This window comes from Rhinolophus hipposideros (assembly GCF_964194185.1).
Source record: "Rhinolophus hipposideros genome assembly, chromosome: 14".
Classification (NCBI taxonomy): domain Eukaryota; kingdom Metazoa; phylum Chordata; class Mammalia; order Chiroptera; family Rhinolophidae; genus Rhinolophus; species Rhinolophus hipposideros.
Genome location: NC_138060.1, coordinates 55,009,917 through 55,082,005, shown reverse-complemented (window position 1 = coordinate 55,082,005; position 72,089 = coordinate 55,009,917). Strand labels below are relative to the sequence as shown.

The 72,089-nt window shown below is 43.9% G+C and overlaps 1 protein-coding gene across 1 annotated transcript; it reads left to right on the top strand.

Annotated features, from left to right (window-relative positions):
* Positions 1 to 21,075: 21,075 nt before the first annotated feature.
* On the top strand, positions 21,076 to 35,630 carry CX3CR1 (C-X3-C motif chemokine receptor 1). Its single transcript, XM_081072218.1, has 2 exons — positions 21,076 to 21,191; positions 32,639 to 35,630. Exon 2 carries the CDS (start codon positions 32,648 to 32,650, stop codon positions 33,710 to 33,712), a length of 1,065 nt encoding a protein of 354 aa, XP_080928344.1. The 5' UTR covers positions 21,076 to 21,191; positions 32,639 to 32,647; the 3' UTR covers positions 33,713 to 35,630.
* The last annotated feature ends 36,459 nt before the right edge of the window (positions 35,631 to 72,089 follow it).

The following is a 72,089-nucleotide window of genomic DNA, read 5'->3' as shown; positions in this document are numbered from 1 at the left end:
ACAACCGGTTGTATCGTTAACACTTTTTTCATTTATTTGAATTTTACAGGTTGGAAATCTTTGCATATAGATAGCATTCTGTTCTATTTCTTCTGATATATCCTTTGCCCATTTTTCTAGTTAGTTGCCCTTTTTTTTTTGACATACAAAAACTCTTTATATATCGTGGTCATCATTGCATTGTATATGCTATTCGTATGCCTCTAAGATGAGAGCTGATTTTCTTTTTTGTTCATAGTTTTTTAAATAAATTTTTATTTTTCAATTACAGTTAACACACAATATTATATTATTTTCATATGTACAACATAGTGATTAGACTTTTATATAACTTATGAAATGATCACCGTGATAAATCTGGTATTCATCTGATACCATGCTAGTACATAGTTACTACAATGTTATTGACTACTCCTATACTATGCTTTACATGCCCATGACCATTCTGGAACTACCAATTTGTGCTTTTTAATCCCACCCCTTTTGTCACCAATCTCCCTACCATCTGACAACCATCAAAATGTTCTCTGTATCTGTGAATTTGTTTCTGCTTTGTTTGTACATTTATTTTGTTTTTTAGATTCCACATATATGTGAAATCATATGACATTTGTCTTTCTCTGTCTGACTAATTTCCCTTAGCATAATACTTTCTAAGTCCATCCATGTTGTTGCAGATGGCAAGATTTCATTCTTTTTTATGGCCGAGTAATATTCTGTTGTGTTTGTGTGTGTGTATTACTTTTTCTTTATCCATTCATCTATGATGAACATTTAGGTTGCTTCTGTATCTTGGCTACTATAAATAATGCTGCAATGACCATAGGGGTGCATATATCTTTTTGAACAGTATTTTGGGTTTCTTCAGATAAATGCCCAGAAGTGGTATTACTGTGTCCTTGTCTCTTGCTATAGCCTTTGTTTTAATATTTATTTTGTCTGGTATAGTAAGTATTGTTACCCCAGTGGTGGTTTTTCTTTCCATTTTCATGAAATATTTTTTTTCCATCCCTTTACTTTCAGTCTGTGTGTGTCTTTTGATCAGAAGTGAGTCTCTTGTGGACAGTATATGTAAATATCTTGTTTTCTTATCCATTCAGCCACCTCATGTCTTTTGATTGGAGCATTTAATCCATTTACAGTTAAAGTAACTGTTGATAGATATGTAGTTATTGACATTTTACTACTCACATTTTTTTACCTTTTTTTTTCTCTTTTTTTTCTTAAAGAAGTCCCTTAACATTCTTTGAATACTGGTTTGGTGATGATGAACTCCTTTAGCTCTTACTTGTCTGGGAAGTTCTTTATTTGTCCTTTGATTCCAAATGATAACTTTGCTGGGTAGAGGAACCTTGGTTGGAGCTCCTTACTTTTTATTACTTTGAATATTTCCTGCCAATCCCTTCTGGCCTGCAAAGTTTCTGTTGAGAAATCAGAGACAGTCTTATGCGAGCTCCCTTGTAAGTAACTAATTGCTTTTCTCTTGCTGCTTTTAAGATTCTGTCTTTGTCTTTAACCTTTGAAATTTTAATTATAATGTGTCTTGGGTAGAGTGTTAGGAATTGAAAATCTATTTGAAGAAATAATGATAGTCACTGTTTGCATGTCAGTGGGAGAAATTGACCCTCAGGCTGATTGGTTGTGAAGACTGGCTGTGACTACAGTGGAGGAACTGTTATGCCTGTTGAACAGGATTCGCTTTACCAGAGCTCTCGTGCCTGCCCAGTGTGCCCTTTGGGTGTGTCACTTGTGGAGGTGGTTAGGTGGTGCTCTGTGGGGTTTGAATTTGGTCACTGGGTGTGTTGGTTCTGGGGCCTCTTGGGAGGGGCTCTGTCATAGGCCAAGGTTAGCCACTTCTGGTGCCCTACCCATGGCCACTTGGCATGAGCTAAAAAGTGATCTGCAGATGGTTGCCACTTGTGCTGGGCTAGGAGGTTCCTGGGAGAGGCTAAACTGTGAATAGAGACCAGCTGTTGCTAGTCCTGGGCTTTGGGCTGCTCAGCAAGAGGTATGGCATATGCCAAGGCCAGATGTCACTTCTTTGGGGTTTGTGAACCTTTGAGAGATTTTAGGAAAGTCTGCAGCATAAGCCAAGACAGGGTGTTTGTACGTAAAAGCCATTGGAAGAGGTTTGGTTGGGCCTGCAAGTTGGGTGGGAGGGTCTTAGGTAATCATTAGGGTTGGGTGAATGAACAGTGTTAGCCATGTTGATCAAGATTCTGATATGGTGCTCCTCTGTGTCTGCACACTGGGAACATGGAGGACTCAACAAAGAAACAATGGCTTCTGCCAGCACTTCTGTCTGGGAGAAAGCTGCCCCTCCAGTCCTTGCCCCGAAGTCAGGCAATTCAGTTCCTCCCCATATGTCTCTGGTACCTTTAAAGCTGCTGCCCAGCCCTGAAGGTCAGAGTGAGTGAGTCCATCATCGAGTAAGTTTAAGAGGAGCACTTGGGACACTAGCAATCCTCTGTCTCATCCAGCCACAATGTCCACTGGTTTTTCACAGCCAGAAGTGGTGGGGACTTCTCTTCCCAGCACTGAAACCCTGGGCTGGGGATCCTGGTGTGAGACTGAGACCCCTCTCTTCTCAGACAGGACCTCCACAGCTGAGAAGACAAGGAACTGAGCTCAGATCTGAACTCCAGTCTATCTGATACCAACCCCAGGAAATATTATTTTTAGTGTTACATTATCTTCAGTATGTGCTAATTGCATATACAGGTTATTTGCATAGGATCAACATTGTTCTTATAAATAAGATTGATCGTAGCTAATTTATTGACCAATCTAAGTAAATACTACATACATTGTCACATACATACATTGTCCCATTGAATTCTCACCAAAACTCTAAGAAACAGGAGCATTATAATTATCTCTATTTTGTGAATGAGGAAGCAGAAGTTTAAATCAGTTAAATAACTTGTTCAAGGTCACAGAGCTAATAAACGGCAAGATCAGCGCAAACCCAGCTGCCCTAGCACCAACACTCTATGAAAGTGTTAGGTTTCAGGGAATATTGGGGGGCCTGATGTAGATCAAAACTGTTAATGAACAAAAACTGGTTTAAGGTCGAATTCCTGGGAGGGATTGAAATTGCAATTAAGTCTTGGTTTGTTGTGTTGGGAGCAAGCAACTTCACCTTGGGCCTTTCGTTTCTTTCTTTCTCTCTTTCTCTCTCTCTCTCTCTCTCTCTCTCTCTCTCTCTCTCTCTCTCTCTCTCTCCCTCCCTCCCTCCCTCCCTCCCTCCCTCCCTCCCTCCCTCCCTCCCTCCCTTCCTTCCTTTCTTTCTTTTTTTTTAACAAACCCTCACCCTAACCAACCATTTTATAAGTAAGTCACATTTCAACATTCTTACCAAAACTACATGCCCACTCTCTGGTGTGAAATGAGCATTCTCTCCAGCCCTTGATAACTGTCAGGAGCTGCACAATTCAAGGAAGGAGAGAAGAACGACAAAGCCCTTCACGTGAGAGGAGATCTAGAAATCTCTGAGATCATAAATGCTAACACCTCTCCAGGTATGAGTCAAAGAGTTCATTGAGAACTTCAAAATAGTTTTATTTCCAGATAAACATCAGAGCAGAAATAAAAATAACTATCTGACCTATGAGACACATAAAGGTTAATTCATATGCTTTTCCTGGGGTGTAGAGTGGTATGTAGGGGATTTTATAATTATAAATAATTTTTACTTGTCTCCCAGTAATATGCAAAAATTAAACTGTGCTAAAAGCTTATAATAAAATATAGCTGTCTCCAGAAAAAATCACCAAAAACTGATTTAGCTGTTTATCCCCTCTGATACCTACCATCAAATTTTCTAAATAATATGCTTACACTGCTACTTCTCAACTCATAGCTTTTAGTTTTGATTGATTTCCTGTTGATATGGTGGAGGATTTAGTTCTGTTACCCTTCCCTCTCCTTCAACCTCTCAAAATAATTATAACATACGAGTAAAAAGAATTGCTATGTTTCCTTTCTTAAACTATTTTTTGTTTTTCCTTTATTAAGTATCTTCATTTTACGTGCCTATAATTGATTTTTTCAAAGGTTCCTATAGGCCTACCCAGTGACTCTCAGTAATTTTTTCCAAATGCCCAGTGTTCCATTGGTTCCTTCCCCTGTCCTCTCCTACTCCAGACCAGTCCTGGTCAGCCCTCATTCCTCCTGCCCCACTCTGCTCTTTATGCAACAATTAATATTTTTGGATTTTCCTTCTCTACCCTCCTGGCTGGAGCTCCTGGTTGTTGGACTCCATATCTTGATTTCTTGGTTTCCTCTCTGTTTTGCTGACGCACACCCTGCAATAACTTCCTATGAAAGGACATCTGGGAGGCAGTTTCGTTTAATTCTTGGCATGTCTAAAGAATCATTATTCTACTCGTACAGTTGGGTGCTCATTTGCTGGGTAAAGAATTCTAGGTTAAATGTCATTTTCTCTTAGAATTGTAAAGGCATTGCTCTACTGCTCTTCAGCATTTATTTCTGCTGTTTAGTCTGATGGCATTAGAATTTATCATCTTTTTAAAGTGACCCTTCCCTCCCTTTCTCTCCCCACAGCTCTCTCCCACTCCTCCAGGGTATTTTGGTTATTCCTAGAGTTTTGAAATTTTGTGACAGTGTAACTTGGTGTGATTCTTCTTTTATTCATACTCTTTCAAGGCAATATCTTTGGGAATTTTCTTCCCTCTTTTTTCTCTCTTTCCTTTCCAGTACTATTGATGTTTTAGATTATCTAATGAAAGCAAAATCTATTGTAACCTTTCTGAAAGTAATTTCACAGGGAGTATCTTAGAAACAAATATGTATTTTTATTCATTAATTCAACATTTAAGAATCTCAAGGAGATGTTGAAACATGTTTTTAAAAATGTATGTTCAAGTGTGTTTTCACAACATTATTTACAATAGAAAAAAAAGTGATGTCGGCCAAAACTCCAAAATAAGGAAGTAGTTAAATAAAGACTTCTGTACAATGAAATATTATGCACTAAAAATTTTTAAATATCTTTTTGGATATGTCCCCTTGAGCACAAAAAAAAGCAAAAATAAACAAATGGAACTATATCAAACTAAAAAGCTTCTGCACAGCAAAAGAAACCATCAAAAAATGAAAAGATAGCCTACTGAATGGGAGAAGATATTCACAAATTATATATCCAATAAGTGATTAATGTCCAAAATTTATAAGGAACTCATACAACTCAATAACAAAAAAAAAAACAAAAACAATCTGATCAAAAAATGGGCAGATGAAATGAAGAGACATTTCTCCAAAGAAGACATATAGATAGCTCAGCATCACTAATCATTCGGAAATGCAAATAAAAATCACAATGAGATATCACCTCACACCTGTCAGAATAGCTATTCTCAAAAAGTCAACCAATAACAAGTGTTGGCAAGGATGTGGAGAAAAGGGAACCCTCGTGCACAGTTGGTAGAATTGTAAATTAGTGCAGCCACTATGGAAAACAGTGTGGAGATTACTCAAAAAACTAAAAATAGAACTACCATACACCTAGGAGTTCCACCTCTGCGTATCTATCTGAAGAAATCAAAACCACTAATTCAAAAATATATATATTCATCCCATGTACATTGTAGCATTATTATAATAGCTAAGATAAGGAGGCAACCTAGGTGTCTATCGGTAGACAAATGGGTAAAAAGGTGTGCTACATACACACAATGGAATATTCCTCAGCAATAAAAAAAAAATAAAAATGAAAACTTGCCATTTGAGACAACATGATTGGGCCTAGAGGGTATTATGTTAGGTGAAATAAGTCAGAGAAAGATAAATACTGCATGATTTCACTTATATGTGGAATCTAAAACAAAAAAACAAAAAAAACCAGACTCGTAGGGAACAATCTGATGGTTGCCAGAGGGGCGGGGGTTGGGGGATGAGTAAAAAAGATGAAGGGGAACATAGACAATAATATTGTGGTAACTTGTTACTATGTGATGGATTGTAGTCTGGTGATCACATTGTAAGATATGTAAATGTCCAATCACTATTCTGTATACCTGAAACTGATACAATATTTCATGTCACTATACTTTAATAAAAGTACTTTAAATGGCATTCATGAAGAAATTTTCAATGGCATAAAAAGTGTTCATAATGTATAGTTAAGTGAAAAGTGTTCCTAGGACTTAGACGTTTATATACAGCGCATTGTCAAGGTTGGTGGTAAAAATAGCCACAGAAAATACACTAGAGGATATAAGGGTAAATAAAAAATAAAAACGAGAGGCTAATTCTTCTTGCTACAAACAAGGGAAGAGTCTTCTCTCCCCTCTCCCTTTTGTATTGGAATTGCTTTGTTCTTTTCAAATATACGTGCATATTTATAATAACCAGTCTCACAACTGAAGTTTTCATCAGAGACCTGGGAGCCATCTTTTTGTGCAGGTACCTACTATACTGAGTCTCCCCATCAGTTTCTATAAACCTTTCCTTTCCTTTGTGCTTTTAAGCCTAAAGGTGGTAGCAGTTCATTTTGCTGCTATACTGTGGGAATTAGGTCACTGCACTCATCCCTGTGTGCCTTTCCTAGCCCATACATTTGTAAATAGCCCTTTATAAACAACCATCTGTCTCTGGTTGAGCTCTTATACTGGACCCAACCTATGGCTTCCCTAGGACAGCTCAGCCTTCGGGCTGTGGATGAACAAGGGCCACCTACTAAAGCTACAAGCTCAGGGGAGGCCAGCATGGTGGGCATTACAAACCCAGAGACCAAAAGTAACCACATAGGATGGTCTGAATGTAAAAATTTCTAACTAGAAGTGGGTCTTGGTGGGTAGTCGCATCCTGGGCTTGTAGCTTCCTTGACAAAGGTCAATTTTTGCCTTAAGTGAGCTTATCTATTGTCTTTGCATCTAAGATAACAGACCTTTGAAATTTCAGAATAATCTTTTCCAGACCTCTGCGGGCACAACTAAGGGCACCAGAGCCTGAGACCACAGAACCCTCATTGTTATCTCCTTCCTCCCACACCATCTCTTTGTGCTGTAAATGTTACTTATTAACTATCCTGTACCCACCAATGTAAAAGAAGGATGTGTCTCTCTGTTTTGCTTTTTATCCAACCCCAGAGATTTCCTCACTTTGCTTTCCCCCACCTCCTTAATCTACCACCAATGGATTTCATGTAACCCTCCTCCTTTGATTCTCATGTATAAAATAAGCTGCAAAACTACCATTCTCTGGAGCATTTTCTCAATCTGTTGAGATTTTGTTTCCTGGAGATTGTCAGTTTTGCTCAAATAAATGCATTATAAATTCTCTACAGGTTTGGACATTTCTTACGTCCATATGGCCTTCTGAATACTGGCTGCTTCCCAGCCAGAGTGCCCCAGTGGTGTCTCATGCAATCTCCACCCTTGTAAAGTCCAGGCCACCACCTCCCTAACCTGTGTCCCTAACACTGCCATATCCAGCCTCCCCAGGGATGAGGGCGCGGCGTTGGGCAGTCTCCATCATGCCCACAGTACCTGGAGGCATGGCAGCTCTGCTTCCAGGTCTGATCTGCCCGGGCCCATGGAGACCCTGGCTTTCCCAGAGGCTAGCCAGAGAGTCCAGGTTACAGAGCCCAAAAGTGCAGAGAAATTGATGCCCCATGGGGGAAATAGTGACCAAAGAGACCCAGGAGAAGAGAAAGAGCTGAGCATTGAATTGCTTACCCTTTGATGACACAGCCAACTGCTCCAAGAGGCAGTGGTTCCGTGGGTCTATAGCAGAGGTCCACATGACCAGGTACCAGTCGTGCTTTCTCAGGAAGCTGTGGCCAGCTCAGTAACACACCACTCTATATTTGCTTTCTCTCTCTCCCAGCCTCACTTCTCCTTTTTCCTTCACTGTGCTCCCTTGAATCACACCCCCAAGATGGCAGTAGTGCGCTGACTTTGCTGTAGCCTTTGTTTTCTAAGGAAGGAGCTAAGGCCCTTTGGGGGTACGGGCTTTGTGTGGGCCTCAAACAACACTCCCACCCTTCCCAGCCCAAACCTTGTCTCTACCCTCCTTGCTGCATGAGTGTGACCCAGGAAGACCAGGCTCCCCACTTGAGGGCCCAGAGGGGGCCTGGGGCAATGGAGGCTCCAGCCTTCCCTCACCTCTCTGGATTCGCATCCTGGCCTCTGAGGATTTCCCTTACCTTTCTGCCTTATTGTAAAAGGTATGTTTAAACAATTATCCAGCATCTTAAACAATTATCCACCTCTAGGTATTCTTGTGGTCTAGTTTAACTGCAAAATTGCTTCATTTCTCCTTTTTTGTTGTTGTTGTTGTTGTTCCTCTCTCCCTCATTTTCCCCCTCCCCCACCCTCCCAGAATATGACAAAGGTGTGTCTCTGGAAAGTTTCCAGACTGAATCTCTGAGATTCAAAATTCTGTACCCCACACCCCCAGCCTGGCTCAGGGCTCCATGTAGTGTAACCATAAGAGAATTTTATAAATCTCCTAGAACTGGATAGTCAGGCACAGAGCAGACGGGCACAGTGGTTACATAGAGCTGGACAGGTCCTGAAGAGGATGTGGTTACTCCTCCCCATTGTGCAGAGCAGGAAATTGAAGCACGAGAGGTAAGGGCTGAGCCCTCTAGCAAGCCGGAACCTGCTTCTCGCACAGTTGTAGGGAGGGTTGAAAGGACAACCAAAAAGCAATTTTCAGAATAGCTGTCAATGACCCCTCTCTGCCAGCTTAGGGAGAGCTCTTTCCTATGGAAAGAAACACACACTGTGTCATTTACTCACAGTGAAACTCCAAATGAAGTCCCCAGTGGAACCCAGCTTCGGCCTTCATGTGCTACTGTCCCTATTGTTCAGAATCAACTACCCTGAGCGCATGGAGGGTCAGGAAAGAGCATGTGCAGGTGAAGATGGAGAGGAATGAGTAGTTTTGTGACTCCTCTGTGTGCCAGCTGTCTGCTGGGGAGAATTTGTGAAGGTCTTCTTGACTGTTTCTCTAGCCCAGGTGTCACGTGAGTGGTATTCCTGTGTGGCCGCATCACCCACAGTGCAGTGTCTCCAAATCCTCCCTCGGGGATCGGTGCCCCATGGGCAAAGCTGAATTCATGCTCAAGAGATGTCACACAGGTTTTCTATCAGGCCTCCAGTGAAAAATATATACAATACAGGGTGGAATCTTGGCCGCTTGACTGGCTGTCTTAGCCCTTACCCAGAACATGAATGGGCCCCCTGGATAGTTCCCAGGGCACTGGGGAGGTGGCCTGTGGACGTCAGGCCCCATGTGTTCCCTCCCCACCAGGCCCTCTGACCTTCTAACTTCTGTGAACCCTCCTCCATCCAATAGCTGCCTCCTTCAGTTGTTTTTCTTTTCTTTTTGCTTTTTTTAAAATTAGTTTCAGGTACACAAAACAATGTAATAGTTAGACATTTATCACTTATATCCCTCACACAGTGATTACCCCCTTATGCCCATCCACTACCCCTCTGACCTCGCACACAGCCATTACATTTCCACTGTCTCTTTTCCTAACGCTGTACTCCGCTTCTTGTAACTAATACATACATATATATAAACTTGTAGTTGACATTCATTATTGTTCAGCTTCCGCTTCAGGTGTACAGGGCAGTGATCTGCAGATCTCTTCTCTACCCCTGTGGTTTATCATTTTCACCATCTTTGGCACCATGGATGGGTCCATGTCACTCTCACTTATGTGTGTTTGTGTGCAAGGCAGAAGCCTAGCAAGGCAGGACTTGCTGTGAGTTCCCATTAAGTTATAGGATGTGCACAGACTCTGGTCTGCCCGCATAGGGCTGTCTCGTGTGAGCTGGACAGGAGGGGCGCTGCTGAGTTAATGACATGTTCTCAATTTTCCCTCAGAGCTGCTTTTCAGACTTCTCTCCCAGGAGTCCTTCTGAGTCAGGCATTTGCTCTTCTGAAGGTGAGGTTTGCCTTTCTCTACTCTTACTCACATTCCTGCTTGTCAAACTCGTCTTCTGCCAGCCTGGTCTGACTACAGAGCTGAGCACTCTCCTCGCTGGTTCATTCCCCCTGAGACAGGGAAAGGGGAGAATGGGCACCTCTGGATGCTGTGTAGGGCCCAGTTCTCTCCACCTGGAGAGGAGGCAGGGCGACACCCACTGGGCTTTACAGAGTTTACCCAGCCTCGCTGAGGGTCTGACTTTAAAGAACCATGCCGGATTCAGAACTGGGAAGGATGTCTGTACAGCACCAGGAGCTCACTGGATGAGGCCTAAAGGCCAGCTTCGACACTCTTTCCAATGGGCGAACTCTGACTGCAGCTCTGTTTTCTCATCTCTGGCACAAGCTGAGAACACGCTGCTCACGGCCCAATGGGTCGAGGGTTAAATGAGCCTCCGACTAGGGCATGTCTGGCCCAGGGTCAGATAGGTGCTCTTGGTGCCATCTCCGGAACCGTGCTTCCCACCTGTCTCAGGCTAGGCCTGGGCCAGAAGTTCACGTGACAACCACAAGGGGGAGCCCCAAGGCTTCCGTTGAAGAAATAGTTCCTCTGACCAAATACCCAAGCCATTCCCGTTTGCTCTGCCTGCTGCTCTCCCAGAGCCAGGAGGAAAGGCCTTTCCGGAGGAGCCATGGTTGCCCACCCTGTCTCTTCCTCTTCTTGTATGGACACGAGTCCTATTGAATCAGGACCCCACTCTTATGACCTCATTTAACCTGAGTCTGCCCAGAAGGCATCTGATCTGGTTTTGGTAACCTGGAGAGAAATGGCCTGACACTGAATGTAGGTAAATCCCTGACCTGGGTGCAGTCCCTGCCCACCCCCCAACCTACCAGCTGGGTAGCCTCGAGTTCCTCCTCTAATCTCCCTGAGCCTCAGTTTCCTCACCTGAAAGGGCACGTGTGGGAGTGCCTATAACCCATGGCCGGAGCTGCACCTGCACAGCTTGGCTGATCTGGCCATTGTTCCCATTGGGTGGGTTGGACCATGTGGGATGCCCTAACGTAAGGAAAGAGAGGGAAAACATGCTTGTTGGCTGCCTGACCATGACGTTCCTACCTAAACATCACAGATCTCAGGCCAGGTCATTCCATAACCACAAAATGACTAAACACCCCACCTCTGGCCAACATCAGTGAGTCCTGCCTCTTTCCCAGGGATGACTCTCGCCTATTTCAATCCTGTCCTCTCCTAGGTAAAACGTGCTAAGACACCCAGTTACCGAATGCCCCTGCTTCGGGACATGTGATCCAGAACTGAGCCCGCCTCCTATAGCCCTCTTGAGACTCATCTAGCACAAGCCCAAATCCTATGAGAAGAACCTCCCAACTCCCCCTGACGGAGACGCTCCCTGGATCCTCCGCTATGTGTCCTCTTTTGCTGCAGCAGGCTAAACAAACCTAGCTTTTTGACTAGTGGTCGTCAGCTCTTAAATTCTGCAAAAGAATTCTACTCTGATTAATTGACTTCAAACTTGGTGTACTAGTCTGCTTGGGCTGCCATAACACAATACCACAGACTGGGTTGCTTAACCAACAGAGTTTACTTCTCAAAGTTCTGGCGGCTAGATGTCCAAGATCAAGGTCTCAGCAGGTTTGGTTTCACCTGTGACCTCTCTCCTTGGCTTCCAGATGGCCATCGTCTTGCTGTGTCCTCACATACACACCCATCCCTGGTGTCGCTACCTCTTGTACGGATACCAGTCCTGTTGAATCAGGACCCTGCTCTTATGACCTCATTTAACCTCCTTAGAGGCTCTAGCCCCAAATACAGTTACATTAGGAGTTAGGGTTTTACCATATGAATTATGGGGGACACAAACGTTCAGTTCATAACACTCGGATTTTAATTTTTTCTAAGCATTGCAAAAAGGGCATTTGGGGAGGAAAGGGAGAAGATTGCCTGAGAGGGTGAAATAGAAAAGGTCACTGTCACTCAAAACTCCTTGCTGAGGGAGCAGCCTGGGATGGAACAGGACCAGAAAGAGTAAAGACAGTTCTAAGGGGACAAGGCAACTGCACATCGTCAAAGCCCTGGCCCCCAGGAGAAGGGGACCACATTGAGCAGCTCCCTGATGTGGGAAGCCCTTCACCCTCTTGACCTTTGGACAGCATGGGCCTTCTCTCGGCGTGCCCTGCCCAGGTGAATGCATCCACCAAGACCTCTAAGAAATGAGTGTTCCTTCCTCCCTGTGTCCCCAGAACACAGATTTACAGTACTCTCATTACACCATTTGGGACCTTCTTGCTTTGAGTATTAATTATTTCCTTAGGGCCCACACGTTCCAGGTACAGGGAGAAGCACTTTACAAGTGTCATTCCTAATCCTCACACCAGCTTTGCCCCATGGGTTTTATTGTCCTGGTTTTCACAATAAGGAAAGTCTGGCTCAGAGAAATAACTTGACTGAGGTTTCAGAGCTTGAGTGGCAGAGTCAGGATTTGAACCAGGACAATGTGACTCCAAATAATTGTCACAAAACTAGAACCCATAGGCTTTCCAGCTTCACCTGCACATACCACTTCCCTCCCAAGAAAGGCAGCTGCCACAGGTGTTTTTGTCAGCAAAGCTATATGCTTTGAGTGAAGCCAGTGAAAGAAGGGGTGTCCCTCAGCCAAAGGTTGTCCATTGGCTGGGCCGTTGTGTCTGCTGATCGGTTGCCCAGCCTGATGCCCATGGCCTTGCAGCATGCTGAGGGACAAGCAGAGACCCCAGGAAGGGAAAGACAGAGCTCGGTGGACAGAGGCAAGACAGGCCACTGCTGTATCCTTCTGATAACTGCCTGTTGCCTAACATTCCCTGCGCTGTCTCTTTTTGCAACCTTGAAGAGTGGAAGCCAAACAGAGACCATAGAGGGTTAGGGGAGAGACCCCGCCCCATTCATCTTTGTGCTGCAAGTAACCAGCCCTGAGCACAGGTATGGCCTGCAGTAGGTGTTTAATAAACACCTGGTGAGAGATTGAACACATGAGTCATGCTATGATGAATGGCGTGCGTGCATACAGTGCAATGCAAAATAGCACATGCAAATGACGTCTTGTTTTTTGGACTAAAGGGACCTGTTTGCTTAGTTTGCAGTGATCCTTTAACCTATCCACCTCAGCCTACTGAGGTTCAGAAATAATTCAACCCAAATGAGACTCCTGGAGAAAAATGACAGGCACATTTTTCCCAAGTATTTCTTTTTTTTCCTAGCTTAATTGAGATGTAACTGACCTATAACATTGTGTAAGTATAAGGTATACAATGTGATGGTTTGATACACATCTGTATTACAAAATGTTTACCACAATGAGGTTAGTTACCATATCCTTCCCATAATTACCGTTTTGTTGTTTTGTGGTGGGAACATCAAAGCTCTACTCTCACAGCAACTTTTAAGTGTATAAGACAGTACTGTTAATTACAGTCACCATGCTGTACATTAGACTCCCCAGAAAGTGTTCATCTTATAAATGAATGTTTGTACCCTTTGACCAACGTCTCCCCCTTTCTCCCACTCCACCCCCACCCCAGGCTCCTGACAACCCCCATTCTACACCCTATTTCTCTGAGCTTGATGTTTTTAGATTCCACATATGTGAGATCATACAGTGTTTGTCTTTCTCTGACAGACGCATTTTCACATATGAACCACAGGTGGATTTAATTTACTTAGTAAAAAACCCCACACTATTCAACACACACACAAGCTTTAGAATGTGACAAACTGTTGCCTAATTCACATCCTACATGCCCCATAGGAAGAGCTATCACAATCCAGGAATTATTGCCATGGTGCTGATGTACTCGTTTGCCTTCCACACATGTTGGCTTCTTTGTGGAACCCAGAAATACACTTCAGCTACAGGATATGTACTGGCTTCAAGAAACAGACCTTTTTAGCGTCTTTTGCAAGCAGTTAAATTGACTTGACATTGTTGATTTACAAAATCTTCATCACTGATCTAAAACACTTTTGAAAAGAGAAGTTTGAGTAAATTTCCCATTTAAAGCCTTTCGAAATATGGAAAGCTATGCCTCCTTGCTCCCAGTTCAGATTCGAGGAGATTCCCGATTTCTTTGAAGTGAAAACACTAATGGTTCTGAAGTAACCTGAGGTCTGTTTACCAAGTGGAATGTGGGAAATTTTGAAGGAAGGCTGGCATTAGCATGTGGCTCTTTCGAAGCTGAAATGTTACTGCAGGTTCCATCACCAACGTGTGTGTCGAATGAGTGAAATAACAGCACTGCCCCCTGGGCACCAAGCACTCCCTTCTTGCCAATTTGTCACATGAGGACTTATCATTTTATCAACTATGTCTGCAGGACAGTAAACGGTCAGATAACTGTCTTCTACAACCACATGGGGACCCAGATCATGACCTCACACATGGATAGAAATGTCACTGTGATTTTCTCAGCCTTGATTCTTTGGGCAGCTGGTTCATGCAGAAATAAATGTTGATGTTCTGTTTTAGAGATGAGTAGCTTAGAGGTTGGCTCTGTATAAAATATAGATTGTTCTATTATAACAAGTTTTTTTCTTTCTTTTTTCTTTTGCTGTAAGAGAGTAGACATCTATAAAAATACCTAAGAAGAGGGCTTCTTGCTGGAACAACACGGCTGTCCTCCGATCTGGTTTTGCCAGTATTCGCCTGTAGACAAGGCCACAATTTCATCCCGTCCAAGTTGTCGATGACAAAAGCAGCCAAACAACTGCAAATCTCAGATATTCTGAATGCTAAGAATTTAGGTGGTCAACTGTTTCGTTCACAGTCTTTGCTACTGTTGTGCCTTTTAATGTACTTTTGAAACAAGTGTCAGTCACATCAGGGAAATTATTGGTCTAAAGGATTAAAAAGTATACCTGCGGTGTCTAACTTCTTGGCTCAAGTCCATCCAACTGAGAAAGTTTATTGGGAGCTAGTTTGGCTGCACTGGACCCCCGGTCCCACCCTCAGTTTTGTGGACCAATTATAGTCTTATGATGGACAGCGCCTGCTTCAGCCCCAAAGCACCATATGAGCCCATAATATTACCTGGTGTTAGTTTCTTGGGGTCAAGTGGATGAGGTACACTTGTGCCGACTAGTACAGGCTGCTACTGGAGTCCTTCCTTCACCTTTGTACTTTATTATGAACGGCTTGGTTTGTATTATTGCTGGAATGACAGTGTTTGCGATAAAGAAGATCTCCTTGGAAATATGAGTTTAGGAGATCTGTCACTTCTACAATCACAGATGCCGCATATAAAATTATCCTGTAGGTGCTCTTATGCCTTGGGCAGCGGGCTTAACTGATGGCTTATTTTCAAGAGCTGATCAATGATAGTGACTCAGGATTTCTGGAAATTATTGCCCCTTGGTACTGAGCATTATATCACCCATACAGCGACAATAGGAAAAGCTGCTTTAAGGACATTGTTTGCCAGAGACAACCATTACTTAATTTTTTTCTTAAAGCTAATAAATGTTCCAGAACATTAGAAAGCCACAGGAATACATTCTAGGAATTCCTTATGTAGTTCAAAGGGCTAAAATGGAAATTTTTTTATAATTCAAATTTGTAGTTAATTTACACATTCTTCCATTATTCTCTATTAATCATTTCTACGTTATTGGGAAAACATACCATATTTGGGGGAGGAGAGCAGATTTTTTTTTTAATATGATAAAGAAAATAGGTCATTGGGAACTACTCCCATTGGAACTCTTTGCCTGGTCCTGTTAGCTTTGTTCAAAGAGGAATGCTTTTGATCACTGTTGAACAGAATTTAAGTAACAAGCCTAGGAAATTGCAACAGATGATGCTAAAAATGTAAATAGGACAGAGGGAAATAGTAAAGGGAGTTTATTTTGTCTCGATTTACTCCTTTCCAACTTTCTGACTTTCGATAAAAGGGGAAAAGAGAAACTTCTCTGCTTCTGAAAGCTCTTTGCATACTGCTCTTGACTTACAGCCTTTGAATGCTCACTTGTTCCTCAATCTGTCCAAACTTTTACCAATTCTGTGCGTCCTCCTTTATCACAATCCCTCCTCTCTCTGCCATCTCCTCATCTTCTCACTGAGCTCTCTGCCGGCATTCCAATTCAGGGCCGACCTGGCCCTTTTCCAGCTGTGTGGCCTAGGACCCATTGCTTTCTTCTCCTCATGTTACCATCTGAAATGGAAATAATAATACCTGATTTGAAGGTGAAGGTCAAAAAGACATATGGGCAATGTACCTGGCATGGAGACGCATTTGATATATGTAGTTCCTTTCCTTTTATTCCGATAGCTTTCCCTCACCTCCACCCAACCGTTGGTTTATTGTTTTGACCCTGTCACTTTTGTCACGTTACTCCCTAACCCTAGGCTTTAAACATGAGGCTCAGCAGAGTATTCTGATTAACAGCTTAGACAGGGGTTTCTCCACCTCTATTTCTCATTATCATCCACCAATAAGATTTTAGACATTATATTCTTTTTTAACTTTATTTTTGATTTTATTTTTCAATTACAATTAACATACAATATTATATTAGTTCAGGTGTACGACGTAGTGATTAGATATTTATACAATGCAAGAAGTGATAACCCCAATAAATCTAGTACCCATCTGACACCATACATAGTTATTACAATATTATTGACTATATTCCCTATGCTGCACTTTCCAGCCCCTTCACTATTTTGTAACTACCAATTTGTACTTCTTAATCCTTTCCCCTTTTTTACCCAGCCTCCAAACCCCTTTCCCATCTAGCAACTTTCAAAATGTTCTCTGTCTCTATGAGTTTGTTTCCGTTTTGTTTGTTCATTTATTTTGTTTTTTAGATTGCACATATAGGTGAAATCATATATTGTCTTTTTCTGTCAGACTTATTTCCCTTAGCGTAATATCCGCTAGGTCCATCCATGTTGTTGCAGATGGCAGAATTTTATTCTTTTTTTATGGCTGAGTAATGTTCAGCCAGAAGTGTTCTGGCTTCTGGTGTTCTGGTGTTCAGTAATGTTCAGCCAGAAGTATACCACTTCTTTATTCATTCTTCTATTGATGGACACTTAGGTTGCTTCCATATCTTGGCTATTGTAAATAATGCTGCAGTGACCATAGGGGCGCACGTGTTGTTTTCAAATTAGTATTTTGGATTTCCTTGGATAAATACTCAGAAGTGGAAGTGCTGGATCCTTCTTCGTCTTGTTACAGCCTTTTTCCAAAAGTCTATTTTGTCTAGTAAAAATATTGTCACCCCAGCTTTTTAATTTTTTTTCATTTTCATGCAATATCTTTTTCCATCATTTTGCTTTCAGTCTGTATGTGTCTTTTGATTTGAAGTGAGACTCTTGTAGGCAGCATATGTAAGGGTCTTCTTCTCTTATCCATTCAGCCACCCTGTGTCTTTTGATTGGAGTATTGAACCCATTTACATTTAAAATAATTGCTGATAGATACGTAATTATTGACACTTTGTTATTCATATTTATCTTTTTCTTCTTCTTCTTCTTCTTCTTAAGAAAGTCCATTTAACACTTCTTGGGATATTGGTTTGGTGATGATGAACTCTTTAGCTTTTTCTTATCTGGGATAGACATTATGCTCTTAATCACCTCTCATGCAATTTTAACAACATAGACATACTTTCTATCTGTTAATACACTGTGTGCCTATCTGGGCTTTCAACATAAAGCACAAGAACCAATTTTCACCCTCTTGGAGGAAATGTTACCCCACTGAGAATGCATGGCACAGAACATGAGACTTAAATGCTAAATTCAAATCCTGGCTGTGCCACGTATGAGCTGTGTGAACTTGAGCAAGTTACAAGACCTCTCCTTGCCTCAGTTTCTTCACCTATAAATGAGGATAAGAGTACCTGCTTCTGGGGTCCCTGGGTTACACGCATAGAGGACTTAGAACATTGCCTGGCACACAGCCATGCTGCATAAAGATTTGCTGTGGTCATCCCCAAAGCTTCCCACAGCCTGTAGCATAAAGTGGAAATATCTTCGCCTGGCATTCAAGACCTAATCGTATCCTTACTTCCCTTTGCCATGTTCCTCCCACAAAACTTTACTCAAACTAAGTCTCCGGTCCTCACCTGCCTTGTATGCCTGTGCCCATCACTGCCAGCTGGTCCCACCATCCTCATGGCCTCTCCACCACGGCTCTTGCTTCTAAACCAGTCCAGCACACCCTCATCCCGCCACCCAACAGAAATCAGGCTATTGTCAGCAGTTACCGTCTCAATAAGAAGAGAAACGGAGGGTGATAAAGAACTTGTTGACAAGTATAGGGGAAGAAAAATAATTTTCCCCCTTTGCTGGCTTCTGCCAGTTTTCCCAGGATCCCATCTGCAAGCTCTGAGCGAGTGAGTTGTCTCAAAGTTTCCACCCAAATCACCAGGAAATGTAGGGGAGGAAAAATAATTTTCCCTCTACCCTTTTGAGGTCTTGGCTAAGACTTCATAATAAAAGAAAGATGCACAAGAGAAAACAAACAGAAAGTTAATAACATGTATACCTCATGTATAGATGGGAGATGCCCAGGGAAAAATGAGTAACTCCTCCACGTGGCTGAGAATTCTGGCTTAAATACTAGTTTACTAGGGAAAAGGCAGGAGGGGATGGAGAACATTTAGGGGAGAGTAAGTGATTTTCAAGGAAGGTGAATGGGCCATTAGGAAAACAGATGGAGATATGATAGTTTGTGACAAAGTTGTGTGGGTGTGCTGTCAACTTCTATCTCTCCTGTGACAAGAGTCAGTTGTCCTAGTTGATGAAACTCACGGAGAGGGGAGTTATGACAATTGTGTTCCTTTTGGAGGATCTGTCATTAGGTAGATAGGAGGAGTTTAGAGAAAGCCTCTCCCTGCATCTGCTGTTTTTTCAAGTGTCTACAGCTCAAAATAATCAATACGTTGAAGTGGAATAATTTTGGAGCGGCACGTTCTGTTACCTTTCGTAAGAAACAGCTCAGACAAAAGGTGAGAACAAAGGGGCCGGGGAGATAAGGAGAGAAGACTGGTGTAAGGAATGGGGCAGCACCCAGAGTGAGAGGGCTGGGGAGGGTGGACAGGGCTCCAGGGAGGAGAAGGGCCCCAGGGCAGAGACAGAGACGTCTTTACCGAGGCCTGTGGAGGTGTGGTGGGAGTGGGAAGGCGGCTGAGGCCCCCCTGTCTGGCCAAGTGTGCCATGAGTGCAAAGCTCCAACCGCTCTTTTCTTGGCCATTTCTCAGGGTGGCGTTTGCAGTCGGCGGGTGGAGGTAATGTGTCCCTCAGGGCCAGAAACTCAGCCTGCCCACTGTCTGCTATAAAGGGCCACCTTCCCCAACCTCTGAGTTCCTCTCCCATCACACAGCTCCTTCATGTACAGGTGTCCATCTGGGTCACCACGTCACCCTGTGGGATTTTGGAGAAAAGGGAACTGACACAAATATGCTGCTGGCTGGGCCCTGAGTCACAAATTCCTGTCTTCCACCAGCTTCGGTGATGAGTAAAGGCTCCTTGTTAGCTTCAAAGGACGGTAAAATTGAATGCCAAGTCCCCCAGTTTGATGAGGTGTGAGGGAAGAGCAGCCACTTATACACCGGCTAGGAGATCACTCCAGAAAAGCTGGAGGTGGTTAGGGCAGAGTGGGAAGGACAAAGGAGTAGGACCACGCAAAGGCCATGCTTACAGGCCAAGGACTTGAACAACAGTGAGCAGAACTATTGGAGGGTTTATATCAGTGGTTTGGGTTCTAGAAAGAAGTCTCTGGCTTTTGAGTGGAGACTGGTTGATGGTATAACTGACAAGAGGTAGGAGGGACATGGATGGGCATCGGAGGTCATGCAGGCCCTGCTGGAGTTGGAGCCGTGGTCACACAGGTGGTCACTGACATGGAGATGAGATTGTCCAGGAATAGTGTGGGACAAGAAGAAAGTTCTGGCCAAATCCCAGAAAGGCGCACTCGGGGAAATGGGACAGAAGTCAAAGGCAACGCAGAAGGTCTAACAGTGAGGCCAGGGGCAGACAAAGCAAGGAAACCAGTGGTGGACTTCCTCAAACGCCAGGAGATCTGCAGCACTGCAGTCCCAGCGCACGGCTCTGTCCTGGCCGGGCCGTGATGGGGACCGAGGAGCAGGCAAGGTGAGGAGCACACAGTACACCCCTGCCCTCAGGAGACCACAGGGACAAGAGCTAAGGCCGTACTGGGGCACCCGCCTCGAGGTGGGCTGGGAGGAGGAGTCCCTGACCATTTAATAAATGTGGACTGAGGGTCCACTAGGGCCAGACCCCGGCACAGGGATGGACCTGAAGTAGTAATTGCCTTGAATATGAGTCAGACAGCTAAGGACACGACAAGAAGGCAGTGAGGACACTGGTGGTTGAGATGTGTGTTGCCTAGAACAAGTCGTCTGGGGCAGGGAGCAGGAGCGTGGCCTGGAGGAGTCGTGGCTCCCTGTCCGCCGGAGCAGGAGCGGCAGTGAGGGAGAACACAGAAACGAGGCTGGCCAGTTTGTGATAGGTGACGCTTGTACCTATGAGAGACGGAACTTACAGTAACTTGACAGACGGGTATAGGGAGCCCCAAAATGCCTTGAAGGAGGGCAGTGAGGAAACAAATAGTCCTGAAGCTTCTACCAGGTGCCAGGCACTCACTTGACTTTCTGTGTCAATGCTTCTCAAATTCAACGTGCTTACCAACCTCCTACGAAGCTCATTAACATGGAGAGTCAGATTTAGTGGTCTAGGGAGGGGTCTGAGGAGCTGCATTTCTAAGAAGCTCCCAGCTGGGACCACATTTTGAGGATAAAATATGTAGATCATTTAATGGGCACCCCAATGTTGTCCAGTGAGTATAATGGGCTCCTTTCCATGGCAGGAAAACTGATGTTCTGTAGGCTTTCTTGGCTTGCCTGAAGGCATGCCGTTCAAGAGCACTGCACTGTTCCCTGCCCTCAACTTATGTGGGGGTAAGAAACACAGCCCCCAAATCATCACCACCTCCAGCGCCCCCTTGGTCTGTCCCCAGGCTTGGGTCTTCCAGGTTTGCGAATTCAGATCCTCCTGGGGTCAGCTGACCTCCAGGCTGTAGCTTGAGTCTGCCAGCCGCACTTTCTAAAGATACCCTACCTCACAGGAAATCAGACACTATTGGCTAACTCTGCAAATAAAGATGACTTCAGAGGGAGGAAAAGGGAAATACTCTCTGACAGAGTCTGCGTGGGACAGGGTGGCTGATTGGCACCTCCAAACGTTCCCTTCCCCAGCCCAGCCCAGGTAGGTGCAGAGGACGCAATCAGAACCTGTGGGTGTGCAGGGCGGGGCACTGTGGTCAGAGGTCAAAGTCGGGTAATGATGCTACCGGCAAGGGAAGCCGTGTACCTGCGGCTGTTCCAGTCTAAGTGACAAAGTGGTTTGAGGAGTCGGGGGTGATCAGATCATTTACAGTACGCTCAATGCGATGGAATCTGATTGCATTTTAGGGGCATGGAGAAATGCTCGTGATTTGACATTAATTTTTTTAAAAGGCGTCATTTGAAAATGCATCTGAATGATATTGAGGAAATATTGTTAATTTAAGTTGAAAAATAGTATTAAAGTTATTATTATTTTTTTAAAGTTCTTATTCTTTTTGAGACTGAACTGTTCATGAGTGAAATGCTATGACATCTGGATTTACTTTTAAATGATGCGGTAGGACGTGAAGGGGAGAATAGATGAAATATTGACCATGAGATACTAATTGTTGAAGCTGAGTGATGGGTGCATGGGGGGGTTCTCTCTTTTACATTACATATACTTGAAAATTTTATAATAAAAAGCTTTTAAAATAGCATCTGAATTTTAAATATAATCTACTTAATATGAATAGAAAATATGCATAAAGATTGGATGGAAAAAAGCTAAAAGCTAGCTGTGGTTGATTCTGGACAGTTGGATTGTGGACAGTTTGGTTTTGTTTTCTTTTTATTTCCATGCTTTTTTGTGCACCTACGTTTTTGTAAAGAGCATCTATTGCATTTATTATATAATGAAACTGATTTTAATTACTAAATTGCTGGCACAAGTGTGATGTTTAATATTGACATATGCTGTTATAATCATTGTGAGGACACTTAGTGTCGTTGGAAAACACGGTCTTCAGAAGGAAATTATAAGTGGATACCCTTATGGGTGACAGACAATGTCATGCGGGGTGGCAGGCGGGGTGTCAGCTCCCGCTCCCCACATAAGAACGCAGGATATGGTGAGGCCAAAAAGGAACACCCACAGAGCCATAGGTAGGGGAGTCATACTACTATATTCTCGCTGGCGGCTGGGTTGGAGACACAGGAAGCAGGAGCCACACTGTCCGCAACCTGCTGTCCACTTCTCTGCAATCTGCAATCCGCTCTCCGCCGTGCTAACTGCAATCCGCACTTGCCAGCCACCATCTTCTTGGTAGCTCCCATTTGCTGCTAGAGTAGCCACAGCAGTTATATTAGTGCCCAATGGCTCACTGGTTACAGCTGACGGCCAACTAGCCACAGCTGATGGCCATCCAATCACAGTTGACGGCCATTTACTACCTGAGTCAGCACATTTCTATGTGAGGCCGAGAGCCTGGAAACTGCTCTCTGGGGCTCTGTCCCCACAGACGAGAAGAAATGTAGAGTCCCTCGCTGAGGACTGGTGGGCCCCTGTCATTTCTCATTGCGTAACTCCTATCTGGCCATTCCAGCCTAAGCGAATGCTGCAGTGTTTGCTTTGTAAGTCCATAGCTGAGCCCAGAGAAATGCCTGGGACATTTAGGATTTTCCTTCCTCCCCAAAAAGGTTTTTTCCTTTTTCAAATACCTGAGATAGAAAACTTAAGGTAAGCTAGATAAGTGAGTAAACAAACAAACAAACTTGAACCCAAAGGAAAGAAGAAGATTGGACTGTGTGAAAAGCAGGCAAGAAAACTTCCGTGGTTAGCCAGGGCACCAGGGTCTGTTCAGGGGACTCTGGGCTTTGTGAGAAGAGGCAGGTGACACCTGGACTGCTGGGCCTTGGGGAGCACTGTGAGTGTGTGTGTGTGTGTGTGTGTGTGTGTGTGTGTGTGTGTGTGTCCTGGGTGCATTCGTATCCGGATGCAGGGCAGGAAATAGCCTCAGCCGCATCTCAATTGAATTCCTCTTAGCTCTCAGGCTGACTTGGCTCTTCGCCATGCCCTTGAGAACAGAGCACTGACTGTGTGTCAGCCACATACCAGCCATACCCCCCACCATGCTCAACAACTGTCACTCTCCCCGCTTCACAGATGGGGCGGAGGAAACAGCTTGGCTTTGGAATGAAGCCCTGGATCTGTGCTTGACCTTGCTAAACCCAAGTCCTGCTTTTAAAAGGGAGATCAGCTGTGAGTTGATAATCTGTTGAAGCCAAAGGCAGGTGATGGGTCCAGGTTGAGTTTCTGTGAGGATTAAGGTGTGGTATATGAAGTTCCGACCACACTGCCTGGCCCCATATCTGGTGCTCAAGAAAAAAATACATGTTGTCATTATGGGAAACTGAGGCTCAGGAAGTTTGTGCACATTAAAATCATTGACTACTTTCAAATGAGGCTGTGACAGGCGGGAAAGAAAGGGACATGCCAGTGCTAACCCAGTGCAGGACCATCTTCCAAACCCTTCCCCACCTCCCATCCCCCAGGAGGCACCCATTCCCACCCTGGCTGGGCTGTGGAAGGGCAGCAGTGTCAGATACCCTGGCCTCCAAGACTCCCCGGGGTCTGGTACATTTGATTGCTCCCTCCCCAGACCAACCTCTGACCTGGAAGAGTCCTCAGCTACCCCTGTAATCATCAGGCTCAAACGTTCCCTCCGGAAAATGTTCAGAACCAGCACCTGCAGTGAATGAGCTCGACAGGGAGGAGAACGCCTGCTGTCCCATCACGGGTCACAGTTTTGAAGCAGTGGAGCCAGGCGGCACAGGCCAGGTCTTTGCTGACCATTCCGAGGACTTGTTCTGATTCCCAGAAGCACAGTCCAGGGAACCCATGGGCTTGCGCTCTCTTGCGTCACTAAGGCTGCCCAGGAGAGCCAAGGGAAGATTGAGGCTTCCGCTGGACCTCATCCTGCCTGATTGTCCGCCTTGGGGGCTCAGAATACACTGGCCACTGCAAGGGCTGGAATTCTTGTAGCGCTCCAGCCACAGTGGGCACTTCAACCACCTCATCTTGGGGTCTGGCCAAAGGGCAGCTATTTGGGATTGTGGGTTTTGGTGAGGAAGAAAACCTGTATCACATCTCTTTAAATATCTTCCCAGACCCTCTTTGTCCTTTTCCTTAAACCTATATTCATTGTGACACATACACTCAAAGAGCAGTGTGCCAGTTAGCAACTTATTATAAATTTATCTCCAGGCAGCAAAAGAGAACGAGGCCAGTTCCCAGCAGCCACCTCTGGTCCCTCCGGACCACCACCACTGCCCTCCCAGAAGTCACCATGATCCTGACTTTTATGGGCCTTCCTTCTTTGCTTGTTCTTATAATTTTACTGCCTAGATAGGCATCCCTACACAATATGGATTATCACTAGGATCTGGGACATCCAGCCACTTCTGTCCCGTCCTATATGTGAATTCACGCAAGGATCTGCTTTTTAGTCCGCGTTTTTAACATGCATCCACGTTGTAGGAGATGTAGACGCACAGACTGACAAATGCTGACGCAGCATTGTTCACGGTGGCCCCAAACTGAGAGCCGGCTGGGGTGTGTCCACAGTAGAATGAACATCACCATGGAGCTCTCACGTGGTGGCATGTTGTACAGCAACAGGGATGGACAGACCACAGCCTCAGCAATAACATGGATGACATCCTTCCAGAAACGCCGGGATGAATTCACAGATAAATGCAAAATTGCTCCCTGTCTGCAAGGCGGTTGTCTAGTGCGTCTCCACCAGATGCAATTTCCATTTCCATGAACAAGACTTACCTCATGGCCGTCAGTCTCCCACAACTTACAGAGCTGTCAATCAGCTCAGACAATAAAGGTCCCAAAGGGTGTGCTAGATAGGACACCAGTAATTTTTTTCTCTTTTTTGCCTATTTCAAAGTCATGTAGAATTTCTCCTTAGAGTTCCTTGAGGGCATACTGCTTACCCCTCTTCTACCTTCTCGGTCTTGGCTCTCTCTGCATCCTTACAGGAAGCCCTCCTCTACTCAGATTAAACTGGACTTTTCCTGAATGCTCCGGAGACAAGCCGGCCCCTCCTAACGCCACCATCCTCATGGCCTCCTGATTCTAGTCTATTGCTTCACGCCCTCTCTGCCTGGCCTGGGCCCCAGGAGAGCTGCCCACGTGCAGACCCTCAGTGCCTCTGGCTTCAGCTCCAATCCCCAATTCCTATCTTTATCTTTGCCTTCCTGAAGATCCTCCCAGCCTTTAAGACTCAGCTTGAATGGTCCAATTCTTGGGTTTCCCATAACTTTTCTTATATTGTTACTAAACAATAATAAAAAGTTACAGAGACTGTATCTTAAACCTGTTTACCTCCCCAGAATTTAGCACAGTGCCTCGTGTTGGGAAAATACGATTAAAAACAAAATCTTCTCCAACCTAGGAAAATCTCTCCACAAAGAGAGTAGAAACAGAAAACACTTTTATTATGAAATAAACATTAAACCAGAAGATGATGTATATCACTTGGCAATCCACTAAGAGATAAATAAATAAATACTCACCGTATTATACAGCCAAGCTGATATGACCCCTTATACACCTTCGCAAGATGAACAATAAGCAGTCCTCAAGTTAGAGAACTTGACAGTCACACAGAGTTCACCCTAACTTTCCGATGGTAATTGAAGTCCCCATTAGTGTTAGCTGATGGGATTTGTCCAGAGAAGAAATAACTTCTTCTATCTTTCTGATCGTAGGTAGTTTCGCAACTTGGACCAATGCACCCACCCACAGTAGGCGCCACAGAAGCTGGGAGAATAGGGTGCTGTCTCTTGATGTTTACACATCAAATTGATGAAACACTGTGTTTCTCCCTGAGAAAGACATGCCGGGGTCATAAAGCTGAGGGCAGAAGCTGTCACATTTTCCAAAGGATCTGTAACCACATTTCAGTGAGAGGAGAGAGTGCTGACAATGACAAGTTTCCTAAGGCAAGCACGCTAAGGAAAAGGAGGCAGACGGGATCGCCTCCCATATTTTTAAGCCTCTTATTTTTACTTTTAATTTTTCCTTACGCTGGCAGATGGTAAAAATACGTAATTGATATTGGCTTAATAAATAATGAATTCATGAACAATTCCATCTCTTCGATTGTTTTTTAAAAAAGCCGTGTGAAGCGTTTCCTTTCCACAGTTCATAGTTTACTTTGGCAGAGATAAATAAACACCACAAAGTGCTTTGAAAAGGGAAAGACAAAGCGGGTTCTGTAAGGGGTGGCTCCTTCAGCAGAAGCTGCATGGTCAGGTACGGTTTTCTCCTGTGGCTGGTGTGGGCTTGGGTTGTGCGTGTGGCCTCATGTAAACGCTGGTGTGTGGGTCATGTATGTTGTTTTAGGTGAACTCTGCTACAGAAATATGGATCCACTCATCTACTTGCCCAGGGGGTGGGGTGCAAGTGGTAAAATGTGCCTCAAGAGCTCCTTAGCGTGCAATTCAAGGCCCTTCCATCTGCCCCTCTTCTATCTTCTCAGCTTTAGCTCTCCCTGCATCCTAACAGAGTCTCATCTGCATGCTCGCTGGCAGTCTTCACGCCCAGAAGCTTCACGTTCCCTGGGCAGGCTGCTGGGCAACCCCTTCTGTTGACACCAGGCCACACTTTCACTGACACAGGACTCATGTTGATCTTTAAAAATGCTTCTTTCTGTTCAGTTCTGTTTGAAAAATTGAACATGCCAGATCTGGCCAATCCCTTAGAGATGGTCTACTCCAAGGATTTCATTGGACAGATCAAGAAACTGAGGCAGAACTGGGCATGAGCTTCCCACGGTCCCAGCCATCGTGGGGTGTAAGGGCCCTTGTGAAGTACACGGCTCTGAAAAGCATCACCATATATTTGCGGGCAGGACACAAGCCAACCCTTCAGCCTTCAGCTATTTCTTCTCCAGAGAAAAGGGTCCTAATTTCCTCACCAGCATTGATGAGAGCTACATTCTGGGCATCGGGCAGTGAGAACCACCTAGTTGCAGCTGGAGAGGTAAATGAGAGCCCCACACTCAATTTCCTACCCAGTGTTTCATGGAGATCAGCCTAGCAGGTTCTGAGTGCAGCAGGGAGAAACGTAGAAGAGTGTGCAGGCTTGCAGCAAGAAGCATCTTCTGTTCAAGGTGTGTTAGGACTCTAGTCCTCGAGACACGTCCTGCAGTAACCTGCACATCTCGCGCTGCAGGGAGGAGGGCTTTGTGCAGAAATGCATCTGAGCTGAAATCCTGGCTCTGTTGCTCCCTTGAACAAGTTTCCCAAGTCTCTCTGAACCCCTGTTGGTTAATTTGTAGAGTGGGGAGTGGAAAGGGTTGAGGCAATCAGTTCTCATGTGGGGGCGTATAGAGAAATAAAGGGGATCTTGTGTATGGAGCATGACATTTAGTAGGCATGTCCTCCTTCTAAACCGGGGCCTTCTGAGGATAATCTCAGGTTCTGGGCCATCAACAGCAACGTGGCATCCCCACGGGGAAAGCTGGTATCAGGGCTCAAGCAATTCTCCACTTTCCTTTGGCCCAAAGGAAAAAAATTAAACCTCACAATTTTTTTGGCATTAGACTGAACCTCAAACCCAATCTTCACGCAAGGGCCTAAAAAGCCATAAACAGAGAACAAGGAAGGTTTGAAAAAAAATAAATAATAGCTGCACTGGATCGGAAAAGCAGTAAAGCAGGACTTGAAGCCAAAAGACAGAGGAGTACGTCCGCAATATCAGATGGAAGAAAATAGATATGGGCCACCTAATGAGAGAGGAAGTATAAAAAAGGGAAGCTGATTGGAAACAATGGGCAACGATGACCAAAAAGAAAAACAAAGTTAAAAAAGTAAATGAGTGGGCCTGAGAAAAGGAAGTGGGCCAGAGGAAGTAGAAAAGGATCCTCCGGGGAGGCGAGCGGGTGTTTTTTTTAAAGCAGATCCAAAAAATTCATTTCTATTTGGGTATGCAACGCGTGCACACACAAAACTCTGCTTCTAGGTTCAGCTCACACCTTCCCGACTCAACACCATTTAGTAAAAGTTTCTGGTGTCCTCAGGGGCCCAGAAAGCCAGTGTCCAGCCTGAGTGAAAGCCAATTTGATCCCTGGAAGCCTTTGGATCTCCCCTGAAGGCCACCCTCCAGGACTGCCCCTATTCCCATCTGCTGCCAAGAGGCCCTACCTTCAGATTCATCCCCAATCCCTGGACATCTCAGAGGATCCAGAAATAAAAGGACCATGCAGCTCAGGCCCATCCATCCTAAAAGGTTCCCTTAATTAAAGTTGTCAAGTTCAGCAGAATAACTATGTGAAGGAGAAGTCCTCATCTTTACATTTCTGATATAAACAATGCCCTCATGAGCTCTGGGGCTGTCATCTCACAACACTAGTTTTGAACTGGCTCAAGCACTCAGACTGCAAGTCCCCTGCCCAGCCATGAAAGACCCTGGGCCACCGCCAAGTCACACAGTCCAGGCAGCAGCTAGGCCTTGACATTTGCACAGAAGAGAGAGCTGAAATTGCTGGTGCTGGTGTCTGTCTCATGATCAGCTACCGTACATTCAAAAGCCATGCATCTGAGTGTGTGGTGATGAGCAGCTGTGCTTTCTAAGATTTTTTCTCACTGTGAAGAACTGGTGGGCCTGTGCTTGTCTCCTGGGGCTCTGCAATGCAAGGCTGATCTTTTTCTTCGTTCACTTTCCTAGGCCTTTCACTCATTCACTCCATTCATTCATTCATTCATTCATTCATTCATTCAATACACTAAGCTGTCAGAGTCCAAGAGCCCCTGGCCCATGATCAGAAAGCACACCTGTGAGCACCTCTAGGAATGGGGCAATTGAAGGCCTGCTGTCGCCATTACTCCCATGGAACTCTTTGGGATGAAGGCCTAGGGTACAATATTTATTCTCCTACAAATATTCCCATGCATTTGCTCTATGCCAAATTTCTCCCTCTGTTGAACAGTGGCCTACGGAACTGAAGAGCACACTGTTCTCTTAGGAACTCCCTGTTTTGGGTGAAGGGGATGGGAAAGAGATGTAATACAAAGCTGGGAAAAAATGCTGAGACTGGACACATCTGGGCCCAAACTGCAGCCCTGCCACATGCCAGCTGTGTGGCCTTAAGCAAGTTACCCTCTCTGAGTGCATTGACTTGCCCCCAAAGTAGAGATAATAACCCTGTTATGTGTTGGCTACCACTTATGAAGCATGTACAACATGCTGCTGGTTACTGTATTAGGCTACGAGGAGCTCACTGAAAGCTCTGCCCCTCCTATTCCTTCCTCCGTAGCATGGTGCAGAGTTATGCATAACAGAGGACCCCAATATGCTGAATAAGCACCTACTTTGTGCACAGCACTGTGCACGAGCTCAGGCAGAGCAGTGGAAGATCAGGACAGTTCTAGGGGTCCTTGCTGAGGACTCTGAGCCACCAGGGAGCCAGGACGAGATTGGTGGATATTGCTGAACCTTCAGCTGAGTGGATTGTCTGGATGGCAGGTAGCAGTCCCAAGTTGCACTGATATGGCTCTGACCAGACACTTTGTTCTCGATAAGCAATGAGACCAACGGTCAGGTGACATCATCCCTCCCATAGCATACCTAGAATCACATTCCACCTGCAGAGGATGAATTGACACACTTCTGAATTCTGTCTTTATCAAAGTCTTTGTCTATGGGAACTTTCCCCACTGAGATGATGAGCCCGTGCATGGCTGAGACTCTGCCTGATTGATCTCTCCCCGTGTCCCCGGATGAACCCAGTGCCTGTGGGGACTTCTGACACTTCTGCTGAGTGAAGCCCCCAAATCAGGAGCACCTCTGGCTTATTTGTCGTCTTGGTGCCAGTTGGAGAAAGTATCCCTGTGCATATGGCAGCCCCGAGCCAGGGCACCCAGCAAGGTGAGGGGCTGGAGCTGGACCTCCTTGCCACTCAGCCCTGCAGTCAGCTGTTTATTTCTAACCATCTCCACCTTCTTCACCCGCTGGTCCCAGCCTTTCCCTTCCTCTCATCATGAATATCTCTGGAGCCATTCAGCAGGGCAGTGAATTAAACATGGGACTTTCTCTTCAGAATTGCAGAGGGGACTAACTGCAACAAGCCTGCCAGCTTAGTAAAAGTTCAGTGAAGGTTGGCTTACTCCCTCCTCCTCTCCCAAAAACGTTCTGAAAAAAAAGTTATTTTTTTATTTCAGAGAGGAAAAATAAATAAAACAACCTTTACAGACCAAATTTCCACAATGTCTAGGGTGGGAGTGAACCATGAGAGTCCACAGGCAGCCTGGATGATTCCAAAGGTCTAAAATGCCTCCACTTCTTCACCTAATGCATTTAGTGGGCGCCTGCTGAATGCAATGCACGGTGCCAGGTGCTCGCCTCAAAACAGCTCTGTGGGCAGGCATGAGAATGAAACCCAATCTTGCAGGTGAGGAATGTCAGGCTGAAAGTTTCCAAGTTCACCCACGGTCACTCAGCCAGAGAGGGTAGACATGGGATGCAATTTCAGGAGTGCCTGAGTCTGCAGCCCTCACCCTTCCTGACCACCTCCTTGTTCTCCTTCCTCAGTGACTCAGGGACATCTGTCTGAAGATTTTCAGGAGGTCCCTGTGTGTAAGGGACAGTACCAGGAATGGAAATCAAACCCACCTCATGCAGATTTGGCAAAGCAAACCAATCCAAAAGCACGAAGTTCCTGGGCTGCAGGACTGAGCACAGGCACTTAAAAAGATGCAAAATGATTTTTAGTGGCTTTGGCCTCCTCTCGAGATCAGCTTTACCAGTTCCTTTCACTGCGGGAAGGAGAGAGAGGATCCTTAACTTATGACTACCAAGGGCGGGACTGTTTGCCTTCCGATTTGCGTGTCTGGGAAGCTACGCATCTGTAACAAGCCACCTGCACCAAGTAGCAATTCCTCTGTTTCCCCATATCTCAAGTTGTGCCACTTGAAACCAGCATTTGTGTGGTTCATAAGTGGTTGCATGTCAGCCATTTTATATGGTTCAACTTAAATGGTATTGATTCAGGTATCAGCCAGAGATTCCTCTCTGAGAAAAGGGAAATGCAGCCTAAAGCAAATAAAGCATAGACTTTCCCTGGGGTTGAGAACTCCAACCAAGCCTGAGATAGCCCAGATCAGAACCTTGGCTCACTTACTTCTGGAAGCGTCTGGGTCAGATGCAGAGATGGGCCAGGACACAGAGCCGAGGCTGGGAAGGGAGCAGCAAAGCCCTGGCTGGGTGGGCCCTCACTTTGGTAGAGACGCTGTCTTGATAAAACCAACCTGAAAAGGAAGCAGTAGGGTGTGGACACTCCCTTGGTTAAAGAAGCATGAGCTTTGCTTTTAGTTGTGGTGGGGAGGGAGGCAGTAACAACCAAGAGGTGTGCTCGGCATACAGTTGGTGTTTCTAAAGTGCCACTTCTGTGGTATCACAAGAAAGACGAGAAGGTCCCAGAGGACCAGGGAGAAAGGGCAGCGCTTGCAGCCTCTAGAATGAAGGAGGAGCGAGTCCCAGCTGGAAGGAGAAGGGGGAATGGGACAAGTGTTACTTCCCAACCTGTGCAGAGATGTCTTCTCTTTCCATGTTTGTTCAGAAGAAAACAGGAAATCAGAGTGGAGAAAGCCAGGCCAAAGCAAAGAGTGTGGCTGGTAATTATCTGGTTCATTAGCCACCCAGGCCCAGCACCGAGAGCTGGCTGAGTATAGCCCTTCATCATGGATCAATCAGCCCTTTCACGGTGACAAAGGCCCAGATGATGGCCACACTTCCTTTTCACTAGGAGTTGTAGGATGCCCGACCATCTGGATCTGCTTAGAAGTGAGGGGTTTCTGACTTAGGAGATTGTCAGTGCTAAACCCAGAAAAGTCCTGGGCAAACCAAGACAAGGAAGTCGCCGTAGAGCGTGTGACTATGTCATATCCCTTAAGGAAGAGAAGGACTTGCTGAGAGGTTGAGGTTTCCCAAATGGCTCCCCAAAGCAAAGATGAGGGCCTCTGGGTGTGAGTCTGCTCGGGGCTCTGGAGAGGGTCTGCAGCCTCTTTATCTCTCCAGTCTCAGCTTCATGCAAGCAATTCAAGCCCAGAGAGTGGAGGAGGTGGGAAGAAGGGAAGAGGGTGGAGAATTGCTTTAGAGAAGTTTGGACTGGAAGTGTGAATTATGGCGGCAGCCCCCACCATCCCACCCCTTCACCTCCCTGCCCATGGTCCTCTCTCCCCTATCCACACCCTGATAAAGCTAGCTACCTTCTGGACAAACTTGAAAAATCAGAGAAAAAAAGAGGTTTGTCTCACGCTTCAAAAGGCCTAGATTCCAATGCCATCTAACCACTGACTGTATAGCTTTGGGCCAGAGACCTGGCTTCCTCTTTTGCCGAAGGAGTCAGTTACAGCCTCCATCAGACTGTCATAGGGATTCAACACGACGGCATGTGTGTGATTGGGAAATGTCCTGGGTAGGCACCAGCTAATACTTGTTTCTTCCAGCCTGCTGGTGTGCAGGGCCAGACAGAATTCCAACTTTGTTACACAGAGAACTCATGCTGTTCCTTGTTTTCCTTTCCGATACAGGCCCTCACCATGCCCACTCTTGAATCAACTATAGGAGATTTTCAGTACGATGAGAGTGCGGAAGTTTGTAACCTCGGGGCCATTGTGGCCTTCGGGACTACCTTCCTGCCCATAGCGTACTCTGTTGTCTTTGTCTTTGGTCTGTTGGGAAATTTGCTGGTGGTATTTGCCCTCAACCACAGCCAGAAGCCCAAGACTATCACCGACATTTACCTCCTGAACCTGGCCTTGTCCGATCTGCTCCTTGTAGCCACCTTGCCCTTCTGGGTTCACTATCTGATAAGTGATGAAGGCTTTAACAACGCCGTGTGCAAACTCACTACTGCCTTCTTCTTCATTGGCTTTTTTGGAGGTATATTCTTCATCACCATCATCAGCATCGATAGGTACCGGGCCATCGTCCTGGCCGCCAGCTCCATGAACAATCGGACCGTGCAGCATGGCGTCACCATCAGCTTAGGCGTCTGGGCAGCAGCCATCTTGGTGGCAGCACCCCAGTTCATGTTCACCAAACATAAGGAAAATGAATGCTTGGGGGACTACCCCGAGGTCCTGCAAGATATCTGGCCCGTGCTCCGCAACGCGGAAGCAAATATTCTTGGCTTCTTGCTGCCCATGCTCATTATGAGTTACTGTTACTTCAGAATCACGCGGACACTGATTTCCTGCAAGAACCACAAGAAAGCTAAAGCCATTAAACTTATCTTTTTGGTGGTCATTGTGTTTTTCCTCTTCTGGACACCTTACAACATTATGGTTTTCTTGGAGACACTCAATCTCTATGACTTCTTTCCCAATTGTGACACGAAAAGGGATCTGAAATTGGCCCTCAATATGACTGAGACAATTGCATTTATCCACTGTTGCCTCAATCCCTTTATCTATGCATTTGCTGGAGAGAAGTTCAGAAGATATCTTTACCACCTGTATAGGAAATGCCTGGCTGTCCTGTGCGGTCGTTCTGTCCAAGTCAGTTTCTCCTCATCTGAATCACAAAGGAGCAGGCGTGAAAGTGTTCTGAGTAGCAGTTTTACTCACTATACCAGTGATGGCGAGACATCCATGCCTCTCTGAAGAGATTCCCCAAAGCCTTGTCCCTACAGAGAGCCTGGAGTTCTTGAGTCTGACATTGATATAATGAAGACAGATTTTGTTTGTTTGTTTGTTTCTTCCATGCAAGAAATGATGGACCCAATGTCTCGAAAACAACCGTAAGGTGTTTTGAGAATTGTGCTCAAAATTTGAATGATAAAGTATAGTCAAGTCTCTAATGCAAAAGTCAGGACTTTTTTGTTTACAAATGACAGAAGTTCAACTCAGACTAGTTTAGCGGAAAGGGAGGTGGCGGGTATTGTTTATATTGTGGCAAGGGAGTGGCTGAGCCCTCAGAGTGTGGAAACTAGGGCTTGAATGTCGCTGGAATTTCCTCTCTCTCTGACTCCCAAATCTCTAAGTGGTGACAGAGCTCCCAGACTCACATAACACGGCTTTGTCATCAGAAAAGGACTGAGATCCGTTTCTCTTTGGTCTCAAGGTCAAAACTCCAGGGAAGGTCCCTGATTGGCTGAGTTTGCATAAGATGCGCAGCCCTAGACCAGGTGGTAGTATCCATGGGAAAGACACAGATAAGATGGCAGCTTCCATTTCCAGTCTCATGGCTACAGGTTCAGCGAGACATTATTTCCAAGAAGTTGGAGGTGTGGGTGCTGTGTTGATCAGACAGAACAAGAGCTACCACCATCTTTACCATATATCTGGCCCAGCCTCCTCTCCAGTTACACTAGCCACCATGCATTACCAGCCTCCTCTTTCTTAAACCCCTTCTATCATGTCCCCAAACCTACAAAAATTCCACTGCCAACAACACTGAGTCCAAACTCAAATGCCTGGCCTATGAGACCCTCCATCATGCTGCCCCCTCCCCCCGATAGATTCCCCATGGGCCCTTCCCAAAGGACTCCCCCCAGCCTGTCATCCAGGTCTCTCCCATCTGGCCCATGTATCTCCACATGCTCCTGGGCCTAAAGGGAGAAATAGAAAGAACCCTGGCCCAAACTGAGAAGGGATGGTTTCCAATCCCAGCTCTGTCACTTGCCCACTGGGTAGCTTAGGGCCAACCAAGCTTCAGTTTTCTCATTCGTAGAATGGAGATAATGGTACTTTTCACATGGGTAGCATCCTTTCCAGTAGGAGGAACCAGCCACCAACTGTTATAGGTCCCAACACGCTTATCTGGGTCCCAGACTTCAGCTTGCTACGCACCTGGCATTGTGTTTAAGCAGTGGTGTCCACAGAGCTTGGAGGAGCCTGCGGGCTCCTGTGTAGCCCAGACACAGAGAAGGCTAGTTCCTCCAGTGGCACTCAGTGGACACTCCTGGATATACAGATTGATAGCCTTCCCTGACCTAGCCCTCCAGACTGCCTTGAACATTCCCTCCCAATCATCTTGTGGCCAAAGCCTGCCCATCTGGAGAGAACCCATCATTCATGCCACTGCCAACCTCGAGAGCCAGCGTCATGGGAGCAGCTTTCTTTTTCAGTGAACATTTGGGATGCTCTAAAACTTTAAAGCTTGGGAAACAATTGTAATAAGTCTAAAGAGAATGTCATGTGCAATCTAACCACGCAATACTATCATTTGTCCACCCAGACCTTGTTTATACCCTCACGTGTATAGAGTTAGAGTTATCATGTACAGACAGTTTTGTAACCTGCTTTTCTCCTCTTAACATGAGGCCAGAAATAGTTCTCTGTTTCTGTATAATTTTGTGATGATCTCTTTAGAAGATAGCCAGGCTGTGTCCTCATTAAAGGCATCTGACTCATTGCTGTATTTCTGATACCTCCGTCCCTGGCGGTCAGTATGTGTGTTTAATCAAGTAGAGAATGAACCACATCCCATTAAGATGCTATATCATATTTTGTTCAACATTACTCTGTTGATAAACATGTGACTGATTTCCAATATATATCAAATACATCAAGTACTTTCACCTGTGTGATTTCCTTTCTCCTCTTCAATTATTTCCTTTGGATAAATTCCACGCCATGGGCATAACTGGGTCAAAGGGTATGGGAGCTTTATGGCTTTTGCCACATACATATGAAAGCAGTATATTTCAAAACTTTGATCAGGCTTATATTACATGCAACAGGTGAGCTCAGCTCCAGAGCTGTTCCAAAGATGAGTGAGCCCAGGCCTCTGCCTTCAGTGCCTAAGCGGTGCTTAACTTTTGAGCGCAGGACAGAGAAGTGAAGAAATAAGCACACTTTGCATTAATTAGTAACACAAGGGCCGTAACATCTGACCTGAGCCTGTAAGCTTGGGCTCTCCAGGCAAAGGATGGGATGGCATTCTAGGGTAAGTCAATGGCACATATAAAGGAAATATGTGAGAGTATGGGGATCTTAAGATCGTAAGAGAAAAGTATATGACTATTGAAAGGCATTAGGAGCAGAGTGGGTAGTGGGAACCTTCTGGATTGTTGGCTCAAACAACCCATGGAGGGGGCCGTTCTCCTCAGGCTGTTTACAAGGTTGTTCCATTATTACTTGATCCTCATTCCAGCTGTGGAATAATGAAACATTTAATTAAATTTTAGATTACTTCTGGATTCCCAAGAAGAGAAGAAAAAACTCTTTTGGCGTGAGAAACAAAAGTAGAGAGACAAGCACTTTCATTTCTAGATGAAAGTTAGATGTGTATCATAAGACATATTCATTCATTTTGCTGAATAAGACAATAGGGAGAAAGCAAGGACGTTTCTAAAACAAAACAAAACCCTAAATAGCAGTGATGTTGGTGTCTAAATAAAGGAAGTCACATTTGAAAAGGACGGCTGGTCCTGGAGCATAATTGGATCAGATCTTCTGCATCTGAGCTCTGGGCTTCCCAAAAGCAGAGGGAAACGTGGGCTCCAAAGACAGATCTACAACAGGGGTCCCAACATAGTCTGTGGTTTTGACCAAGTTACTTAACATCTCTAAGGCTCAGTTTCATCATCGGGAAAACAAGAATAAGGATTTAGAAACAAGAATGAGGATTTAGTAAGATTACCGCCACAAAGCTAGGTACAGGCCTGGGAAAGCAAGCTCAGATAAAGGGTCGCAACCATTTTGATTCTTTTTCTTCTTATTCTTATTAAATTGAGCCTTTCCCAGGGAAGGAACTCACATACTCTTGCCCTTGCCTTCTTGCTTTTCTTAGTCCCAGAATCACAGAATTGTGGGTGGTCAGAAATAATTGGGTCCAAACCCACATTTTACAAGTAAAGGAAAAGGAGGTTCAAAGAGGACCAGAGCAAATATATGGTGATGGAAGGAGAACTGACTCTGGGTGGTGAACACACAATGGGGTTTATAGACGATGTAATACAGAATTGTACACCTGAAATCTATGTAAATTTACTAACAATTGTCACCCCAATAAATTTAATTTAAAAAAAAAAAAAAGAGGACCAGAGGCCAGCCCCAAATCACCATGAGTTAATGAAACAGGTAGGTCCTTTGATTCAATTTTTCTGATTCCTTCCTCATCTTGGTGAAAATGCAGACCAACCTTATGGTGACTATCTACAGTTAACAATACTGTATTGTGCGTTGGAAAATTTCTAAGAGAATAGATTTTAAAAGTTCTCACCCCAAAAGACGATGGTAACTATGTGAGGTGATGGATGTGTATAGAAAATCTCTATGTTGTACACCTTAAACTTATACATTGTCATATGTCACTTAGATCTCTAACAAAAAGATACAGACCAATCCTTCCTCGAAGAGTGCAATGGGAAATGCCCAGAAAGAAGGTCTGTAGGCAGATGACTTTGGCAGGGAGGGGAGGTCTGCCCTCCAGAATGCAGAGTTTAACAGAATCAATGTACTCAGGGTGACAGATGCAGCCTGGGGGGTGAAGCCTTTGGCAATAACTTCTGTGACTTCAGTCTCTAATGAAAAATGGTCCACAGACAGAGACTCATGAACAAAGGGTGCAGGAGTCCCAGAGGCAAATGTTATCAGGGGCCTCCTGCAGGATCTGGGTGGGTGGATGGAGCCTTAGGAAGGAGGGGTCATTGTTGGGGGATGGCCACATCCTGGGGCTGCCCCAGCCCTTAGGAGAAATGCCAAGTCTCTTCCAGATAGTCCTACTACTTTAGGCTTATTCTATGCTCATTAAGTGATCATCTAAGGGAGAAGTTGGCTTCCCAGGGACCTTGCCATGAAGAAAAATGGAGGATATATGCTTTGGGTTACTGGGAAGAGCCCATCACCCCCCATAATCCACTGCATCTGGAGTGTGTATAGGATCTGGTGGGCTAGCCATCATCTCTCTGACATGCTGTCCTTGAGCACCCAGAGACAGAATTCACTTCTGGCCCCACAAAGCCGAAAACTACACCTGGGACCATGGCAACCCGCCTCTGAGAGGTTCATCTTGGGTACCACCTGGCCCCTAGATGGTATCCCATTAGTCCCCTCACAACTGGTCTGTCTGTCCCAACTCAGAAGCTAATTTTCTTCTCCACCTGTACCCTACTGCCCCAGACCATGGAGACCACTTCAATTTCAACATCACTTGTAGTACTGTTTGCTTAACTTGCTGCGTTAGCAACCACATGTTGGGCCACCCCAAAGGAGTATTATCTGAGAGCAAGTAAGAGAAATCGTTCTCAGCAAATTTAGAAATATTTGGTTTCTCTTCGAGACACCCTCCATCCATAGGAGGGCCCAGTTGTTTTCTCAAAGATACGCAGTGCCACGTCCCCATTCTGTTGTAGAAGGATGTTGTTAGGCAACAGCCAGAGTTCCTCCACACACATGCCCTAGACAGCTCTAGAAACCACACAACTGTCTCGGCAGGAAAATTACTTTTACCCATAGTTCCTCATTTGTTTAGGTAGAAACAAACATAAATTTGAATTTGCATTTGTTGGAATATTAGGTAAGATTGTTCAGTTTTCAATGTGTTTGTTTTATATTCTTCATATCGTTTTCTGATTATGAAAGATGCAGTCATAGAAAATACAAAAAGTAAAGTGATGCATAAAAATTTTAAATTACACAATATTCCACCTCCCAGAGGTAACCATTTGTTCATATTGAGACTTCCTACCGTGTCTTTCTCTGCAGACAGATTTTTTTTTAAAAAAAGATTTGAGATCATTACAGACATACCGTTTTTACCTCTTGTTTTGTTCACTTTACATTATAGCAAAAACATTTTCCTATGTATTAAACTCCAACGTGATTTTTAATGGTTGCACAGGAGTCCATGTTGACTTTCTCTAGCTAGCCGAGCCCCTACAGATGGACATGAGTGCAGCTCCCAGTTCTTCACTGTTATGCACAAAACTGTACTGAACATAAATCTTGGCACATATCTTTGTATAAGAGAAATTACTAGATTAGTGGATTTAAGCATCTGTGTGTCTCTTGCTAGCTACTGCAAAATCACTTTTCAGATAGATGACACTGTGTTGCTGACACTCCAAGAGCCCCAGTTCCTGACTTTAGTGTGCACACACACAAACACACACGCACACACACCTTCCTAGTCTTTTTGGTCAGGATATTGTGGGCTTTTGTTACCCTATGAAATACCAGCTACTGACTTCAAGGGGGCATGGGGAGAGACTTCCACACTTGAGAGGGGGTGGTAAGCCTGCATTTTAGCAGAGAGAAAGGAAAGAAAAGAGGATTTTAAAAAGTGGCAAATAACACCACAAAAAAAGGAAACAAAGACTGCTCAGGACTTGGGTAAAGGGGACACAGGAGAGGCCCTCTGAGCCATGCAAAATCTGGGGGAAGGGATCACGGGAAGTCATTGTCTAATGGGTACAGAGTTTCAGTTTTACAAGATAAAAAGATTTCTGGAAATGGATGGTGATGATGATTGTACAATAATATGAATGTACTTAATACCACTGAACTGTACACTTAACGGTTAAGATAGTAAATTTTATGTTATGTGTATTTTGCCACAATAAAAAAAAAGGAAAAGAAGGAGATGGTGATACTGGCTCTGGAGAAGGAGGGGTATCTTGGAGGGAAAAGAAGTGGAGATGATGGGGGAACCCATCGAGTCCTCGGGCAATCAGGATGTTTAAAAAATTCACTTCTATACAAAATATAAACAATCTGTGAAAGGCAAAAAAGAGAGAATGTATTCAAGATTTAGCACAGTTGATTGCAAGAAGGTTGGCTTTCAATGCATGCGCCATCATTGGCAACACACTGGGATACCGCCATCATGGTATAATGTAGAGCTCATTATCTGCAAAATGAAAGAAAGAAAGGAAGGAAGAAAGAAAGAAGGAAGGAAGGAAGGAAGGAAGGAAGGAAGGAAGGAAGGAAGGAAGGAAGGAAAGAAAGAAAGAAAGAAAGAAAGAAAGAAAGAAAGAAAGAAAGAAAGAAAGAAAGAAAGAAAGAAAGAAAGAAAGAAAGAAAGAAAGAAAGAAAGAAAACCACCAAGCATAAGCAACTTTATTTACATCGCTAGTAAATTCTCGCTGGGTTGCATTTCACAAATTATTTACACCTTCGATGGAAGTGAACTCATTAGAAACCCAAGCCACAGTGACTTATGGACACGCTATAACTTGGGCTTTTGTTCCTAGAGGTGATGCTCCAATCAGCAAGGGAGCTCCATTAGGACCAGTTCTAAGGACTCTTCTTCCACACGTACAGGTAGCCCTGTCTTGGGGCAAGAGGATGCCCGCTGTCAAGCCGGGAAGTCTAATACAATAGATCTAATACCACTTCCATCAGTAATGGAGAAGCACCCATTTCAAAGCACACTATTTCACTGAGAAATAGAAGGAACCAGAAAAGAATTTCCACGGGCTCCCCACCACACACACCTATCTGCAGCTGTGCCCACACACTCTTCCATGGCTCCTGGTCCGGTGGAAGAATTGTCCCTGCTCTTGCCTAAAGCCAACCCTCCACTTGTGCACTAGAAGTCACCCCCTCCTAACTCCCCAAGACTGCATTCCTGCATTTGTCTCTGCTTCTGCACAATTTCTCCTCTCTGCTGGATAATTCTCAGTTACCATCCACATCTTCTCCAGCTTCTGTCCCATGTCTCTACTCCATTTAAAGATACTCAAAAGTGTTTTCTCCAGTTCCTTGCCCCCCCACCCCTTGAACTTTCTTCTCACCACTCCTTCAGACACACTCGTCACCAATGCTCTCTATGTGGCTAAATGTGATGGCCCATCATCAGGCCCACCTTACCTGACCCATCCGCAGAAGGTGACAACTTTGATTTGGTGCTGGAGGTACCTCACTGTCTCCTAGTTCTCCGACCCCCTCACTGGATGCTCTTTCAGTCTCCTTCGCTAGTTCCTTTGCGCCTCCCTGACCTTAAGCTACCAAGAGCCCCAGGGCTCCGTCCCCAGAGCTCGTGTCCTCTCTATCGACACTCACTCCCCTGGAGAGTCAGCCAGGCACAAAGCTTTAGACACTCTCTGTACTGACAACATCCATTTTCTTTCAGTCCAGACATGTATATTCAATTCCTTAACAATTTCCCTTGGCCAAACAATAAGCATCTCCCAGCACTCATCACAAAACTCTGCAGTCTTCAGTCTCAGAAAATGACAGCTCCATTCTTCTCGCTGCTCTGGTCAAAACCCTTGGGGGGAGGATGCCCTTCTTTCTTCCCCGTCCCATTTCTAACACACCAGCAAGTCCCAGCCAGTAGTGTTTACAAAATGATGCCTGTACCAGATCAATTGCTTCCATGTCCCCTGGCCATCTCTGCTCTCCTCTCTCTGCTTTCACACCACGATCCATTCACTGCACTGCCCCCAGGGAGTCCTCTTTGTACCCTAGTCAGATAATGTCCCTTCTCCACTCCAAACCACTCAGCAGCTCCCACCTCCCTTAGAATGAACCCAAAATTTATACGAGGGTCTACAAGGTTCTACGTGGTCCAGCCCTTGCCTCCTTTCCCAGTCCTGTATCCTAAGACTTTCCTCGCACTCTCCATTTAGCCACACAGTCCTCTTAGCTGTTCCTAACACAAACTGAACTCTTCCCGAACACAGGCCATTTGCACTAGTTCCTTCCTCTGCCTTGGAGCCTCTTTTACCAGATCTGTGCATGGCTCACCCTGCCTCTTCACTCAGCCTCTGCTTCAATGTCACCTCCACAGATAGGCCTTCACAAATCACCCCATCTAAGATACACACCTCATCACCACCCTCACTCCCTATCCTTATTCCTGGCTTTGTTTCCTTACCCTTTTTCTCTACCTGACCTTGTATTATATACTTGTCTGTTTCCTATTTATCTTCCATATTGGCATGTAAAGACCAGACCCACCGTGCCTCAAATGGTGCTTGTCACATAGTAGGAACCCAACAAACACTGACTGGGTGAATTAATTTATATGTTTGTGTGAGTTGCCTCTTGGTGTCTTTGCACATGTTTATTGGTTATATTGCGTATTTTAAGATTGATTTTAAGAGCTCATAATAGAGGAAATATAAGAATCTTTTGTCTGTCATATATGTTACAAATATTTTTTTTTCCTGCTGTTATTTACTATTTTCCTGTTTCGTAAGGCAAACCTCACAGTGGTTTCTCTTTTAAAAATGACCCTACCTTGCTCTAAGCACAGGTTCCTGCCCAATTCTTTCAAGGTTGTTTTTGGTCTTAGTCCGTGGCATTATGGCACACTTTCATCTTTTCCTCTGTATCTATTAGCATTTTAATAAAATATTGGAAGGGGATGCCCAGAGGCTGCTAGCCAGATGCGGTTCAAACCTACAAGTCGAGAAATTGGCTCTTAGTTCCAACACGTTTACCACGGTCAGCAACGTAAGGTGCCCCGAGGGAGAAGAAACACACTGTCTCAGTTCATCGTTACTCAGAGAACAGGCAGGTACACACAGGCTGGGAAATAAATAGCGGCTGATGCCAGTGCCAGTTCTTTGGAGTATTTGTCACACTCCCCTGGGCTACTTTCTAAAGGCATGCAGGTATTTTAGCTGAAGAGGTGTGACCCAGTAAGACAGTACCAGAACTTTACAGAAGAAGGGTTTTGAAATGCTTGGTCTCGGGATGATACCTTTGCAGCAATGAAAAACTGAGACTCTAAAATCTCTTGTCCCTTTACTGGCAAAAGAGGACAATTCAAAACTCTCTGTGCAGACCCTCAGTATGATGTGAGGGAGATTTAGTAGACACGAGGAGCCTGGGTTCTCCACCTCAGTCTTTTGGGAAGCGCTACTCCCCTAGCCCTGGCCACCTATGGCCACCAGGCTAAGGGACCACCTGCCCCACACACTCCTTCCTCCTTCCAAGTCCTGCAGATGTGTCAGCCACTGGGCCTGTCATCTCTGACTTCATAGAGTCTTCAGGGAGACGAGCAAGGTCCCAAGGCCATCTTGCCATTGTCTGGTCCATGGGGACACAGGTGGCCTTTATTCTAGTGTCTAGGAAGCTGCCCATGGGCCTCAGTTCTCGTCCCTTTTCAGGAGAATAGAATGGGGCGAGGACACGTAGCCTGTGGTAATATCCCAGAATGCCTACGCTGCATGTGCAGAGCTGTACCCGCCTTGGGGCTTACAGGGAGGCACCTGAAGTTTTATATACATTTTCATGAACACAGTTCTGCTGATCAGAATATGACGGGTGGAGAGCGTGAGGATGTTATTCTGCTCTGGAGTCAGCGTGAGTGGGCCCTTGGAAATGTATAACTTCTGTGTTTAGTGATATGTGCTGGGGAAATTCAACAGCCACTATTCAAAATGTGAAAAGTAGGAATCAAGTAATAAAGGTTTTTACTGGCATGAAATGAATGCAGCAAGAAAAGTAGTGAGTAACCAATGAAAACATGGACAAAGGACCCGAATAGACACTTTTCCAAAGAAGACACGATGGCCAACAAGTACATGAGAAGGTGCTCAGCGTTACTAACCATCAGGGAAATACAAACAAAACAACAATGAGTTATCCCCTCACACCTGTTAAAATGGCTATTATCAAAAGACAAGATTTGATACGTGCTGGCAAGGATGTGGAGAAAAGGGAACCCCTGTGCACTGTTGGTGGGAATGTACACTGGTGCAGCCACTCTGATAAACAGTATGGAGGTTCCTCAAAAAATTAAAAAATAGAACTACCTTATAATCTAGCAATCCCACTTCTGGGTATTTACCCAAAGGAAATGACATCAGTATCTTGAAGAGATAGCTATACCCAATGTTCACTGCAGCATTATCCACAATGGCCAAGATATGGAAATGTGTCCATCGATGGATGAATGGCTAAGAAGATGGACAACGCATATTCAAAGGCATATTAATCAATTATGGAAAGAAGGAAATCCTGCAATTTGCAAAAAACATGGATGAAACTTCAAGGTATTATACTTGAAGTGAAGTAAGACAGAGAAAGACAAATACTGTTATAATCTCACTTATATATGGAAGTTGAAAAAGTCGAACTCACAGAAACAAATAATAGAATGGTGGTTGCCAGAGGCCTTGGGATGGAGGAAATGGAGAGATGTCGGTCAAAGGGTACAAACTTCCAGTTACATCGTTAACAATACTGTATTTGAAAGATTTTAAGAGGTTACATCTTAAAGGTTCTTACCATGCACAAAGAAAGATAATTATGTAAGGTAAGGGATGATGGGTTAACTTGGTGCCATGCAGCAGCCTACCCGTCTGTCTCCTTGTACCTGCCCCTAAAGCAAGGAGAGTCTGTGAGATGGATCCTTTCAGGGACTTTGCTTCACCTTTGTGCTTACACCTTATGTCTCCCTGTTTGGCCCCAGAAAGATGACTGGACAGTCAAAGATGGGTACTACTTTCCACGTGGAAAGCAACCTAAGACAGCCGCAGTCGAGTGGGGACCCACTGGAGAACTCGCGGGGTCAATAGAGTTGGGCACAGCCGCCTACCTTCCCCAGGCTAAGGAGAGCTTCTGCCTCTGTGGCTATATTCCTTCCCACAACCTGCAGGGGAAGAGATTCAATGAGGTGCTCTCCATCTATTCATAAGCATAAAGGTTTTGTCCTTTGGGGAAGTACACACATCCTGAGACTTACGGGTTCAGCTGCCTGCAGGCAAGGGCGATTGGCTTGAATCAGTTTCCTATTATAATGTATGGGATTCACAGATTTTGAGATTGACAAGCTTTTAATCCTTTACTTCCTCACCTAACTAATAAAAGCTATGCTCAGGCCTAATTCAGGGCTCAGTCCTTGAGGCTGGAGTCCCTTGGCCCTGCTTGCACTCTGTTCTTGGCTACTGTCTTTCTTAACCCTGTGCTGCTCTCCTCGCTCCCCACAACCCTCCTCGCACAGGACACGACATTAACTAACCTTATTGCAGTAATCATTTGACAATATATACCTGTATTAAATTGTCACATTATACATCTTAAGCTTACGCAATGTTTTTGTAAATTATATCTCAATTAAGCTGGAGGGGAAATAGTGACTAAGAATCCGCTGATAAAATCTTCACATTTGACTGAGGTGGAAGAACTTTGAAGGTGTAGGAGTAGCTGTAGTTAGGGGCGCACTGATATTTGTGAGCTATATTTAAACATGTCTAAAGAAGAATGCATTTACTCTGTATTTAGAGGACGGATCATTGGCACGAATTAAATGTATTTCTTAAATCGAAAACCACAGTTCGCTATTGTTTCCTCATAAAAGGATGGTAAAGGAGGAAGACGGAAGGCGCCTGGGTCCTGGGTGACGTAGTTAGCATGCTGTACCCTCTTTGGGCTGCCCACCCCCAGACTTCCTAGTGCAGAAGTCACAAAGTACCCGTTTGTTCATGCCACCATTGATAGGATTTTGTGCTTTTGCAGCTCCACCTCATCCTAGCTGATAAGCACCCTTCCCTTCATCTCCTGCTCTCCGTGCAAATACAAGACAGCCACCTTCCTGTGTGTGTACACCGTACATCCCAGCCATTGAACCACGTAGGTGGTCCAGCTTCCCTTCCAGTTGGCCTTGGCCCTCCCGTCCATCTGCTCTCCTCATTTCTCCACGCCACAACACGGGCCCAGAATTCACTCTGCTGCTTTTATGCCATAGCCCACCAGAGAGCTGGCCTCCCGTAATGCTGTTTATAGCTCTGTCTGCCTAGATACACTCCTTCCCCAGGCTCTTGCCCCTTCCCAGGACTCTGCTCAGGGAGCAGGGCATTGGTCCCCGGTACCCTGGACCTCACAGATGGTCATGGGGCTGCAGCATCTCCGGGGCTCTGCCAGAAGGCACCGGCAGGGCCTCCCTCTCTGAGACCCACCCAAGTCCGAACATTCCTGGCTCCTCACCCCACTCCCTCCTCCTGCCCAAGGTATTGTTTTAGGGTCTAGAAGGTCAGGAAAGGGGCAACTCTCCTTTTTACCAATACTGAAGGTGTTTGAAAGGTGGAACCAGAAAAAAAATTAGGTGAAAATTCCCCATGACTTTCCATGTCCCATAGAGCCTGATAAAACTGGGTATTGGGTAGATATGAATAGATTGAAAAAGAAAGAATGATAGATAAGGAGGACAGTATGGCTGGGGGCATGGCAGAGCCTCAGGGCCACCCCAGCTCAAAGGAGGGAGGTTTTAGGCAGAAGAATGAGGCAATGTGGGCACTGTGGTTGTAGCCACAGAGACCAAGAAGGCTGGAAGAATCTCACAGGTGGGCCTGGTAAGAGGCTGGCGTGTCAAGTGTGGATGGGGTGATGGAGGAGCCGTCACAGAAGCATAGGACACAGCAGCTGAAGTCCTCTCCATGCCCGCCCTTCACAACCAGCTCAGAGTGGCCCTCTCCCTGCTGTCCTGCATCCCCGGGGCTTCTTACAAATAGCCCGGCCCTGCTGTCACTCTGAGCAGCCTCCATTCACTCCACTGCTAATGGAAGCTGGCCCAACACTGCCTGGTGACCTCCTGCAAACCGGAACCTCCTGCCTCAGTCCCCAGCCTTGACCTTATGACTACTCATCCCCAGGCCTTCCCAGTCCGGGCCACAGCCTGAGAGAGGACATGGGGATCACCTTTGCCAGCATGCCTTTCCTTCTTTTCATCTCCTCAAAAGGCCACCAGCACTAGTGGTCTTTATGACACCATCAACATTGTGACATTGTCACTCTTCTTGTCCTGAGAGCTGTACAGCCAGGAGTGAGTGGGGCAGAGAAGAGTCCCCAAGTACCACACACACACACACACACACACAGCTTCTCAGGGGCTAAAAGAGGGGTAAGCTTTGTAGAGGGCAGTGGCCGGGCTTAACACCATGGAGGGGTGGATTTTCTGTCTGCAGAAGAGGAAGAGAGAAGCTCCATGACAACCCAGGGGGCTCTGGGTGGGTGGGCCTTCAGACCACCTGTCGTGCGGGGTGTCCGGCGGGGCGGCCTGCGGGGTCTCTGCTCCTGCTCCCCACATAAGAACGCAGGACATGCTGAGGCCAAAAAGGAACACCCACGGAGCCATAGGTAGGGAAGTCATACCACTATGGTCTCACTGGAGGCTGGGTTTACACGACGTGCGATCTGCTGTCCGCTTTGCTTCCAACCGACCAACTGTCCTCGACTCTCCTTACTCTCCTTCAGTCTCCTCCTTCACTCTCCTCGGCTCCCCTCCGTAGCCAAGGCAGTTATATCAGTGACCAATGGCTTAATGGCTACAGCTGATGGCCAACCAGCCACAGCTGAGGGCCATCCACTATCTGAGCCAGCACCTCTCCACAAGAGGCCGAGAGCCTGGAAACTGCTTTCTGGGGCTCTGTCCCCACACCACCACGCACGTGTATCCCCCGTGCTGGAGAGAGAGAAAGACGGTTTGGGCAATGCCACTGGGTGTCGTGGAGCCAAAGCCACTCCTGATGTCTGCTGGGAATGGACTTGTCCCAGTGTTCCTGCCACACTCCTCACTGGATGGGGAGCCAGGACAGAGCGCAGTGGTCAACTACTCGCCCAGTCAGAGGTCTGAGGGCACTTTCTCACACAACCAGGGCTGTCAGATGAACTAAGGATTTGCTTAGCTCTGGTAGAAGTGCTTAGAATAGAGCTGGATTGATACTGGGCCTCCACAAACGTCTCCAACGTCCAGCCCTCTGGGTCCACCTTCCTTCTCCCCACTCTTCCATGCTCCTCTCAATGCCTGTCCTCCACCCCTTTTTTTATTCTTTTTCTCTTTTCTTCTTCATTTTTTCTTTCTCTATAGAGTCCCTTCCAAGACCTGCCCTGTAGCCACAGTCCCCAGCCACAAAAGCTGCAGAGGGGTGCGTGGGGCTTGGACGGCCCTAAAGTGAGCAGAGAAGGCTTGGACCGACTGCCCACGCACCGCCTCCTCCCCAGGCTGGACCCCCAGCACAGTGTGGTCCACACAGGAGGCTTCCTCCAGGATTGTGGCCACGCTCCTCACCTACAGGACTTGCACCTGGGCCTCTAAACGACATTATTTTCCACAGGGAGGCTTTGCTAATCAGCATCCAGCCTTCACCTGTGAGCCCTTCGGCCAAGAAGGGAGGGAAGCTGAGAACCTTCAATGCTTCACCCTCCTCCCTGCGTGATGATCTATTTTAGTTTCCATGTCCTACTAGTCACCAAGGTGGTGGAGTCATCAATCCCCATTGTCACGGGGAAGCTGAGAAAGCCAATACTTCTCCTTTGGGGTGAGTTGCAAAACTCTTCCTCAATCCCCAGCATAATAAATCCTGTTTTGACTTTCGTAGCTATGTGCAAAAATCCACATCACATCTTTCTAAGACTGGAAAAAGGGAGCCACGACTTATCCTGAAATGAGTTTTCAAGGCCCTCGGAGGAGCGAACTGAGAGAAGGGTCACCTTCATGCTTGATGGGACAAGAGAAGTGCCATGTAGCACTCTGAGGGGACAAGCTGACTCCCCCTCTTGTGTTTCAAATTCAAGGAACCTAGCCAGGTTGGGTAGTCTGGGAATTGTACATACTCCAGAAGAGTGGCATTGCCCAGGAAATGCAGCATCCCAGTACAAACTGACTCAAAGAGAGGAACTACCATTTGTGTGTGTCTGTCACGGAGAAGCACTGAGCTAGGTAACCGTGGCAAGGATGTCTGCAGCCCTCCACAGCCCCTGGCCTGATCGGCACCCAACTTTAGGGCAGCCCCCAAAATCCAAGAAACTAGTCCCAGTGTCCTTCTAAGTCAGGGTCACACCACTGTGCTGTCTGTTACCCACAGAAGGCTAATAAAGAGGTTGGGGGGGGGGTCTGACTTCAGGTTGACAAAGTCAAGTGTGTGGTCTTTCCCTGAGCTCATGCCCTCACTCCCTGAGACTATCTGGTTCCTGCCCCCACTCCCTGGGCAGGGAGCCTCTCTGGCTGAGCTGATGTGATAGCCACTCTGGGGGCTTTCTTCCCGTGATCAGTGGGGGATGGTGGGAGATGAGAAAGCACCCAGATGTTCAGGAGGAATTGGTGCAGGCACATACCCCCAGTGGAAAGGCTAGCTCGTGAGGACTTGCTGGCTGGCCCACCTGTCACCCACAATGGAATTTGATGGACTTTTATTTCATTCCTTATAAAGGATCTCCCCTTTTGTGGATTGGAGTTGTCCTTGCAGATGCTGTATCTGGAATGGTCCAATCATAGGGTGACCACGACGGGTAACATAGAGCATGCTCTGCCTGACGGTGTTAAAGGTCGATGTGCATAAGGACTGGCCTCTCCTCAAAAACCATCCACCAGCCAGCTGCCTTTCACCATAACTCCTCTCCCTAAGGCCACATCGGAATGGTATAGGAGTGACAAGTAGGAGCTCCACAGGGACACAGCCTGGCAAATCCCAGCTGTTTCACCCTCCAGCTGCAAGACTCTGGGCCAGCTCTTAAGGCTTCTGGACTCTTTCTTCCTCTGTAAAATGAGAGTGATATGACAGCTCACCTCCTAGTGTTGTAGGAATTCAATGGATTCCTCTTGGTGAAGTTCTTAGACCTGGATCTGGCACATAGCCAACATCCCATGAATATCAGCTGTGGGACTGGTGGTTGTCATTACATATGTCCACCTACCAGAACCAGGTCACCTCCTCTCTCGTGGTACCAGTGTGTAACTGGTTGTTTTTCAGTTATGGTAGCCTTCCCTTTTAGCCCACTGGTTGGTGCCGCCTGGACCTCACCCAGGCTGCAAGCACCTGGCTCTTTCCTCTTGAACAAAAATTATTGTTCTGTCTACAGGAACGCAAAGTACACATCAGAGGGACTCAGGAAATTAATCTCAAATGTTTTCATCCTCAGATTTTGAAAAAATTAAATGAACTGCTTCAAGCAGCCTAAAAACTGACCTCTGGAACTAGATTAAGAATTAAGATTAAAAAAAAAAAGAATTAAGATTAAGAAAGTTTCTTTCATTAATTTCCCCCATTTTTTTATTTTGAAAAAAAAAAATCTCAAAACTAAGAAGTCAAACGAGTACTACAATAAACACCATATAACCTTTATCTGGATTCACCAGTTTTAACTACCTGCCACGTTTGTTGGATCTCTCTTTATAGAGACAGTGGGGAGAGATTAAGAGAGAGAAAGAGATTGGTTTTTCTTTGGCCAACCCATTTGACAGTACGTTGCAGACATCTCGATATTTAACTCCTGATTACATCAGCATGTATCTTCTAAGGGGAAGGACTCTCTCTCTTCCCTGGCCTCAGCTGGTGAAATGGAAATCTAGACGTTTATCACTGTTTTGTTACCACTAAGTATCTGCTAGAGAATGAGGCCAACAGAAAGAAAAGCAGAACCAAAAGATGATGAAAGAGAGACTGAGTCCTGATGACATAGCTTAAAAACCTGAATCCCATCACACCCAAACTTTGGGACTTTTCATTACATAAGCCAGTAAATTCCCTTTTTTTATTTACTTCAGTTTGATTTGAATTTTCATCACTTACAACCTAAAGAATTGGGCAATGAAGAACATGGAACATAATCTCACCATGAGATAGCTCTTAGACTTAACTTACTCAGCCACCTTTGCCTCAAGGTGACCTTATCCAAGCTGCACGCACGCACACCCTCCAGGGGCTTTGCTTGCCTGGAACACTGTCATTGTCCACTTCAGCTTGGCCCCCTGATGGTCTCCTGATGAATGTTATTTGGAGGGGGATCAAGGACACCTGACAGAGGATGAAAGGAGAGACGGGTCTAGTAGAGTAAAAAGGCCCCTTTCTCCATATTTCAGCCTCTGACTCAATGTGATGGTTCTCCATCCAGATATGCCTGCCTTCCAACACCTGTTTTCCCTATGATGTGGGCAAGTTTCTTAATCTCCCTGTCCTTCCAGCATTCTCAAAGGTATATGCACAATGGATCCAAATATATATTATATATATATATATATATATATAAAATGCGTGTGTGTGTGTGTGTATTTATATATATGAGAGAGAGTTACTTTAAGGCATTGGTTCATGCAGTTGTAGGACCTGGCAAGTGTGAAATCTGCAGGGTGGTCTAGAGATAAAATTCCTTTTTCCTCGGAGGACCTGTGTTTTCTCTTAAGGCCTTCACCTGCTTAGATGAGACCCACCCACATTATAGTGGGTAATCTGCTTCACCCAGAGCCTACTGATTTCAATGTTAATAACATATTATAAAAACACTTTCACATCAACAACTAGACTGGTGTTTGACCAAACAACTAGATACCATAGCCCAGCCAAGTTGCCATAGAAAATTAACCATCACAAACCCCAATGCAATGTAGACATTCCAATACAGGTTTGTTGACGTGAATTCACTTGCTCCCCAGCAGTCCTACAATGTGCTTTGAAGTTGAGCTTAATAATTCTTTTTTAGTTAATTTATTGGGGTGACAATTGTTAGTAAAATTACAGATTTCAGGTGTACAATTCTGTATTACATCATCTATAAATCCTATCGTGTGTTCACCACCCAGAGTCAGTTCTCCTTCCATCACCATATATTTGATCCCTCTTACCCTCATCTCCCGCCCCCACCCCCTTATCCTCTGGTAACCACTAAACTATTGTCTGCGTCTATGAGTTTTTGTTTCTCATTTGTTTGTCTTGTTCTTTTGTTGTTTTTGGTTTATATACCACATATCAGTGAAATAATATGGTTCTCTGCTTTCTCTGTCTCACTTATTTCGCTTAGCATTATACTCTCAAGATCCATCCATGTTGTCACAAATGTTCCTATATCATCTTTTCTTACTGCCGAATAGTACTCCATTGTGTATATATACCACAACTTCTTTATCCATTCATCTATCGAAGGACATTTTGGTTGTTTCCATGTCTTGGCCACCGTAAACAAAGCTGCGGTGAACATTGGAGCACACGTGTCTTTATGGATAAATGTTTTCAAATTTTTTGGGTAGATACCCAGGAGAGGGATTGCTGGGTCATATGGTAATTCTATTCGTAATTTCTTGAGGAACCTCCACACTGCCTTCCATAGCGGCTGCACCAGTCTGCATTCCCACCAACAGTGTATGAGAGTTCCTTTTTCGCCACAGTCTCTCCAACACTTGTTACTATTTGTCTTGTTGATGAAAGCCATTCTGACTGGGGTGAGGTGATATCTCATTGTGGTTTTTATTTGCATTTCTCTGATGATTAGTGATGTTGAGCATTTTTTCATATGTCTATTTGCCATTTGTATGTCCTCTGTGGAGAAATATCTCTTCAGGTCGTCTGCCCATTTTTCAATTGGGTTGTTTGTTTTTTTGTTGTTGAGTTGCATGAGTTCCTTGTATATTTTGGATATTAGCCCCTTCTCGGAGGCACTGTTTGCAAAAATCTTCTCCCATTCAGTTGGTTGCCTCTTTATTTTGTCAATGGTTTCTTTTGCTGTGCAGAAGCTCTTAAGTTTCATGTAGTCCCATTCGTTTATTTTAGCTTTTCACTTAATAATTCTTCAGTAATTAATAGCACAACATTTTGCCATTGATAGAGCCCTTTTTGATATGGTGCTTCTTTGCAGAAGTCTGGGTGCCTGGCGTGTGGCAGGATTACTAGCTTTGTTTTATAGATGACAAACATGCGGTTTAGTGAGAGGCAAATCCTCAACAGCTCACTACAGCCTCCTGTGGCCTGTGCTCTGACAGAGGTGGGCACAGAAAAGTACAATCCCCCTTGTTCTGGCTTTGCTTCCATGCCAGTAAAGCAGATTGGAAGCTTGGTGTACATCCCACTCCCTTTATTACCTGTCTCTCAGACTATTTTCATAATTACTCTACATATAAAGATTACTTAATTCATTTATTTTAGTTTTCCTGCTGTATAAGGAATATCCTCTGTCCTTTGTTCAGGGGGCCTTGAAACATAGATTCCTTCCTGCCCAGAGGCCCTTTATCTGACTGCTAATCACCAAAACAGGGATCATAGTCCCAATGCCGACAGAGCCAGGTAAGTAACATAGGAGTGAGTAAACTGAAGTAGGCATGTCCCATCATAGGATGACAGCTGTGACATCTTCAGGACACAGTGCTTTGGGGAGCTCAAGACCTGTGTTTCCAAATAGTTTAACATCTGGAAATAGGAATTTTTTAAAAGTGAAATCTCTTTATGTGAATTGGCAGCCAATTCAAATTGTTAAAACAACAACAAGAACAACAACACTGTGAATAAATACATAAAGGGGCTAAATAAAACACGTCTTCAGATAACGGATTCTGCCCACTGGTTAAAAAGGAAAATAAAGCCTGCCCTCCCATGACTGGCTTTGCACATATACTGTCTGTCCATTTATAAATGAGGGAAGCAAGAAGAGTACATTTGCCTATTTCTTGAGGGCAAGATAAGAGGAGGATCTTCCCTGGGAGATTCAGAGGCAGAGAAACTGGGCGCCTGGCTCCGCTACATGTCCACCAGCCCCTCCATGGCAGAAACGGCGCAAGTGTTGCCTGCAGAAGGAAGGTGTTCATTTACTTCAGGATTTCCCTTCAAGCTACGCACATGCCCAACCTCCTGAGAGTCAGAGAGAAATGGCAGAGCCAAAAGGGTTCTTTCACTGAATAAAAGAGCCCAACGCCAAACAAGTGACCATTTGCTGAGCACCAACATTCATCCTTGAATGTACACATGTAAACACTATGACAGGGCGTGCAAGAGACTGGTTACAGAGGGTGCTGCTGGCGAGGGTGCAGGGTTGGGGGCAGGGAAGTGAGGAAGACTTCCTTCCCACCCAGACTCTTTGGTGCCCTTTGAATTTTTCATTCTGAATATTCATTTACTTTTCAACAAGGAAATGTCTGAAGCAAATCATCAATTTATCGTGAATGTGATTTTTTAACTTCTTATGATCCTAAGACTCTAAGTGTTGCCAAAAATGTTTCTTCTGGATTGAATATTTTCATAATTATTTATTAGTACACATTGAATCAAAAGTACATATTTATGTATTTTGATAGTGAGCATAGAAAATAACATTTTACTGGAATTACATCTTAGTGAAATAAAAGGTATGTTTTTTGCTAACTAGTCCATGCGTCTATGGGTGAATATGATTTACTGCTAGAATAAGACAGAGTTTGGCCTCAATTCTATTTCTACTTTTTAATTATTCAAAAAAAAAGAGAAGGGAATGGAATGGGTTTGTTTTGTTTTGTCTTTTAATAGCAATAACACTCAATTTTTGGAACCCTTTCTAGGTGAAACATGAAAAATCGTGTGATAATCCATCATAATCAAAATATATTCCAATAATCTGTCAGCTACTAAGTCCATTAGCTCCTTCCTCAATTTTGCTGAAAGCACAAAAAGACACCTCTTAGCCGTTCCCTCTGAAAACAGGAAACAATTACACAAGATCTCATACTCTTCCTTAACCTCTAAAGACGGTTATCATTTTCATAAGACCCTTATCGTCTTCCACTTTCCTTCCAGGATCTGCGAACATTTCGGCCAATTCCTCCCTTCCCAAGGCCTGATCTCACTTCCTCCTCTAATTGTCACATTCCTAATCAGAGATTATTAATCCCATCACTATTTGGTGTCCACTGTGACCCCAGTTCTCATTTCTTCCCAGTTCTTCATTTCCTCTCTGGGCTGAGTGCTGCTTTTACCACCCCCAGTCTACTGCCCTACAATGATGTATCAAGAACATCCATAAATGTCCAGTTTCTTTAACTTGTCAATCACTATGGATGCCTTTTCTCCTAGGAGATGGAACCTCCCCCAGGAAGGTACATCTGTAATCATCACTTGAGCAGCAGCTCAAGTCCTTCCAACCAGGCGTCTGCATCACACCCAGCCAGCCACTCTAACCCAGGAGGAGGAAGGGCAAGCAGCAACTCTGGAGTGTCCCTCACTATGGGGTGTGTTCTTCTCACTTTTCAACTGAAGGAGACACCCACAGGCTGCTGGGGTCTCAGTAGGTATACAACTCTTAGAAGGAAACAGAACCACTCCCTCCTCAGCTTCTTTTCAAAGAAATGCAAACCCTGACTCTTTGAAGCAGAAAGCAATGCCCTGCAGTATCACTGAGTAATCTCTCAGTACTTCCTAAGGTCAACATGTTGTTTTTTATGTTTTTGTCTTTTGCTTATTTTTTTTCCAGCACGAGTTATTCTGTGGTTCTCACACACCTATCACTTGCCTGCCGTGAGTTATATTTCCTGCCTAGAAAGAGAAAGGAAAAGTCTGAGAATATAGATGTCCCCCTCCCACCCTTCGGTGTCCCACTCCTGGCAGAGAATGCTCTCGGCCTCTTCCCCATCTCAACCTGAGGTCCTCCCTGGGTGGAGTAGAATAGGCATGTATTTTATATAATTATTCATGTGGATCCCACACAGTTTGAAGCCTGGAGGCAGAGCTAGTGAAAGACTCTGCCTTCAAGTAGTCCACCATCTACCTGGGGAAACCAAGAGGAAAAATGACCTACCTGTTTCCCCGAAAATAAGACCTAGCTGGACAATCAGCTCTAATGCATCTTTTGGAGCAAAAATTAATATAAAACCTGATATTATATTGTATTATATCATATCATATCATATCATATCATGTCATGTCATGTCATGTCATATCATATTATATTATATAGACCCGGTCTTATATTAATTTTTGCTCCAAAAGACACATTAGAGCTGATGGTCCGGCTCGCTCTTGTTTTCAAGGAAACACGGTACATGTGGTGTGACACGATTTGCATCAGCACAGCACAGGGCAAAGGCCTCCAGCTTCACTGAGAAGAAGGCTCGAAATCAGAAGGGGTGCTAGCCTTTAGGAGCTGATCCAGGAACTAAATTAAAGGCTGAGAGGAAGTTGGGAAGGGAAAGTAAAGGGAGCATCGAGTCCAAGAGAACAGCCTGTGTGTGGTGGTCAGCCCTAGCCTCTCCAGTTGGTGGGGTTGGGGGACACTGTGGGGGAAGGGAAGGGGTTTCTGCAGATGGCAACACCAAGGGAAATTAAGAGCGGGTTTGTAAGATAAATCAAGGTGGACACAAGAAAGTTTAGACAGCTAAACTTTTTTAGCATAAGGTCTAAACATTATACTAGCCAGGGGGGTTATCAAGCATGTATGAATCTTTTTTAGTAGTGGCAGAAGATCAACCCAAGCAGTGAGAAATGTCCAAATTTTAAAGATAAAGGGTAGAATGCATAAAAGAAAGCCTTCCCTTCCTCCCTGCCTCCCCCCAGGCACTCCCCCATCTCCCAGTGGTTACTGAAAGAGAGGGGAGAAAGGAGTTGTGATGAGGCCAGACAATTACCAAAGGTGGAAAAGGAGTCTGAAGGCTTGCAATTTCTAGGAAAGGAATCATGATCCAGGAAAGGGAATCAAGGTACTTTGGGGACCCAAGGCTTTGACCTTTCTAAGGTTGAAACAAGCCCTCCCCTCGAACCCCTACCCCCTGTGGTTAGTGGAGACCAGATAGGAGCCTGGACTTCCACTCCCAACAGGAAGTAATGAGGTTCCCCTCTTGCTTTCTGCTATGGTGGTGTCTAGTGGAGGCCTACTGAAGAGTCAGGGCTTTTACTACTGCCTAGGGTAATGAGGCCACCTACTCCGTGTGTAGTGTCAGTGATAGTCACATGGGAACAGGAACAGGTACTCCTACTCCTTCTGGACAAAGAGGGATCATGGAGGCCAGCTGATTGAGCCGGAACCCACACATATACCCATCAGTAACAAGGAGTTTCCCTCCTCAGGTGCCGACACAGGCCAACTGAGGAACCTGGACTTCCAGCTTCCCCAGGATACTGAGGCAGCTCCACCTCTTCCCCTGCTTGAGTAGCGTAAAAGAAAGCCAGCTAAAATGGAAGGTTTAAATAAGATGCAGAGTCCTAACATAGTACCCCAAATGTCCAGGTTTCAACGAAAAACATTGTTCATTACACCAAGAACCAGGAAAATCTCAAACTGAATTAGAAGGCTATCAGTAGATGCCAACACGAAGGTGTCAAAGATGTTAGAATTATTTGACAAAGATTTTATTTTGTTTTACTTATGTTTTAGCTGACAAAGACTTTAAAGCAACCATCATAAAAATATTTCAACAAGCCATTACCAACATGCTAGAAACAAACAAACTAAAAAAATAGAAGTCCTCAGCAAAGAAATATAAAGTCTCAGCAAATAAATAAAAGATATAAAGAAGAACCAAACAGAAATTTTAGAAAAAAATCTTTTGGTTATTATAGTTTCTCAGTTCTGACATATCAACAATGACATTAAGTGAAAATGGTCCAAATACATGAATTAAAATATAGAAATTGGCAGAGGGGGCTTTAAAACATGACTAAACTGTATGCTGTCTACAAGAACTTCACTTCAAGTATAAACTACATCTCACACCTTATACAAAAATTAACTCAAAATGGGTCACAAACCTAAATGTAAAACAGAAAGCTATAAACATTTGGCTCTGCAAAAGACTCTGTAAAGAGATAAGAAGACAAGATACAGAGTGGGTAAAAGTATTTGCAAACCGCATATCCAACAAAAAACTAATATCAATAACGTATTTTTTAAACTCTCAAAATTTGACAATAAGAAAGCCAACAGCCTAATTTGAAAATGAGCAAGATACCAGAAGAGACAGTTCAGCAAAGAAGATATACAGAAAGCAAAAAAGCACATGAAAAGGTGTTCTATGTTATTAGCCATTCGGAAAATCCAAATTAAAAACAAATGAAATACTACTATACATCTATCAGAATGGCCGAAATAAAATACAGTGACACCACCAAATGCTGGCAAGAATGTGGACACTGGGTCACCCCCACACTGCTGTTGGTACAGACACTCTGGAAAACAGTTTGCAATTTCTTTAAAAACTACATATGCAACTACCACATGGCCCAGAAATGGTACTGCTGGGAATTTATTCCACGGAAATTAAAACTTATGGTCACACCAAATACCTGTATACAAATGTTAATAGCAGCTTTATTTCTGATAGCCCCAAACTGGAAACAACCCAGATATTTTTCAACAGATGAATTAAACAAACCGTGGTACATCAATACACCATGGAATACTCAGCAATAAAAAGAAATGAACGATTGATATATAGTTCATTATGACGAGGGTGACGCTCCAGAGAATTATGCTGAAGGAAAAAAGAAAAGCCAATCCCAAAAGGTTACACTCTGTATGATCCCATTACATAATAACATTCTCAAAATGGCAAAATTATGCAAATGGGTAACAGATTAGTGGTTGCGAGGTTAGGGTTTGGGTGGGGCTCTTACAGGGCAACACCAGGGATCCTAGTGGTGATGAAAATACTTTGTACCCTGACTTTGTCCACGTCAGTCTCCTGGTTGTGATTGCACCATAGTGTGTAACACGTAACCATTTGGGGAAACAGGGTAAAGGACCCCTCTGTATTATTGTTTTACAACTGCATGTGAATCTACGATTCTATCCAAATAAAGACTTCAACTAAAAATAATCAACAAGAAAACTGACAGAAGAAAATTCTAAGGCAATTTTTAAAAATGCCTCTTGACACCACTTCCCCTTCTGTAGCACAACTCAATTTCTCTCTTCTCCTTTGAGAAAAACTCTTTTAAAAATGTTTTTTTTTCTTCTCTGCTCACTGACTCCAATTCCTCTCTTTCCATTCTCTCTTCAGTGCACGCCAATTAAACTTTGCCCACATGGTTTCACCAAAATAGCTCTGGCCAAGGTCATTTACAACATTGCTAACCTGTCTGATCAATTCTCAGCTCTCAGGTTACGTAACCATTCGACGCAATTGATCAACTTCCTACTTCTGGGCACACTGTTTGCCTTGCCAGAACCTCCTCATTCTCTTGGTTTTTCTCCTCCCTGCTGGATGACCTCTCAGTCTCCTTTTCTGGCTCCTCTTGTCCCCAGTCTCCTGTTTTAGCATCCCAGGGCTCTGTCCTTGATCCTTCCATGATTCTGTCACTATTCACTCCCTCGGTGCTCACCCAGGCTCATGTATTTAAATATTATCCATCTGCTGATGACTCTAAAATTTATATGCCCAGCCAGGATATCTCTCCCAAACTGCAGACTTGTATGTCCAATTGTTTCCCTAACATCCCCCTCCGTTTGTATGTTAATAAGTATCTCAAAGTAACATGGATAAAACTGACCTTCGACCTTCCACTCAAAACGTGCTCCTTCTCACTATTCCCTATCTTGGCTTAAGGCTTCTTGATCCTTCTAGGTGCCCAGACCCCTAACCTTGGATCATCCTGGACGCCTCTCCTTCTCTAACTCCTCACATTTAAGCCATCAGCAGATCTTTCCCACTGTACCATCAAACGATGTCAAGACCTTAGCCAATAGAAGTTGAGAGCCGCAAGCATTTGGTGTGAACTCATTGGGCCTCCCTCCTCCTTGTGGGTGATTGGGCTTCCATCTTCCTCTTAGTCAGGGGTCTGTCTGAATCCCAGGCTCCAGCCTAAGACCTGCTTCCTGCTCCTAGATCCTTGATGGCTTTGGTCTACCTGCACCAGGATCTGCTTCCCTGCCCCCGTCCTCTCATTTCTGTTCTGGCTTTCAGAGGTGGTTCAGGAATTGCATGTCATCCAACCTGGGCCAACTATTGAGAAAACGGTCCTGTCTTCCCAGAGAAGTGTGCTCCTAAATCTAAAGATGCCTCTGGCCATATTTGCCACAACTTGGAAAGAACAGGCCTGGAAATGAAGGTGATTTAGAAGAAAGCAGGACCAAGGAATGGAGAGACAAATTCCTGATCACAGTGTTGGAATTCCAGGAGCCATCTGAGTCGGAAGCCAGACTGAACCTTGGACATTTTAGTTATTTATGTGTGCAATTAACTTTCCCATCCCTGCAGTTTGAATTCAGTTTCTATTCCTTATAACCAAGAGTCCTGGCTAATCCACTCCCTCCTCACCTCTAGCTCCAGAAATTTGTCTAAGCATTTTCAGTGACTGATAGAATCAAGTTATTGGCCCTGGGCCATCAGCACACAGACCTTCTTAACATATGTAGCAACTGGAAAATTCTTAATACCAAAGTTCCAGGTCATATAGATTCAGCACCCAAACCTGCATGCTGTGATTTCTTAAATAGGTAATTCATTTATTCAACAATTTTTTGAAAGCCTACTATGTGTCACATACTTCTCTAGGTGCTAGGGAGACATCAGTGAACAAAGCAGGCAGAACTCCTTGCATTCATATAGCTTACATTCTAATGAGAGAGATTGATGATAAATATAAGAAACTGATATAATATGATACAAGCAGAGCTGATATTCATCAGGTATGTACCAGTAAGCCAGAGCTGTTGAAATATGTCCTTACCTCTGCCCTAAGGCCTAAATGCCCCTAGCTTCCTTGACTCTTCCCAGAAACCCCACCCCAACTTCCAGATCTCCCTATGATCCAGCAATGAAAGGATCTCTAGGATCTAGGTCTTATTCCATACCCTAGTTCTATGCCTACAGTTTAGGTTGTTAAATGTTTTGAGTATCACCCCTGCTAAGGAAATGGTAAAAGCTATGGAAAAGAAAAATGGAGCAAGGCAATGGGGTAAGAACAGAATGGTTAGAGTAAGTTTCTGTTTTCTGTTTCAGAGTAAGTATTCTGTTTTTAACAGAATGGTCAGAGTAAGTTTCATCGAGAAGGTGGCATTTGAGCAGAGGTCTAAAGGATGGAAGAGAATGAGCCTTGCAGTTTTCTGGGAGAAAAGCAGTCCAATTAGAGGAACGGCGAAGAGGGGCAGAGGAGAAGGAAATGAGATCTGAAGGCTTGTAGGTCATTGTAAGGACTTTGAAATGTACTCTTCTGAGTGAAATGGGAGCCTTTGGCAGGTGCTTGGCAAAGGCAGGACATGATTTAGATAATTTTAATGAGATAATTTATATAACGTATAATTCATACATTTAAAGCGTACCATTCATTGCTTTATAGTATATTCACAGAGTTGTGTAACGATCACCACCATTTTCATCACCTCAAAAAGAAAACCCTTACCCTTTAGATATCTCTCCCCAGTCTTTCCATCACCCTCCCCACCGCAGGTCCATGTAACCACTAATCTGTCTCTATATATTTGCCTGTTCTCGACAGTTCATATAAATGGGATCATATAATATGTGGTAGTTTGTGTCTAGCTTCTTTCACTGAGCATAACATTTTTGAGATTTATCTATGTTATAGCATGTCTCAGTACTTTATTCCTTTTTATGGCTGAATAATATTTCATTGTAGGAATATACTACATTTTGTTTATCCACTCATCAGTAAACAGAGTTTTGGGATGTTTCTACATTTTTAGCTATTGAACAATGCTGCTAGAAGCATTCATATACAAATTTTTATTTGGACATCTGTTTTCATTTCTCTTGGGTCTATACCCTGGGAGTGGAATTGCTGGGTCAAATGGTGACTGCATGCTTAACTTTTTATGAAACTGCCAGACTGTTTTCCAAAGTGGCTGCTTCATTTTCACACCCACCAGTGATGTATGAGGGTTCTTTCTTCACATTCTTGTTAACACTTATTATCTTATTTTTATATTCTAGTGGGTGTGAAGTGTTATCGCACTGTGGTTTTGATTTTCATTTCCCTGATGACTAATGATGTATAGCATCTTTTCATGTGCTTAGTGGCCATTTATATATTTTCTGTGAAGAAGCAGTTATTCAGTTCTTTTGCCTACTTTTTAATGAGATTCTCTTTTTATTGTTGAATTATAAGTGTTCTTTTACATACACTACTAGATTTGTAAATATTTTCTCCCATTCTGTGGGGGTATTTTTTGTTGTTGTTTTCTTGGTAATATGCTTTGAAGCACAAACGTTTTTAATTTTGATGAAGTCCAATTTATCTATCTTTTTCTTTTGTTGCTTATGCTTTTGGTGTCATAGCAAAGAATCCATCGCCAAATCCAAGGTCATGGGGATTTACACGTATGTTTTCTTAGAAGAGTTTATAATTTTGGCTTTTCCGTTTAGGTCTTTGATTCATTTTGATTTAACTTTTGTACGTGGTGTAAGGTAGGGGCTCCAGCTTCATTTTTTGACATGTGGCTATCCAGTTGTGCCAACATCATTTGGTGAAAAGAGTATTCTTTCCTCATTGACTGTTCTTCACATCCTTGTCAAAAATCAATTAACCGTAGATCCAAGGATTTATTCCTGAATTCTCCGTTCTATCTCATTGCTCTATATGTCTATCCTTATGCCAGTACCACATTGTCCTGGGGATCATTTCTTTGTAGTAAGATGTAAAACTGGAAAGTGTGAGTTCTCCGTTTTCTTCTTTTTCAAGATTGTTTTGGCTATTGTGGGTCCTTTGAGTTTCCACATGACCTTCAGGATTCACTTCCCAATTTCTACAAAGAGGTTAATTGAGATTCTGATAGGGACCACATTAAGTCTATAGATCAATGGGGGGAGTATTTGTATCTTAACAATATTCAGTCTTCTGAACTATGAACATGGATGTTTTTCCATTTATGCAGATCTTCTTCATTTGCTTTCAACAATGTTTTGAAGTTTTCAGAATAGAAGTTTTATACTTCCTTTGTTAAATGTATTCCCAAGTGTTTTATTTTGGTTGATGCTATTATAAATGGAATTGGTTTCTTAATTTCATTTTTTGTATTGCAAGTGTATAGAATAGCAGTTGCTATTTATTTATTTATTGTATTAATTTCAGGTGTACAAAACAACATAGTGATGGGACATTTACATATCTCACAAACGGACAATAAGTCTATTACCCATCTGACACTGTACATAGTTGTTACAATATTTTTGACTATATTCTTTATGCTGTACTTTATCTTCCCATAACTATTTTTTTTATAATTGACATTCAATATTATTTTATATTAGTTTCAAGTGTACAGCATAATGGTTAGGCATTTATATAACATGTGAAGTGATCCCCCAAAAAGTCTAGTACCCATCTGACACTATGCATAGTTTTTACAATATTATGGACTATATTCCCCATACTGTACTTTACATACCCTGACTATTTTGTAACCACAAATTTGTACTGCTTAATCCCTTCACCTATTTCACCCAGTCCCCTAACCCTCTCCCAACTAGTAATCATCAGACTGTTCTCTGTATCTACAAGTCTGTTTGTTTTGTTTGTTTATTTTGTTCGTTAGATTCCACATAAGAGTGAGATCATCTGGTATTTGTCTTTCTCTGTCTGACTTATTTCCCTTAGCATAAAACCCTCTAGGTCCATCCATGTTGTTACAAATGGTAAGATTTCATGCTTTTTTATGGCTGAGTAATACTCCACTGTATATATGCACCACCTCTTCTTTATCCAGTCGTCTATTGATGGGCAGTTCAATTGCTTCCATATCTTAGCTATTATAAGTAGTGCTGCAGTGAACATAGGGGTGCATATATCTTTCCTAATTAGTGTTCTGGATTTCTTCAGATAAATACCCAGACGTGGAATTGCTGGGCCATAAAGTAGTTCAATGTTTAATTTTTTGAGGAACCTCCGTACTGTTTTCCATAGTGGTTGCACCAATTTGCAGTCCCACCAACAGTGCATGAGGGTTCCCTTTTCTCCACATCCTCTCCAACACTTGTTGTTTATTGATTTATTAATGATAGCCATTCTGACAGATGTGAGGTGATATCTCACTGTGGTTTTTATTTGCATTTTTCTGACAATTAATGATATTGAGCATCTTTTCATATGTCTATTGACCACCTGTAAGTCCTCCTTGGAAAAACGTCTATTCAAGTCCTCTGCCCATTTGTTAATTGGATTGTGTGGGGGTTTTTTGGTGTTGAGTTGTACAAGTTTTCTATAAATTTTGGATATTAACTTCTTATCAGATGTATCATTGGCAAGTATCTTCTCCCATTCAATAGGATGTCTTTCTGTTTTGTTTATGGTTCCCTTTGTTGTGAAAAAATCTTTTTAGTTTCATGTGGCCCCATGTGTTTATTTTTTCTTTTGTTTCCCTTGCCTGAAGAGATATATCAGAAAAAATATCAGTAAGGATAATGTCTGAGACATTTATTGCCTATGTTTTCTTCTAGGAGTTTTATCATTTTGGGTCTTTCATTTAAGTCTTTAATCCATTTTGAATTTATTCTTGTATATGGAGTAAGAAGGTGGTCTAGTTTCATTTTCTTGCATGTATCTGTCCAGTTTTCCCAACACTATTTATTGAATAGAACGTTTATCCCATTGTATATTCTTGCTTCCTTTGTCATAGATTAAATGACCATATAGGCGTGGGTTTATTTCCGGGCTCTCTACTCTGTTCCATTGATCTACGTGTCTGTTTTTATGCCAATACCATGCTGTTTTGGTTACTATGATAGTATAGTGTGATATCAGATAGCATGATACCTCCAAATTTGCTCTTTCTCAAGATTTTTGTGACTATTTGGGGTCTTTTATGGCTCCATATACAAGTAAATTTTAGGATTATTTATTCTAATTTTGTGAAAAAATGCCATTGGTGTTTCGATGGGGATTGCATTAAATCAATAGATTGCTTTGGGTGGTAAGGGCATTTTAACTATATTAATTCTCCCTATCCATGAGCATCATATATGGTTCCATTTATATGTGTCTTCTTCAATTTCTCTCTTCAATGTCTTATAATTTTCCAAGTACAGGTTTTTTACTACCTTGGTTAAATATATTCCTAGGCTTTTTTTTTATGCAATTGTAAACAGGATTGTTTTCTTAATTTTTCTTTTGGATAGTTCATTATTGTGTATAAAAATGCAACTGATTTTTCAATATTAATTTTGTATCCTGCTATTTTTTACTAAATTCACTTATCAGTTCTAATAGTTTTTTGGTGGGATTTTGGGGTTCTCTACATACAGTATCATGTCATCTGAAAATAATAACAGTCATACTTCTTTCTTTCCTATTTGGATGCTTTTTATTTTTTATTTTTTTCTTGTCTGATTTCTGTGGCTAGAATTTCCAGTACTATGTTACATGAAAGTGGTGAAAGTGGACATCCTGTCTTGTTCCTGATCTTAAGGAGAATGCTTTTAGCTTTCCCCTGTTGACTATAATGTTAGCTGTGGCTTTGTCATATATGGTCTTTATTATGTTGAGGTATGTTCCCTTTATTCCCACTTTTCTGAGAGGTTTTTTTTTTAAATCATAAATGGATGCTGGATTTTATCAAATACTTTTTGTACATCTTGCAATTGATTTTTATATATTTCTCTCATATCCTGTAAACTTGGTGAACTCATTAATTCTAATAGTTTTTAGTAGATTTATCAGAATTTTCTGTATACAAGAACATGTCATACACAAATAGAGATAGTTTTACTTTTTCCTTTCCAACTTGAATGCCTTTTATTTCATTGTCTTGCCTGATTTATGTTTTAACAAATCCCTCTGGCTGCCTTGAGAAGACCTCAAATCATGTTGAGAGTGAAGCAGGAGTCCAAGTGGAAAAGGTCATGCCTTGGAACACATGGCAACAGAAGAAATGTCACCGAGTGGTTTGGGGCATTTCCGTTTTGTTCATCTCTCCTTTATTTCTTCTTTGTCTTAGAGACCATCTTGGCGATTTATTTTATTTTATTTTATTTTATTTTATTTTATTTTATTTTATTTTATTTTATTTTGCCTCAGCCAACAACACAGCAAGTAGTAACTTTCTTAAAATCCCCCTCTGGTCAAGGTCTTAGTAAGCATTTCTGCATGAAGGAAGCAGATACCAGACAGGAGACCGAAGAAACCCAAACTTTACATGTCCCATTTCTGCAAGAACAGATCCTATAAGACTAGTTGGACTGAAGGCCTATTTTTATGAGAGAGGAAAAGAGAAGTATCCATCACCAGGTCTCAGAAATGCTGCAACCCTCAGCAACCAGCTAAAGATAACCCAGGCAAGAAACTCTGTGCCCAGTCTTGGGGGCCTGTCAATGCTCTGGGTACACAGGATAATTCAGGCATCTCTAGCGAGCACCTATCCCATCCTGGGGAAACTAGCTTAACCAGCCTTCCTTAGGAACTAATTTCTCCCTGAAGGTAGCTACACAGGAAAACTCCCCATAAGCTCCCCTCCTTCAAGCCTGATATGACCTCTCCGTCCTGGTGAGTGGGACCCTAGTGTTCTAACCTAGATGGGCTAAGAACGAAGCAAGGGAGTTACTAGGGTACTTGCATGATACTGAAAGCAGGACTTCCTAAAATGCTCAGTCCTAGGCCCTTCCCCCGAGTGGCAGCCTGGTTCTAAACCCAGCTCTGCCACAGGCAGGTCACGTAAATGGGACAAATCCCTTGTCTTCCTCGCTGGGCCTCAGTTACTCATCTGATAATTGAAGTGCTGGACTTAGACCAATGGTTCCTAATAATGGTCCACGAACCCAAACTGATCCTTACTGCCAAATGTTCTCACTTCTTAAAATCTAGAAACTGATCTCCCCCGTGAGAACTTAATGTATGACTAGAGAATGTAACAGAGATGTTTAGGGTCCTTCATATGACTCACCCTTCTTAAAGAGACTGTTTCATCGTATCTACAGCTTGTAGGGCTCTCCCCAGGAACTACTGAAACTTTGCTCCCTGCCCTGACCAAAGGTGGTTGGACCAGAGGTAGACCCCAGACCCAAGATGAACCAATTTATAGTCTAGACTGAAACAAGCAGAGTATCGCTCTCAAAACATGGGCGTTGTCGAGATTCCATAGCCAATAATGGGGTGCAGGCCAGTGGTCAAGTCACACAACGGAAGCTGGTGGCTGTGGGGCCCATGTGCAGCCAAGGAAGCTGGTTCAAAGGAGGAGGCAAAGAGAAGCAGAGATGAGTAAGTCTTGTGACCTGTGAAAGATAAGAAGTTACTTGGCTCTTAAGAGATAGAGAGTGTCCTCATTGCCTCATTTTCCTGTTCCAGTGCCAGCCTGAGGCATGCATTATTCTCACATTTTTAGTTGTGTCTTTATACAAACCACAGCCAAAGGAACTGTGATGAAAGCAAAGGAAAGGACAAACTCTTCAACAAATACAATTGATTGCTATACTTGGGGAAAGATTGAGAAAGATTTCTGCCTCATGCTGTAAAGAAAAAATTCCAGAAGGATTAAAAAATAATTTTTAAAAAGAGAACTTAAGGGGTGGTCGGTTCGCTCAGTTGGTTAGAGTGTGGGGCTAATAACACTAAGGTTGTTGGTTTGATCCCCGCATGGGCTACTGTGAGCTGCGCCCTCCTTAGAGAGAGAGAGAGAGAGAGAGAGAGAGAGAGAGAGAGAGAGAGAGAGAGAGAGAGAGAGAGAACTTTAAAAATCATATTCTCTCCTTCCCTTCTTCCTGGATCAGTTAGTCTTTTCTTCCTTTCCCTTCCATCTCCCTCCCTCCCCATTCCTTTCCTCCCCTTCTCTTGAAGCTGGTAGTGATCACAACAGTAACAGCAGATGGGCTTGGGAGCCGAGGAGGTGGCCAGCATGGTAGAGAAATTAGTTACAGACAGAGAGATTGAGTATGTAAATAACCATATTGAAGATGATGAGAGACAGCTATATTGCTGACAGAGAAGGGATTTACATATAAGGAAAATTGGAGGTACCAGTGTAAACTCATGGGCCTTTAAATATATATGTATGTATGTATATATATATATATATATATATATATACACACACATATATATACATATATATGCATGTATACATATACATGCATATATAAGTATATATTCGTATATATACATATAGATAGGTATAGAAATAGTTATAGTTCTACATAGAACGTACATGTATGTGTACAAGCGTGTATGTTCTACCTCTGGACCCAGAGAAGGCCTACAACTGATGACATCTCAGGAGCCATAAGCAATCAAATACCCTGATTTTAGTTTCCAAATACCCTGATTTTAGTTTCCAAATACCCTGATTTTAGTTTCATTCCAGTACTCCTCGGAGAAATAGTTGATTGCAAGGCTGAGGCAGGAAATGTACAAGATAAGCCTGGATCATTTTCTTGTGCTAGAAAGAATTGTTAAAAAGAAAAGAATTATGGAGACATATCTAAAGGACACAGGAGCCAATTCTGATGAGGCTCTCCTACTGGCCAAATCTGGAATGATTTGATATAAAAATAAGTAATGAGAATAATATATTAAGTCCATTGAATAAAATAGGAATCTATGAGCCTACCCTAATATAAATAAGTGAAGGAAAAGGGAAATCTCTTCCTTATGGAATGCCAACTAGTAATAAGTGGACTCGTAGTAGAAGTCAATGTAAGAAACGGCCAAACCTTTAGAGAACTTTAACTAGTTTATGTGAGCCAAATTGGTGACAACTGCCAGGAAGCAAAATCTCAATGGATTAAGAAAACGTTCCAAAGAGTGACGGGTTTGCAGTTTATTTTATATACATTTAGAATCAAAGGAGGAAACATAAGGAGGGTTACATGAAATCCATTGGTGACCAAGGGGGTGCCAGAAAGCAAAACAGGGAAATCTCTGGGCTTGGATAAAAAGTGAAATGGAGAGACACATTCTTCGTTTACATTGATGGGTGCAGGATAGTTAATAATCAACATTTACAGCACAGGGATGGTATTGGGGGAACAAGGTAACAATGAGGCCTCTGTGGTCTTGTGCTCTGGTGCTGCGGTGTGCCCTGAGGGGTCTGGAAAAGGAGATTACTCTGACATTTGAATGGTATGTCATCTTGGATGCAAGAAACACAGCAGACAGGTTCACTTAAGGTAAAGACTGACCTTTGTCAAGGAAGCTACAGGCCCAGGATGTGACTACCTGTGATGACCGGCTTTTACTGAGGAATTTTATGTCCAGACCCTCTGATGTGGTTATTTTCCATGTCTGAGTATGTAAGGTGCGCCATGCTGCCCTCCCCTGAGCTTATCAGCTTTCATAGGTGGTTTACGTCCACATAGGAATGACGATAAAAGAAAAGGACCATTTGGCAACCACCGTAATAGTGGTTAATTCAGGCAAGCATCGTCGGTGGGTCCTAAGTCAAATCAATGGAGGTTGAATGAGATGCAGGACATGGGTGCAGTTTGAAAATGTCTTCCCACTAAATACTTATCGATTACAAAGACGAAAACTATGACTGAATGTGGAGAAACCTAGCAGAGCCCACATGATCAAGGTTAACATCACCAACAGCAAGACTGGTCAACATCACAGGCCTCCTAGGGCAATGCTGTGAGAAGAGGAAGCATCATGCCTGTATCTTTCTCACGAGAATGCGTGTCTGAGCTCCGTCCTGAGGAAACCAGGCCGAGCTGCATCCTACAAAATGAAAGCCTTGCACTCTTTAAAACTTTTCACTTCGCGAAGACAGGAAGAAACTAAGGAACTGTTCCAGATTGAAGGAGGCTAAAGAAATGTGACTATTAAGTGCAAAGTGCTATCCTGGACCAAACAGGAGAGAGACATTGGGATAGTTGAAATCTGAATAGGGTCTTGGTATCCGGATGGCAGTGTCATAACAATGCCGATTTCTGATTTCCTGATTTGGAGGTTGTATGCTGTTTATGTAGAAGAGTGCCCTTGATTTGGGAAGATGTGCAAGGAAGATCTTGGGAGTTTGAGGCATCGTGTTGCACATACATATATTTAAGTATTTGTTTATGCTTTGTATTTTAAATAATATATGTAAGAAAATTATATGTATATGACTATTTATTATCATTAGTATCCCCAGGGCTATAATCTGTAATTTTATCCGTCAGTCCTACTGTTGATTTTTTTTCTCAATTTAACAAATATTTCTAATTTCCTAGAATTCTTTCTTGCAACTTTTTCTGTAACCATCTGTTCTTGTTTTACAAACAGAAAATGTTCTCAAGTCTCCCTTCAGTTCTGGACATTGCCAACTAAGCATTCCAGTTACCTCAGTATGAGGCTGCTCAAAATGAGCAATGCTGTGAGAAGAGGAAGCATCACGCCTGTATCTTCCTCATCTTTGCCTAAAAACCTGTGGCTCCTGCAGTCTTGGAGGCCACTGAAGGCAATAGCTTTCTCTCTGTGTGGCCCAGGAAGCCACTGACAGGTTTTGAGCAGAGAAGTGACATGATAAAATTTGCTCTTCAAAAGAACCATCCTGGGCCGCCCCATGGCTCAGGCGGTTGGAGCTCCATGCTCCTAACTCTGAAGGATGCCGGTTCGATTCCCACATGGGCCAGTGGGCTCTCAACCACAAGGTTGCCTGTTCAACTCCTGGACTCCCCCAAGGGATGGTGGGCTCCGCCCCCTGCAACTAACAACGGCAACTGGACCTGGAGCTGAGCTGCGCCCTCCACAACTAAGACTGAAAGGACAACAACTTGAAGCTGAACAGCACCCTCCACAACTAAGATTGAAAGGACAACAACTTGACTTGGAAAAAAGTCCTGGAAGTACACACCGTTCCCCAATAAAGTCCCCAATAAAATCTTAAAAAACAAAAACAAAAAAAGAGCCATCCTAGCTCCACTGAGAATAGTCTAGAGGTAGGCCATGAAAGAAGCTGAGCCCAGTTAGAAGGAAGATGAAAAACTATCCTGGTTTGCCCAGGGGCTGAGAAGTTTACTGAGAGTGGACTTTAAGTGGGGAAACCAGGAAAGTATCCGGCAAACTGAGATGAGGTGGTTATGCTAGTTAGGATGTTATTCCAGAAGGTCCAGGTGTGAAATGAATGTAGCATGGGCCGGGAGGGGGGGGGCGGGGGGGAAGGGGGTGTGATTATAAGATGTCATATTGTGGATATATAATGGATATGTTATACACATGTAATGCATGAGATGTACCTTGTGAGGAAGAGAGGTTTCATGTGTTCTTAGAGTGCTAGGAGACCTGAATTACCATTTACTGAAAGAGGAGAGGGGTTCTGAGAGAAGCCATTTGGTGGGGGGCAGGGGGAGGTTGGAAATTGGGAGCTCAGTGTTGAACTTGCTAAACATGAGATGTCTATTTGACATCCAAGAGGAGATATTCAATAGGCAATAAAATATATGAGTCTTGAGATCAGAGGAGAGAAATTAGGACTGTAGATATTGTATATAGATGGTCTTTTAAAAAAAGTTCATGGAGCATGTAGGTAAGAGAAGAGGTTCAAGGACTGAGCCCTGAAAGCTGAAGGAGACACACGAGTGGAGAGTGAGAAGAAGCTACAAGTGAGGTCAGAGGAAAACCAGGAGCATGTAGAGCACTGGAAACCAAATGAAGACAGTGTTCAAAGGAGACAGAGTGATCGATCACCTGAGTCCCACATACGACGAGACCTGAGAATTGACCACTGGATTTAGTTATAAGGATGTCATTGTTGGCTTTGACAGATTTGTGTGGGTAGAATGGTGGGGGCAAAACTTTGATTAAGAGAGTAGCAGATGAAGAGTCAGAGACAACAAACATAGACAAGTTTTTCAAGTTTGCCTGCAAAGGGAGGAGGAAAAAAAGGCAGTATCTGGAGGGAGAAGGAAAGGATTGTTGTGTTTAAGATGTGAAAAATAATGGCATGGCTACATGCTGATGGGAATTACAGTGGGGTAGAGGGGTGAAGATGCAGGAGAAAGGGAGACAGTGGTGAAGCTATGTCCTTAAGATGGAGAGAGGGGATGGGATCTAGGGTATAAAGGAAGGAGCTAGGCTTAGCTAAGAGTGGGGACAATTACTCTATAGTAATAGGAAGGAAGATAGATTACATGGGCAATGGATAAGGGCATCAGGTCGATCTGGTGGTGGGAGCTTCTGAGACTTCTCTTCTGACTCTTCTAATTCTCAGGGAAATCAAGGTCATCAGCTGAGGGTAAGGATGGGTGAGACCATATTGGAGGTCTGAAAAGAGAGGTAAAGATATAAAACCATTGTCTAGGGGAGGGAGGGAGGGAGTGAAATAGGGAAAAGAAAGACAATTGCTGAGTAACATTCTGGGCCACTTGAGGTTTCAGTAGTCGTGGATTTGAAGAGAGACTAGTCAGCACTTTGAAACTTTCAGTTCCCTGAATTATATCGGTTTGTCTCTGTTTGCTCATCTTGGTCCTGTTTTGCTATTCATTTTGCAGCAATGTCTGGCAGTTAGCGATTGACTATTCATATTTGAAATGAAGGTCTGGGTTACTTCATGTCGG

Excerpts from the sequence above, each read along its gene's own strand:
- CX3CR1 (XM_081072218.1), top strand. The coding sequence starts at position 32,648 with ATGCCCACTCTTGAATCAACTATAGGAGATTTTCAGTACGATGAGAGT.